Genomic DNA, 71,354 nt, shown 5'->3' with positions numbered 1-71,354 from the left:
AACAGGTCCTCGCCAACACCAACCAACACCAGACATCTTCACGGTGCCCAATATGTCAGTCATCACTTGCATTTCCCTAATAAGGTGTAGCATCTTTCCATTTGTTTATTTTCCATCCTGGTTTCTTTTTCAGTGAACTGCATGTTCAAGCCTTTTGCCCATTTTTCTATTAGGTTGTTTAGGTTTATTTTCTTATTGCTTTGAGGCATTCTCAGGGAGGTTTCTTGGTTTTGTTCCTTTTTTTTTTCCTTTTTAAAAATTTATTTATTTATGTTTGGCTGCATTGGGTCTTCGTTGCTGCACACGGGCTTTCTCTAGTTGCGGTGAGCAGGGGCTACTCTTTGTTGTGGAGCACAGGCTCTAGGCCCACGGGCTTCAGTAGTTGTGGCACGTGGGCTCAGTAGTTGTGGCACATGGGTTTAGTTGCTCCGCGGCATGTGGGATCTTCCCAGAACAGGGCTCAAACCCGTGTCCCCTGAATTGGCAGGCAGGTTCTTAACCACTGCGCCACCAGGGAAGCCCCTGGTTTTTTTCCTTAATAGAGTTATAATCTGAGACCCAAGTTCAGAGAAGACGGAGCTGGGTCCCAATCCCACCCATCTGATTCCAGGACCCTTTGTACCAATCCCTTTGCCTCTCATTCATTCATTCATTCATTCACTCTTCAACTGTCTACTGATGACCTTCTCAATAAATATTGGAGAAGGAGGAGAGAGTCGTGGTTAAGAGTATAGACTCTGGAGCCCACCTGCCTGAATTGTAATCTCTTCTCTACCACTCACTAGCTATAACCTTGGGTAAATTTCTAACCAATCTGTACCTTAGTTTCCTTAACTATAAAATAAGGATGATACTAACAGTACCTCTTTTACAGGGTTGATGTGTGGGGACTGAATGGGTAAATTCATACAAAAGGGTTTAGGACTATATCCAGCACAGTCAGTGCTGAATGAATAACTAGCACATGCTAGGCACTAAGCTGACAGGGTAATTGTTCTGGGAACACGGGGATGAAAAGACATTCAGGGACACTCTGACCTCATGGAGCTCACTGTCCAGCAGAAGGAGACAGACACAAAACAAGCTAATCAATTAATTATTATGGCTTATAATAAGGGCAAGGAACAAAAGCACGGGTGACAAGACAGAGTGACCAGGCGCTGACTCAGCTGTGTGTTCATGCAGGGAAAGCCCCCTGAAAGAGATGATATTTAGGCTGAGGTGTGGAGGGTGAGAAAGAGTCACCCAGGCAAAGAGCAGAGAGGAGAGTAGCCCAGCAGAGGGAAGGGTACATGCAAAGCCTCCAAGACAGGAAGAGCAGCGCCCTGTCCTAAAGAGAGGAGAGCAGCATGGCTGGAGCCAAGTGAGCAAGGAGGTGGGCAGGAGAGGAGGGTGGGGAAGCCACCAGCAAGAAGAGTCCAAATTTTACTACAAGTGCAGTGGGAGGTTTTGGACAGTAAAGTGTTGTTTACGTTTTGAAAAGATGACTCTGACTGCTGCGTGAAGATCAACTATCTATGAATTCATCTAAATACTTCTTGTAGCCACTAGTATTTTTAGCCCCTACCCCCTCTGTGCAAAGCAAAACTTCCCTTTATTGGTCTTAAATTTACCGCTTTCAGGTTTCAAGGGGAGCCCCCTTCTGCCTTGTATCTGAGGGTTATTGGGCCCCATGTGGGATCTCCGGTCAAGATTTTTAGAGTGGTTGAGAGGAAGGTCTCCCAGCTTGCTCCTTACCTGCTCTGTGATGTTTCCCCACCTGTGAAATGGAAATGATGAGAGTGGTCACCTCAGAGAGGCTGTGAGGATGAAATGAGATGCAGCTTGGCCACAGGGATTGATCGATGCAGGCTGGCTGCCGTGAAGATGATAACGGTGCTGACGGCGATGATGGTGATGAGAGGAGTGATGGGGGTGGTGGGGATCCTGCTGCATGATCTGGGGCGAGTCACTGAATCTCTCCAGCCTGAGCTGAGAAATAAGATAAAATCAAGGTGCTGTAAAATAAGGGTGCTGGACCAGATGGTCTGCGGGGACCCACCCTGCCCCGATGTCCCAGGCTTCCCTGATTTAGACCCTCTCTTCCTCCTTTCAGCCTGGTTACTCTCCTCCCTGCAATTTTGCTGTTCCCTACTGATGTGACGAGAGATGGGGCAGCTTGGCAGAGAGAAAACTGGCCTGGAGTCAGGAGGCCTGAGATTCCAGCTGTGCCATTATGCCAGAGTCCTCACCACAGTGCCTTTAACTTACATTTAAACACGCTCGTAGAAGGAGAGAAGAGAGAGTGCAATGTGCAGGAATCGCGGCTACGGAGTCACACTCCCATCCCATCCCATGAGCACTCACACCTTCATGGGGACATGACCTGGTGTGACCTGCCCTGGTCCCCCAGTTGGTCCTAGTTGCCCCACATCCAGCAGAGTGTGAGCTCTCACCATGCCCAGGGTGATCCTGGCATTCAAAGGGTTTTTATACTGTGTGGCCCTAAATATAAGCCAACCTTTTCATCTGGTGGTCAGCGGAAGCCACAGCTATCTGTAACAACACAGAAGAATGAACCCGCCATATTTGCCGTCAGCTGATGGATGACCCTGTTTCCTGTTGCACTGGAAAAACAGAAGCAATCAGAAGGAGGCTTCCCCAGACTCCCACCTCACCCTCTGCTCACCTGCTGTCCTCTGTGTCCTTTCTCTGCCTCTGCCCCGTTGCACGGATGCCTCGAGTGTACTTCTAAGACTACACCCTCCACTTGGGCTCTGCACTGTCCCTCTTGCTGACTCCGGGACATATCCAGCAATTCCTCCCGTTTCTCCCGCAGCATCGGGTTTCCTCCCCTTCTACTGGTTATTCCCATCAACACACAACTATGCTGCAATTCTCCCGGTCTTAAGCACACATACGCACATGCAAACACACACACTTTTCTTTGCTTCCCTTTACGGTAAAACTTCTCCAAGAGTTTTCCAGATAGACACTCTGTATTGCTCTTTTCCTTTTCTCTCTTGAGCTCACTCTAGTTGGGCTTTCACCCCCACCACTCCATGAAAACTGCTCTTGTCAAGGTTATCAATGACCTCCTGCTGCCCAATGCAACGGTCAGTTTTCAGTGTCCTCCTCAGCAGCATCTGACCAGGTGATCGAACCCTCCTGCTTGTACACATCCTTCCTGGATCTTCCTGGATTCCACTCTCTTGGTTCCCCTCCCAACTCAGAGGATTCCTTTCCAGTCTCCTCCCTCATCTTCCCGACGTCCACATGCTGGAGTTCCCTGGAACTCAGCCCTTGGACCTCTCCTCTCCTCTGGCTCACTCTCCAGGTGCCCTCATCCTTCCTGAGACTTGAAATACATTCTTAAATACTGATGACTATAGATTTGTTTCTCCAGCCCAGACCTTCCCACTCAACTCCAGAATCATACATCTCTACTCAGATATTCAGCAAGAAACCCAAACTTCATATGTCCACAACGGAACTCTTCATTTTTACCCTCAAACCTGACCCTCTGTTCGTCTTCTCGTCTCAGCAAGTAGCAACTCCATCCTTCCCGTTGCTCAGGCCACAACGAGTGTCATCCTTAACTCTTCTCTCTCATACCTACATCTGACTCAGCACAAATACCCCGGCCCTACCTTCAAAAGATGTCCAGAGGGAATTCCCTGGTGGTCCAGTGATTAGGATTCGGTGCTTTCACTGCCAGGGCCCAGGTTTAATCCTTGGTCGGGGAACTAAGATGCTGAAAGCCACGTGGCATGGCCAAAGGAAAAAAGAAAGAAAAGATGTCCAGAATCTGACCCTCTCCACAGCTACTACCTGTGTCCAAGGCACTGTTTTTTCCTGACTGGTTTTATGTAAAAGCCTCCCGGTGGGGCTCTGCTTCCTTCCTTGCCCCTCACCCCATGTTCCATTTTCCATATCATAGCCAGCATCATCTTTTAAAACATGAATCAAATCCTTTCACTCCAGTGGCACCCTTCTCACTTGAAGAAAATCTTAACACCTTACCAAGACCTAGAAGGTCCTACCTGAGCTGTGCGCACCTCTTCACCTTGCCTCCTCTGGCTTTCTGCTCCCTCACTTCAGCTACCCTGGCATCCCTGCTGTTCTTTGAGCAGCCAAGCACAACTGTACCTCAGGGCCTTTGCACTTGCTGTTCCCTTCCCTCTGGCCCATTTAGCCATCCACAGGTCTCACTTCTGCCCATCAATAAAGAGGCCTTCCCTGGCCACCTTACATAAAATAGCCCCCTGTCCTCCCCCCCCACCTCTGCCACTTTCAAGCCCCCTCTCCTGCTTGATGTTTCTTCATATCACTCGTCATTATTGAACGGACATACTAAGCATTTTCTTGTTTATCGTATGTCTGACCCCTAGAATGTCAGCTCCACAAAAGCAAAGACTTTGTTTCATCCTCTGCTGTATTATCCAGAACAGTGCCTGGCTCCTAGTGGCTGCTGAATAAATATATGTTAAATGAATGAAAGTGTGTGAATAACTCAGAAGCTAGTTTTTAGTATCCACTGGGCATCTTCCTAAAGGATTTTCAAGCATTTGTTCATTCAACAAACATTTGGTGGGGTATTTTATTCATGTGCCAACTTAAAAAACCCGACTTCCAGTAAGATGAATTTCCACCGTGTTCTCTGTGTCATGGCCCTCCCTAGGTTCCTTCGGTGAGATACAGAAACCATATATTCAACATGAATTTGTTGAACATCTGTCACGTGCTGACTATTGTGCCAGGGTCTGAAATTCAAAAAGGAGCGGTCCAGGAATTCCCTGGTGGTCCAGTGGTTAAGACTTGGTGCTTTCACTGCTGTGGGTCCGGGTTCCATCCCTGGTTGGGGAAGTAAAACATCCCGCAAGGTGCGGAGTGGGGGAAAAAAAAACAACCCACAAAAAACAAACAAACAAGACAAAAAGGAGAGCTCAAAATAAGATCATCTCTGGAGAGAGAGGCAGAGATGAAAATGACATAATGTAAACACACAATTGCCCTAAGAGTAAAAATATTGGTGAGGCTGTGGGTAACATCACAGGTGGAAATGTAAATTGGCAGGACCTTGAGGAAGGCAGGTCCTTTTGCTCCTGAATCTCCAGTCTAGGAATTTATCCTCAGAAAATTATCACCCAAAGACAAAAAAGATACAGGCAAGTTCACTGAACTTTTTTTTTCCATTATAGTGAAAAGTTGGAAACACCAATGTCCAAACCATAGGGGTTGGTTATGAAAATTATGATAGACCCATACAATGGATACTAAGCGGCCATAAACATGAGGTTGTGGAGGAATATTTCGTGAAACTTGAGACCATATTTGTTATATATTATTAAAAGTAAAAAATTTTTAAAAAACAAATTGCAAAACAACATGTATGTTATTCTTATATACACGTTTGTATGTCTTTAGTCCCAGGAGGATGTTTAGAAAGACAGCTCCCACATGTTTAAATGGGGCGGTTTCAGTTATCGAATTGAGGTGGTGGGTGTGTGGGTGTTTATTGTGTTACTTTTTCAAACTTTCTGCATGTTTGAAAAAATCTTACAAGAAAAAGTTGAAAGAAAATGTGGTTATTTTGGAGTAGAATGATTTGGGGAGATTTTTTTTTTCTTCTTTGTAGTTTATGTATTTCATTGAATTTTCTATAATGAGCATCTACTACTTTTACAAAAATAATAAAGTGATTTAAAAATAAAAGATAGTTTGGGAGTTCCCTGGTGGTCCAGTGGTTAGGACTCAGTGCTTTCACTGACGTGGCCTGAGTTCAATCCCAGGTCGGGGAGCTAAGATCCTGCAAGCCTCTCGGTGCGGCCGACCAATCAATCAATAATAGCTCTTGTCATACAAAAAAATTTTTTTATTAAAAAAATAGTAATAGCTGCCCTGATAGTGTAAAAAGAAAACGGAAGACAATACCACTACTTGCAAAGAGAGAATTGGGTAAATAAATCGTGGGAGTCATATAAATACTGTGCTACTGTTTAAAAAGGTGTAATAGAAAAGATATTTATAGTACTTTGATAAGCAAAAAAACAGAACATAAAATAGTCTGTACAGTATTAACTCGTTTTCAAAAAAAACAATATATATATAATGCCCACCCATAGAGAAAACTGGAAATACCCACTCCAAAATGTTAGCAGTAGTTTTCTTTGGGAAATGGAATTACAGGTTGTTTTTTCCCCCTTCCTTTTGCTTATTTGTATGTCATACGTCAGTTTTGTCCAATAGAACTTTCTGCGGTGATGGAAATGTTTTATATGTGCACTGTCCAGTATGGTAGCCACTAGCCACTTGTAGCTACTGACAACTTGAAATGTGGCTAGTGAGACTGAAGAATAGAATTTTAAATTGTATTTAATTGTAATTAATTTAAATCTAAGTGACCACGTGTAGTAGGTGTCTGTTGCATCGGGCAGCACAGTTCTGAAGTGTTTACAAAGAACACGCGTGGGCTTTGCAAAGAGGAACAAGAGCTTTTCTTTCTTGTTTGTTTTGTTTGTTCATTGGCTCTGCTATGCTGCTTGCAGAGCTCCCTTGAGATCTCAGCAAGAGGCAGTGAGTGTGAGGGCTCTGCAGACTCTAAAGTGCTGTGCTCAGGAGCTGCTTCTGTACATGAGTCTTCTTCCTCTTGCCTGGGCCCTTTTTCTTCCCCACCTCTGGGCTCTGATATGGAGCCCCGATGACAGAAAGCATCTCTGAGTGGCTCCTGGAAGTGGGGAAGGGTGTCCTGAGATCCGGCCTCTGCACCTAAGGAGGAATTCATTCGCTCATGCATTCATTCAACAGCCATTGCACGCCTTCCCCCTGCTGCCCAGGCCCTGCACTAGGACCCAGGTATAGAGGGGCCATGGCATGTGGAATCTGCCCACATGGAGATTAAAGTCCGGCTCAGGAGGCGTGGAGTGGAGAGTCACAGGGCATGGACACAGAGGGCCTGAATTCGGGCCCCAGCTCAGCCTCGTCCGGGCAGGCCATTTCATCTCCCTAAACCTCCATTTTTTTCTTGTGTAAAAGTGTGAAAATAGTGACCCTGTCCTGCTGATCCCACGGGGTTGATCAGGGCTGGGAAAGTGAATTGCAAAGGCCTGCAGAGATGTTCATGGTCAAAGAACATTCTCTCCTGGGGACTAAGTGAGCAGTGACAGCCAATTCAGTGCTCACTGTAGATATTATTATTGTTAATATTTGATCACAACACACCATAGTTTCTTTAAGCATAGTTCAAATATCAACCTTAGGAAGGCCAGAAAAAGATGTAACCGTTCATCCATGGGACATTTACTGATCCCCTATCGTGTTCCAAGCCAAGGTGGGATAGGGGTTCTGTCTGGAAATACGGACCTGGATTATGGCCCTTCCCTTGGAAACCTGACAAGAGGGCAGAGGGGACACAAGGAGACAGACGAACTCCATTCGGCTGTTCCACTGGTATATGCCAGGCTACTGAGGATGCAATGGAACAAGGCAGCCTCCGCTCTCAGGAAGCTTTCAAAGGAAGTGAGGGAGGCAGATATTCATCAAATAGCCACCCAAATATATAATTACAAACTGTGATAAGGGTTAAGAGGAGGAAGCAGAGTGCTCTGAAGGCATATTGTGGGGGATCTTGATTTAGTGGTGGTGGGAGGGTCAGAGATGCTTCTGAGGATCTGAAGGAGTTTAATAGGAGGTGAAGGGGTGCGGAAAGAGGGTCCAGGTGGAAGAAACAGTATGTGCAAAAGGCCCGAGGTGGGAGGGAGAAGGGTGTTCCCGAGGCCAGTGTGGCTGGAACCCAGTGGGCAGAAGACATGGGCTATATTATGTGGCTGGGGACAGAGCAGAGCCCACAGGTTCTGGTGGACCATGCTTGGGAGCCACTGAAGGGTTTGAGGGAAGGGCAGTGAGGGTAGCTGTCCATTCGGGGAAGACCACTGAAGGGGCAGGGTGGGCACAAGGGTGGCTGGTGTAAGGGAGGTGGCATTGGGGATGTGGACCAGGGGAGAGATGTGAGAGCTGTATGGGAGGTAAATAACTTGGTGTTGGATTCGCCCTGGGGGAGGTGGCAAGAGGGATCCTAGTGTGAGAAGCTCTGTGAGCAAGAAAGTTCTGATTAAAGTGGACTTGAGGGGCCTGGGGCAGGCCTCCCAGGTGGAGCAGGTCTCCCTGGGCTGTGGAATGGGTTGCAGCACCCCTGGTGGAGAGACAGTGGAAAGGCAGTCTCCGCAGATGAACCCATGGAGCAAAACTTGTGTGTGCTTGGGGACCTGGGGGTGAAATGAAACTAACATTAATTGAGTACTGGCCATTTGGCCAGGCCCTATTCCAAATGCTTTGTCTTCACCACCTCATTTAATCCCCACAACAACCCTACAAGGTCGGTGCTATTATCATTCCCATTTTACAGATGAGGACACCGAGGCTGAAAGAGGCTCTGCCACTGGGGCATGAACTCCAACCAGGCTGACTCCAGACCTGCCTTTGGGCCATGGGGTCAAATTGCTCACGTAGTTTGGGGTGACTAGAGCTGGAAGAGTTGGAGAAGCGAGAGGGATGAGGCGAAGGCTGGAGAGATGGGCTGGGACCAAACCCTGAAGGGCTGCATGTGTGCGGCTGGGGGATTTGGACTTTATTGTAGCAGAATAGGTAGCACGTTCTTAGGGTGAGGATGATGAGATCAGATGTGCTGTTTTGAGAAGTCACTGTAGGACCAGACAGGCAGAGAAAACCCGGAGCGGGTTGGGAGGCAGGCAGGGGAGAGATCACTGCAACAGTGGAGGAGAGGGTGGGAGAGCAAGGCTGCAGCTGCAGGGCTCGGACAGGGGTGGACCCCAGCCAGACAGTTCCAGGTTCCATTCAACAGAGTGGCTGGCAGGTGGGATGTGAGGGGAGAGCAATCAAACTTGAGTAACTGGATGGTGCTGATTATTTTATTCATGCAGAGAGCAGACTTTTATTGAGCACCTACTAAGTGCCAGGTCCTGAGCAACGCACAGAGAGCACAGAGAAAAAAGATGGGATTGCTGGCCTGGAGAAGCCAAGAAAGGAAGTAGGAAACACTGGAAGAGAGGAAGGGAAGGGGAGGCAATGATGAGTTTGGTTGGGGGTGCTCTGCATTAGAGGGGCTGGGGGTAGCCATGTGGCAATGTCCAGGGGACTCTGAGAGAGGGTCCGGGACTCGGGAGAGAGGTCGAATTTGAGATACACTATTTTGAAAATCAAATCTTGAGCGCTGCCCTGCACACCCACCCCGAAGGGAAGACTTCATGTTGCTTATTGCCAGTTTTTCGTTTACTTTTCAGGTTTGTACTGCAAGGTTTAATAACAAAATCAAAGTTTTTGGGGAAAAAATAAAACTTCCTGAAAATTATTGAACTGTACACTTAAAATGAGTAAATTTATAACGTATAAATTATAGCTCAATAAGGTTTACACATGCAATTAGGGAAAAACTGAGTCTTGAATTTTCTAGGAAGTCACGAAACACAGATGGGGAGAACATTCCCCACAGAGGGCAGGAGTGGAAGCCTGGTGACGTGACTGGACACGGGTAACACGGTGTGGCTGAATTCGGGCACCTTGGGAGGGAACAGGAGTTGGTGCCTCTCTCTGAAGCCGTCTGTACTAGTCACGTCACTGAGCACTGACCCCCTGCGGGTGCTGCAACACGAGCCTTTCATCCTAGATGGAATCAATCCTCCAGACAGCCCCAGAAGGAAAGATGCCATCCTCATCTTACAGATGGGGAAACAGAGGTTCAGAGAAGTTAAGCCAGTTACCCAAAGTCACATTGCCTTTATTAAAGGAGTAGAATCAGTCCAGTCCGACTCCGTCAGCTCCAAAGTTTGGCTCCTAACGAACATTCTAGACCAAGTTTTGTCACATACAGCAAACATCCCCATCCAAGCAGAGGCAAGCAGTGCGGATGGGACCTGGGAGCCCACTGTAGGGAGGCGAAGGGCCTAGATACTGGTGCTACGATGGCTCCATCTGCTGGCTAAGATGTGGAGCTAGGCCGCAAGGGGAAGGCGCTCGTTCCTAACACAATTCTCTTTTTCTGCCCCTCTTCTGAACGTGGTTTCCTCCCAACAGCCCTGGGGGGCTAGTGGGCAGGGATTGTTGTCTGCCTTCAATTTACCAATAAGGAGACCAGGGCTCAGAGAGGAGAAGTGACTTCTCCAAGATGACTCAGAGAAGTAAAGGAAGACCCAAGATTCAAATGCATGTCAGTGAGATGCACTCCACATTCCACCTGCCCCCAGTGTGGATTCAGCGACCGACGTGTCCCCTGAGGGCATCTAGGGGCATCTAGGTCAATCCCCCCTCTTTCTGGTTCACAGATGGAAAACAGGTCAGGTAGTGACCTGACCGACCCAGCTTTGTCTCTGCGGGATTATGCCTTGCAGAGGCTACCTCAGGATCTGCGTGGGGTTTTCTAGGTTCTCTGTCTGGGCAGAAGTCCCTCCCCCTCCCTGCTTGGGAATCTAAGCCAGGCGGCATTTCTCTTTGGGAAATGGCTGCCCTTTCTCCTTCCCCAGCCCCTCAGGTATCCTGGGTCTCAGCTTCAGGAAGTAGGAAAGGGAGAAAAAGAAGGGACGCTCAGTAGAAGTGGTGGTCGGAGAGCAGTGAGCTAGGAGGAGAGGCAGAGGCAGGGGGCCAGAGCAAGGCCAAGGTGAGAGGTGATGACGGCAAGGACCCTAGGCTGAGCTACCACTATTAAGGGACCTGCACGAGGTAGGTGCTTTTCGGGGATATCACCCTTAACCCTCTCAATGACCCTGAGAGGCAGGAAGGATTATTACCTTCATTTACAGCTGAGGAGCAGTATCGGGATTGGAGTAACGAGCCCAAGGTTACACGCAAGTGAGTATTTTAGCTGGAATCTGAAAACAGGAAATGTGACTCCAGGAGAAAGGGATTGATGGAAAGCAGATGGGCTACCCAGACGTCAGGCTAGGAGCGGGGAGCAAAGCTGCTGGGGGATCTTGCTGTTGTGCATATGAATGTATATGTGGCAGGGAGGGAGAGTGTCTGAGAGTCTGTTTTCACACCTTGGTGACAGCCCTGGGGCATGAGTTGTCTGACTGTGGCTGAGCAAGCTGGGATTGGTGAGGAGCCTGAAAGGCTTCTTGTCCCCCATATCCCTGGGCCGTCTCCTAGTCACCCTTCCCAGCTCAGCTTAAAAGTCACCTCCTCTGGGAAGCCCTCCCACATTGCTAAAACAGGGTCAGATCCCCATGTTACACACATGCAATGCTTCTCCTGACAAGCACTCATCCTGTGTGTTAGTGGTTAACTCTTTGTATTTTACTCAGTAAATGCAAATTTGCCTCTGACCCAATGGGGATTGGTAGTAGGCAGGTACCAAAAGACTCTAGATAAAAAATAAACATGTGGGGCAGATTGCAGAGAGACCCACTGGCCTTGAATACTTAGTGTCTCCTGAGCTCCAGGCTCTGAGTTTTACTGAGAGAATGGAGAGCGATGGCTAATCTTCCCATGGGTTAACTGGAGTTATATCAAACCAGCTTCCACTGGGTCGGCTTAATATCCATCTTTCCACCCTATTTGCCACCCTGTGAAGGTCCAGATAACTGTCTTGATTCCTCCTGTATCCTCAGCACTTAACACAAAACCTCACATGTGGTCCTGGCATTAGGTAAACACATGTTGAACAAATGCGTGAATGAATGAATGAGGCCCATGAGTCTGGGCACCGGCTGGGGAGGCCAGGTTTGTTGTGAGGGTGTGAGGGGAAGGGACCCAGGAAGGACTCGCACAGGGTGGTGGCAGGGGGCCACCAGGCCACTTGTAGTCCCCTCTACGAAGACCTCTCCTGGAGCTGCACAGTGGGGGCTGCATCCGCGGGCCCTGAGACAGCACCTCTGTGCTGGGCTGGCTTCCCTGAAAGGCAACTGGGAAAGAAAGCCTGGAGAAGGCAAGCGATGTGTCCCCCTTCCTCCCCAACCCCCAACCCAGATGGCTGGTCCCCTCTTTGCCCAACCCCTCCTGGGGAAACCGAGGAGGCTAAGCGGCCCATCCCGGGGCAGTGGGCCAGGCCACCGCACCAGCATCCGGCCAGGTACTGCCCTTGACGCTGTTACCTGCAGCCTCCCTGAGAACAGTGGTAACGGAAATAGGAAACTGCCTCCCAGCCCCCATTCCCACGCCTGCCTGATCTGGAAGTAGGACTTAGAGATAGTGAAAGTGGGGAGAAAGCGGCAGAGTCAGAAAGATGCCACTGTTCATCTGTAAGAGGCACATGGGCCTCAGCCCCCCTCATCTGGAAAGGGGGATAATAATAGCCACTATTTCAGAGTTTGCTGTGAGGATTACAGATTTTCTAGAGCATAGTTCAGTAGGTGACACCACTACCAATATTAAACAGTGAGGAGTCATCCTCTCAGAGTCGGCCCCTCACTAACATTAATACCTTATCTTTATCGAGCACTTCCTATGTGCCAGGTACGCTCTTAGCGCTTTACCTGCATTAATCATTTAACCCTCATACAAGGTCGTGCCTATTTTGTAATAAAGACAAGGGGTCTTAGGCACAGCAGGGCACACAGCTAGTAAGGAATGGAGCTGGGATTTGAACCCAGACAGTCTGGCTCCAGAGCGGGTGTCCCCAGCCACTTTGCCACATACTTGTATTGCCTGGTCAGGAGCATTTTTCACATTGCTGTGTCATTTGGGGTGATAATCATCTTAGCCTCGCTGCAGTTGGTTCAGCTCAGCATTTTCTGATCACTTATCGGTACCAGGCCCCATGCTGGGATAGAGAAGGAGGCCACAGAGAGCTCGCAGTTGGGTTGGAGACAGACACTTACACAAATACCCACACTAGCAAGTGGTGGGTTCAATGGTAGTGCTTCTACAAGGCACAGAGGAGGGAAGGATATACCTTAGGACAGATTTACTGAAAGCAGAATGATTGGCTCAAAGAGAATGAATGTTTGTAACCTGAGCAGGGTCTTGAAGGATGAATAAGAGTTTGCCAGGCAAAGAAGTGAAAAGAACAGTTCAGATAGAGAGAAGAGCATGTGCAAGGGCGGCATGAAACACCATGGTAGGTTCAGAGCAGCAATCATTTAGTAGAACTGGAGCATAAAGAGGAGGGGGATGGTGTGCGGATGTTTCCAGGAATCAGGGTTTTTCAGTCTACAGCTAATGGCAGCATTATAGGGCAACGTTGCAAAAGCCAGCTGTGTGGACTTGGGCAAGTTCCTTTACTTCTCTGAGCCTCTACTTTCTTTTCTGCAAATTGGGATACAATAAAAACCTCCTCATGGGACTGTAGTGAGAGTGAAATGAGATAAAATCTGTTAGGTGTCTAAAACAAAGTGCTCAGTAAATGTGAACTGTTGTTATTGTTACAATTATTATGAATATATGTAAAACATTTACTTTAAAAAAAGAAAGCAACAAGCAAATCTCCTTTTTCCAGATGGACTCCCAGAAGTGAGGGAGGAATTTAACAGATCAGATAGCACATGTTGAATAAATGAAGTTGAATTATTATTTTTTTAATATAAATTTATTTTATTTATTTATTTTTGGCTGCATTGGGTCTTCATTGCTGTGCGCAGTCTTTCTCTAGTTGCCGCAAGCGGGGGCTACTCTTTGTTGGGGTGCACAGGCTTCTCATTATGGTGGCTTCTCTTGTTGCAGAACACAGGCTCTAGGTGCACAGGCTTCAGTAGTTGTGGCACGTGGGCTCAGTAGTTGTGGCTCGCGGGCTCTAGTGCGCAGGCTCAGTAGTTATGGCGCACGGGCTTAGTTGCTCCACGGTGTGTAGGATCTTTCTGGACCAGGGCTCGAACCCATGTGGGGTGTGGATTAGGAGAGGTTGCTTGGCAGAGATAAGCTGGTGTCATCCAATCAACTCAAGAGAGAGGACACAGCGTGGACGGGCGTCCTCCTGGGACTACAAGGCCAGCTCCCTCACTGCTCCCATCCAGTGATCCGTGGGGAGAAGAGGTGCCTCGTGAGAAGGAAGGGAGAGCCCAGAGGATGCCTTTGGAGGACATGGACAAGACCTCAAAGAAGGAGGTTGAAAAGAGGGGCTTCTCCCTGGCCAGGCAACCCCTCAGGAGAAAAGTCTCTACAGGAGAAAGCCCCCCAGAGGACACTGTCCCCCTTTTCCTGCTGCCCAGGGAAAAGATTCCTGCAGAAAAGGCTGGAAAGCTTCTGAACATTGGTAGGAGAAAGGACTCACTCTGAACTCTGTATCTTCTTCCCCAAACTCCTCCTTCTCCAAACTCCCCATCTTGGTCCACAAATCCCCACCCACACAGACTGGCTACCTAATTGGCAGGGCCCAGCGCAAAATAAAAATGCAAGGCCCCTTGTTTAAAAAGTATTAATAACTTCAGGACTGTGGCAGCAGGGCATTAAACCAGCACTGGGCCCTTCTGAGTATGGGGCTGTGCAGGTCACATGCCCATAAAGCTGGCCCCGCAGCCACCTATCACCCAGGCTGGAAACCTGACTGTCATCCTTGGCTTCTCCCCCTCCCTCACCCCGACTTCAAGTCCTGTAGATTCAAGTTCACCAAACAGCTGCCCCTTCTCCATCCTAAATGCCATTCCTCTGATCCAGGCAGCACTTCTCACCCCTGGACAAGAGCATCCGTTCAAAAACTTCCAGTCTCGCCTGCTCTGGCCCATCCTCCCCGAAGGAAAGCCACAGAAAGCTCTTCTAAGGCTAGTCTCACCCTAGCACCTCCCTGCCTAAAACCTTCAATGGCATCTGCTATGAACTGAATTGTGTCTCCCCAGCCGCAAATTCATATGTTAAAGCTCTAACCCCCAATGTGACTTATTTGGAAATAGGACCTTTAGGAGGTAACTAAGGTTAAATGAGATCATAAGGATGGGTTCCCCGATCCGATAGGATTGGTGTCCTTATAAGAAGAGACACCAGAGAGCTTGCCTCCACCCTGTCCCCAGCACAAGAGAAAAGGCCATGTGAGGCCCCAGGGAGAAGGTGGCCGTCTGCAAGCCAAGAAGAGAGTCTCACCAGAAATCGGATCTGCTGCCACCTTGATCTTGGACCTCTGGCCTCCAGAGCTGTAAGAAAATACATTTCTATTGTTTAAGTTACTGAGTCTGCGGTATTTTGTTATGGCAGTCCGAGCTAACACAGCTCCCCTCTGCCTAAGCTCTGGTCATGGTCTTTGTGGCCCTGTGTGGTCAGGACCCACCTCTCCAGACCATCTTCTTTCCTGTCTCTGGGGGTCCACAAGCTCTCTCTCCTCTGGGTCTTCCAACATGCTCTTCCTCCACTTGAAACAGTCTTCTCCACCTCCCATCTGGCCAAACGCTGCTCTGCTTTCAGTCCAGCTTAGAAATGAAGCATCCCTGACCTGCTCCAAACCGTGAACCGCCAGGTTGGGACCCTTCCTCCCTGCCCCTACAGACTTTCCACACTGCCTCGCTTGTCAGTAAGATTTGTCACTCATGTCACTACATATCTGGGGCCTCTCTTACTTGCTAGTTCAGGATCTCCTTGAGTACTGGGACTTATTCTGTTCAACCTTCTGTCTGAAGCATCTGCTGGGCCCAGGGCCTTTTAACCCTGGTGGCTACTACAGAAAGTTTGAGGCCAAAGAATGGGGCTGGAGAAGCAGGGCTGAGGGAGTAGGGAGAGAGTTTGGTTAAACTTTCACTCCCGGGGAGAATTTCAATTAGATATGCTTGGAATGGGTCGTTCATTTATTCAGTCAACAAACATTCATTTCTCTCCCACTTAGGGCTGGGCCCTGGGCCAGGAGCTAGGATGCTGCAGGGAAGGCACCTGGGTCCCCACCAGGAAACACCCAGACACGAGTCATTACATTGATCTGCCGAGTGAATAGTGGGAAAGAGAGGATTCAGAGGTCAGACGAGCCTAGATGCGAATGCAGGCTTTGTTCCTCATTAGCTGGTGACACTGAGCAATCCGTGCACCCCACCTCTTATATCTTGAAAGTGGCCCTGACATCCACCTGTTTGGATTAGGGATTCTCAAACTCCTTGGTCTCAGGAGCATTATTAAGGACCCTCCAGACATTTTGTTTATGTGGGTTATTTCTTTTCAGTATTTGCCATATTGAAAATTAAAATTGAGAAATGCTCAAAACACAGGAATACACAAACACACACTCCTTTACCCATCAGAGCAATGGCACAGTCATGCCCCAGGACCTGTGCTCAAGCAGAAAAGCAAGAACCAAAGCCCCAGCACCCAGGTCCAAGTTTACGAGAAGCAGAGGCAAACCTTAAAAAAAAAAATTAGTTTTTAAAACTGACATTACAGATGGGCAATATGGCAGAACCAGTTGGAGAACTGTGGAGATATTTCTCCTCTGGTGGATGAATAGCAGCTACCCCAAACCCCATGGGTGCCCTGAGCACCCTGGCAGCCTCAGCCCAACCCAGAGACCCTCCCACTATTGTAAATAATTCTAGAAAGGATACCCCTGTCGTTATATTTCATTTTAAATACCTAGAATTGAATTACTGAGTCAAAAGGATACACATTTTAAGGCTTTAGAGTCATATTCCCCAAATGCCCTGCAGAATGTTTCCATCAATTGAAATTCCCACCAAGCAAGTGTGAGAGTACCCATCTCCCTATGTCTTTCCCCAGCGATGGTCTTTATACTTTTTCTAATGCTTGAAAACCCAGAAGGTAAAAAATAGTATGTTGCTTTAATTTGCATTCCTTTGATTCTTAGAAATGTTGACTATTCTTTCTTGGTTTATTGCCTATTGACAGGGCCTCTTTTTATTGATTTCAAAGAAATTTTTATATCAAGATGATGCAGGGAATTCCCTGGCGGTCCAGTGGTTAGAACTCGGCAATTTTAGTCACAGGCCCGGGTTCCATTCCTGGTCGGGGAACTAAGATCCTGCAATTATGCGGTGCAGCCAAAATAAGATGATGCAACTGCAAAGTAAACTCTTGTTTCCGACCTGATTTGGGTACTGCATCTTCCTCTCCTACCCCCTCTAACCTCCTCCATGGATCTAGGAGAGGAATCATTTTTACTGAACCCAGTAAGGCTTTTTACAGGAGAAATCTTGAGAAGATGGAAAATGAGAGACAATGAGGGATTCCAAGTGTTTCGTATTTTGGAAGATTTTCCTCTCCAATCTATCCCTCCCTGCTTCAAACTGGAAAGATTGCTGTGTTCTTTTGTAGCCAGAATAACTGAGTCATGACAGGGTGTGATCTTTCAGGCTTGCTACACTCTCTGGGCCAAATGGGTCCCCACCCAGGAGATCTCTTCACTTTTGAGCTGTGCTGACACAGGTAAGACCCAGCTTCTTGTCATCTCACCAAGCCCTGACTCAGTGTCTCTGCTGCTCACCAGCTGTGTGTCACTGCAGGAATCCCTTAACCTCTCTGTGCCTCAATGCCTTCTGAAATGAGAAAAGCATTACCCACACATTAAAGTAATGTGTGTGTATGTGGCACTGGACGCAATGCTTGGCACAGTGTAGGTGCTCAAGAAACATCTGTCAAATTAATAACTGACAGTTGTTTTCCTTTCAGTTTGTTCTTGGTGTGTGTGTGGGGGGGTGTCCATCCTTGTTTAGCTTTCTCTTTTTTCCTACTAAAAACAAACTCAGCTTTTCAGAAATATAATAAACCAAACCTCTGTGCTTTAACCTATGTAGGTTAGAAACCTTTGGTGACAAGGAACAGAAATCAACTGGAGTTTAATAGAAAAGAAAAAAGTGAGGAGAATCCATTACAAAGACTCAGGGGTGTCTCAGATTTCAAGAGCTTGAAATGGGGATTCTGCTCCCCCCTGTAGGTCTGCTGTGTTCCTCTTTCTGTTTCTGTCTCTCTCTCCCTCAAGACTGTCTTTCTCCGCCACCATGGCCACCAACAACTGCTTCTCCCAGTTAAAGTCTCAACTGCATACAGAGATTCACTAACTGACCCTAAATCCCCAAACCAGGGTCTGACTCAAATCCCAGATCCCAGTCAGATGTTGTCTCTTGAGAAATAACACAGTCATTCACTGCTGGAGGGCAGATGAGTTCATCAGAACTGCTTTTTATAGGCAGGGAAAGACCAGGCCAGCTAGGAGCTTGAGTTCTCCCAGAGACGGGGTGGAAGTGACTAGAAATTGAATTCAGAGCTCACAAAATTGACCTCAGAAGGTCAGAGCTTGAAAGAGATTTCTATATTACCTAGTCTAACTTCTGCCCCCATTAAAAAAAATTTTTTTTTAATAAAGAAGGAATGAAGCCCAGAGGTATGTGGTTTGTCCAAGGCCCCCCAGCCAGTCAGAGACAGAGCTGGAACCAGAACTCAGGTCTCCTGGCACCGTGGCTCAGGGTCAAGGTCTCAGTGAGGGAGGGGCTGTGACACTGCCCACTCTCTCAGGGAGCAAGCTGAGGCACAGAGCGGTCAGGTGGTGTGCCCAAGGTCCCGCAGCTGTGGCACCATCTGAGTCTGGGTCCAGTTCTTCCCATGAACCCCTGCGGAAGAGGGAAGGTGAGAGGGAGAACCGGAAAGGAAGATGGAAAAGTGGGGAGGGCAGGGAGAAGGATGGGAGAGGGGAACTGAAAGGCAGGGGAGAGGAGAGCGCCTCACCCTGGCCAGGATCACCCTGAACGGGTTTGTCCCCCAGGAATTCTAGGCCCCTCTGCGCTGGTCATGGCTGTGAGTCCGTCACCTCAGTACTGCATCTTGTTCTTTCTCTCCATGACCTTGACCTTGCACTTTCCATCTTCTTGGTGAACCTGATGGATATTACCCCCAGATGAGGCCTTTCCTTTCCCTCCCTTCCCTTCCCTGCCATGTCCATCTTTCCCACCTGGGTGAAGGCTGGGCTCTGATGGGAAATAAAAGGTCAGAAGTAGAAAAACCAAATAGAAGACAAAAACTGGGACCCATGGGCTAAATTCAACACTCAGAAGGTCTGGGTTTGGCCCAGATTGCAATATTGAGAAATCTGAAACACCTTAAAGAACCAGGTGTGACACCTGGAATAGATCCTGTACGTGGTCTGGTGACTTGTTATCCTTTCACCCTGTTCTCGAGGTTGTCTTCACAGGAAAGTAAATATTTTTCTATGCCCCAATTTCTATCAAACGTAAGAAAACAAAAGCCAATGAGAGATGGATGTTTCAAGAAAAATGGAAGCATCTTTGTGAACGAGAGCTCATTTCTATATGTTTAATTTTAAACCAACTGTCTGCAGGAAGACAAATGATGCATTTCACCTGCCTGGTCCCAGGAGGCACTGAGTTTGCAACCTCTGCCTTGAATGGTTCTAGCAAGTGTTTCTCAAAGATGGGGCATTTTATTGGGCAACACTCTATTGGGTGGGAAAATCCATGCATTGAAGACGTTCAGCATCCCTGCCTACTTCCAATCCCTAGAGAATATCAGTAGTGCCTCCCAAACCTCTTAGAGGGTCCTTGGTATAGGTTTCGACCCAGAAGCTTCCTGGGGGCTGGACCAGCATCTGGGTAGCCATTGCACCACCGGCCTGGGCCTGGCACGGGGTTGGTGCTCAGCAAGCTTTTAGCCTGTTCTGGTCCGTCCTTCACTGAGGACCTACTGTGTGCCAGCACCATCGAGGCACTTCATATTCATACAACTAATCCTTACAACATCCAACTGAAATCAGCATCATGAAGCCCATTTTAGAGGTAAAATGCTGAGGCTCCGAGAGGGTAGCAAATGTGCCCAGGATCTCACAGCTACGGAAGACCAGGACCAATAGAACCCAGCCCGCCTGACTCCAAGACCAGCTGTTTTGTACTTGTATGATCAGGCCACCCAAGATGGCTGTTCTCTTGCTCTCTGTACATCCCTTGCTCCACCAGTCTCTGCTTCACCTACACCCTGTTCACATGCCTGACCTGCTCTCTTAATCATAGAGCCTCATCAGTAATTTCCTATGTACTTGCCTCCCATCCCGGCTAGTGATTGTTCTAATATTTAGATCAGAACTATCTCCACTATGATGGTTTGTTAAAGGGGTGTGCCCCTCTGCTGGTTTCCCTGGTAACTGATGAGCCAACCTGATCTCAACTCCCTTTATAACTGGTAACTTCCCCCCCCCATCCCATAGCAAAGATTGCTGCCACGTCTGCCTCACATGGTGGGGTGGCGCTCCAGAACCTTGCTTCGGACATGTAAGACCCCCATCCCCATCCATTAAACCGTTGATATCTCTGTCACTGACTCCAGGCTCTTTCTTCTCCCGTGAGGCTGGGAAAGCACAGGGCTTGCATCCTGTGGGGGGCAGCCCAGCAGTACTGCAACACGGCTGCCTCTCAGACCATGGGGGCAGCAGAATGCCAGCCCCTGGGGGCAGAGGTTTTGTTGCTCTCATTCCCCAGTGCGTAGAACAGTGCCTGGCACATAGTAGGTGTTTAATAATACTTGCTTTAAAAAATGAGTGAATACACTGATGAATGCGACGTAGGTTATTACCATATCACAACTGCTAGTTTAGAGAGTCTGAACAACAGCTTTTAGAGCCGGAGAGAGATGTTTCCTACCCAGGGACTCAGGGCAGCCTTCAGAAAGACTGACCAGTGGGCTGGACCTCGGAGGATGAGAATGGTTTCCATGCACCACGCAGGGAGTGGTAGAAAGGGCATTCTTGGCAAAGGGAAACATTAGCAAAAGCCTGGAGGCTTGGAGAGAAGAAGACTTTCCTGAGGCCTCCTTGCAGCGTAGCTAGGTGGAGGAGCCAAGATTCAAGTCCACAAAACTCAACTTCAGAGCCCGTGCTCTTAACCACTACCCAGACTGCGTCCCATGAAATAAATAGCAAGGTCAGTCCAAGGCATTCAGGGAAGAATTGACAGGAATAAGGGATTGAATGATGATGGAGAGGAAGATATCGAGAAGGACTTCAGGTCCTCAGAAAGTCACTCACTGAACAAGTATTGAGTATACTTTCTGTGCCAAACTCCAGCTAGGAGTTAGAGAGTCATCCACAAGTAAGTCCCACCTCTGCCCCCCAGCTCATGGTGACCAGGCCCAAGGGCGAGAGGGCAGCCGCGGGAAGCTGACTCCTGGCACAAGTCATTAAAAGGTATTTCCTGTCTTGCCTCTTCCTCCAGGTACAGAGGTTTATTTGGCATCACAAACACCATAGCAACCATATGGGGGATCTTGTCTCCCATGGCTGTGGGGTTCTTAACCCCCCAGGGGAAGGACCTAGTTCAGGGGGCCAGGGATATCAGTTTTTCCCTGCACCAGGGACTCTGTCCCCATTCCCTGGGACCACCAAAATCAGCTTGTCAGACAGAGAGCTAGTAGTATTCTCTCTTTCTCCCTTTTGCAAACCTGGCCTGAGATGGACGTGCATTCCCCCCCCCCCACCCCCAGGCAGAACTTCCTGTTCCCCCACAGATTATGCCAGCTTCTGGCATTTCTGCTGCTGTTGGACTGAGAGAATCCCAGAATATCAGACCAAAGGCATTGAAAGTGCTTCTAGTCCTGAGAGCCTCAAATCCCTACCCTGGGGAACATGGTCCTGGTTCATGTGTGGACATGGGGCTTCTTCAGAGCAGGGATCACAAACTCTTTATTTTTCCTTAAATATTTATTTATTTATGGCTGCATCGGTTTTAGTTGCAGCATGTGTGATCTTTCGTCGTGGCGCGAGGGCTCAGTAGTTGTGGCGCACAGGCTTAGTTGCCCTGCAGCAGCTAAGTTCCCTGACCTTAGTTCCCTGACCACGGGTCGAACCCGTGTCCCCTGTATTGGAAGGAGGACTCTCAACCACTGGACCACCAGGGAAATCCCCACAAACTCTTGTAAACTGTGAAGTGGGCTGAGTGCAAGGGAAAAAAACTGAAATGGTGCATATATGTATGGGTCTTCCCCCCATTTTTACATGGATTCTAATGTGTAAGATTCACAGTTCCTGACCTTACTTTTTTACTTAATTAATCTTGAAAAGCATTTCCTTCCTTCCTTTCTTTCTTTCTTCTTCTTTCCTTCTTTTTTTTCTTTTTCTTCCTTCCTTCCTTTCTTTTGTTCTTTTTCTTTCTTTCTTCCTTCCTTCCTTCCTTTCTTTTCTTCTTTCTCTCTTTCTTTCTTCCTTCCTTCCTTTCTTTCTTTTCTTCTTTTTCTCTTTCTTTCTTTCTTTCACAGCTGTAATAGTACTCTACTGTACAGATGAACCAAATTTTTAAACCAATCTAGAGAGATGCCCATGGGTGTTCTTAAATAGAAGAGTTGAGAAGCCCTAAAATTTTATCCATCTCCCTCTTTTTTACAAATGAGGAAACAGAAGTTCAGAGGGAGAGGACTATCATTTATTGAACGTCCAGTACATGCCAGGCATGTTCACACATGTGATCTGGGTTTATCCTCATGAGATATATATTAGTATCTCCATTTGATGGAGGAGGAAACAGAGGCTCAAAGAGGTTAAGACACTTGTCAAAGACCACACAGCTAGTGAATGACAAAGCTGGGATTTAAACTCAGGTCTGTGTAACTCTATGCCCTTAGCCAACTTGTGCTAAGAAGAATGAGGCTGGGGATTTGGCCAGCATTTTAGAGAGGGAGGCAGGGTGTAGTGGTGGCCATGGAGATTACTGAGAGCCCAGGAGTAGCTGGGTAAAAATTCAGGAGCAGTTTGTGGATTCCTCAATCCCACCTGGAGTTCTTTCAGCTCAAACCCCCATCCTCACCCCACACCTGATCCTAAACCCAGACGGCTTACTGTGGTCATAAACAGAATGCATGACTCCACACCTGTGCTGTCCCCTGCTTCCTTTGGGGATTCCATTTATACCTTATTCCTAAGGTAGCTTGAAGTTGTCCCAAGCTCACTGATGCTTTGTAATTATTTTTAAGTCTTTTTCTCTTAAATCTGTCTCATTTTGGATACTCTCTATTGCTATGTCTTTAAGTTCACTAACCTTTTTCTTGGCTGTATCTAGTCTGTTGTTAGTCCTATCCAGGGTATTTTTCACTTTAGATGTTGTGGTATTAATCTCTACAAGTTTGATTTGGGTCTTTTAAATACCCAAAAAGGGACTTCCCTGATGGCACAGTGGTTGGGACTCCGCACTCCCAATGCGAGGGGCCCGGGTTCAATCCCTGCTCGGCGAGCTGAATCCTGCATGCGTGCCACGGCTGGGAGTTTGCATGCCACAACTAAGGAGCCCACATGCCGCAACTAAGGAGGCTGTGAGCTGCAACTGAGGAGCCTGTCTGTTGCAGCTGGGGAGCCTGCCAGCCACAACTAAGGAGCCTGCCTGCCACAACTAAGACCCGGTACAAACAAATAAATAAATAAGTAAATAAAAACTATTAAAAATAAAATAAAATACCCAAAAGAATTGAAAGCAGGATCTGGAAGAGATATTTGTACATCCATGTTCAAAACAGCATTAGTCACAATTGCTAAAACATAGAAGCAGCTCAAAGGTCCATCAGTGGATGAACGGATAAGTAAAATGTGGTGTATACATACAATGGAATATTATTCAGCCTTAAAAAGGAAGGAAATTCTGACGTATGCTACAACACAGATGAACCTTAAGGACATTATGGTAAGTAAGATAAGCCAGTCACAAAAAGACGTACACTGTTTGATTCCACTTATATGAGATACTTAGAGCAGCTAAAATCATAAAGACAGAAATTGTGTGGTTGCCCGGGGCTGGGGGGAAGGGTAAATGAAAAGTTATTGTTTAATGGATACAGAGTTTCCGTTTTGTAAGATGAAAAGACGGGAATGGATGGTGGTGATGGTTGCACAACAATGTAAATGTATTTAATACCACTCAACTGTATGCTTAAAAATGGTTAAGATGTTAAATTTTATGTATTCTTTAACCAAAATTTTTAAAAGACGTTAAAAGTCTTCCATGTCTCTACTTATCATGTTTAACCTTTCTTCTACCTGCCTGAACACCTAGAATGTAGTTACAGTAACTCTTAATTCCCTTTTCTACTAATTCTATCAGCTGTGTCATTTTGGAGTCTGTTTCTATTGACTGGGGTTTTTTCTGCTCATTTTGGGTCTTATTTACTTGCTTATTTGCATGTCTGACAATTTTTTATTGGATGCCAGACATCATAAATTTTACCTTTTTTGGTGCTGGATATTTTTGTATTCCTATACATTTTCTTGAAATTTGTTCCAGGCCACAAGTTACCCGGAAATAGATTTATTCCTTCAAGGCCTGTTTTGAGGCTTTGTAAGGTGGGATTAAAGCAGCCTTTATTCTGGGGCTCATTTTGTGCCACTACTGAGACAGTACGCTTCGGAGTACTGTACCCAATCGCTCTTGAACTGTGAGGTTTTCCGCTCTGGCTGGTGGGAATACAAAGTATTTCCGACACTAGTGAATTCTGGTGATGGTTCTTTCGCCAGCCTCAGGTAGTTAAGTTTCTTTACACATGAGCTAATTCAGTTCCTCAGCTGAAGAGGGAACCCTCTGCAGATCTCTGTCTGCAGCTCTCTCCTCTCTGGTGCTTGGCCCTGCTAACTTCCTTCCTTGGTTCCATCTCTACCCCAGGAGTCTGCCAGGCCCTCCCCAGGCTCCCCTCCCTCTGCTGCAGCTCAGAAACTCTCCAGGCTATAAGCTGGAGCCATCGTAAACTCATCTTATTGGTTTCCCCTCCTCAGGAATCACTGTCCTCCACTGCTCGTGGTCCATGTTAGAAAACCATTGTTTCATATATATATATATATATATATATATATATATATATATATATATATTTTTTTTTTTTTTTTTTTGCGGTACGCGGGCCTCTCACTGTTGTGGTCTCTTTCGTTGCGGAGCACAGGCTCCGGACGTGCAGGCTCAGCGGCCATGGCTCATGGGCCCAGCCGCTCCGCGGCATGTGGGATCTTCCCAGACCAGGGCACGAACCCATGTCCTCTGCATCGGCAGGCGGACTCTCAACCACTGCGCCACCAGGGAAGCCCTCATATATTTTTTTGTCCAGTTTTTTTAGTTGTTTCAGGTGAGGGAGTTTATCTGGTACCTGTTACTCCATCTTGGTCCACAGCAGAAGTGTTAATAGATTTTTAATGGACTAGTTTAGAGTTTATTTTTAGCATCTACTAAGGAGAAGGGTCCTTGGACAAAGCAGCCTTTAAAATAGTCTCTAAGGATAATTACAGAAAGGCTTGGAGAACTACACAATTCATGAAAAGTAGAGGTCTGTTTTGTTTGTTTGTTTGCTTTTTAATTGAAGTATAGTTGTTTTACAATGTTGTGTTAGTTTCAGGTATACGACAAAGTGATTCAGTCATATATATATGTGACTATAGAATAGTCATATTCTATAGTCATATATAGAATATATATATATACTTTTTCAGATTCTTTTCCATTATAGGTTATTACAAGATATTGAATATACTTCCCTGTGCTTTACAGTAGGTTCTTATTGGTTATCTATTCTATATATAGTAGTGTGTATCTGTTAATCCCAAACTCCTAATTCATCCCTCCCCTCCCCCTTTCCCCTTTGGTATAGAGGTCACTTTTTTGTATTAGGAGTCAGAGGCCAGAGTCCCTCCTGTTCAAGATAACATGCAGGCTGGCTTTCAGGGGAATTCAAACTGGTCCTTGCTCTCATACCTGACCCATCTGTCTACAAATGGTGGCATCATCACTCTCCCTCCACCCTCCTTGGTAGGCACCTGTGCAGTTACACCTACATCAACCTCCTCCCCAGAGCCACAGGGAACAGGATAATGGAACCTTGGCATCCCACCCTGGGAAGGGTAAGAATCTTTGCACTAAATATTAAATACATTGGGAGATGGAGCGGCCTCTCATAGCCACTGCCCCCCACACCCCCTCAAAAGAAAACTTAAACTTTTATTTTGAAATAATTATAAACTCAAAGGAAAGTGTAAAAATAGTGCATGGAGACTTGTGTATCCTCACCCAGATTCCCCCTGTGGTGACATCTTACATAGCTGTAGTACAGTATCTTAGTTCCCTGACCAGAGATTGAACCCATGACCCCTGCAGTGGAAGCATGGAGTCCTAACCACTGGACCGCCAGGGAATTCCCTGTAGTAGAATACCTAAACTGGGAAATTCACATTACTCCTGCCGCATTACTACTAACTGGTCTACAGATCTTATTCAGTTTTCACCATCTTCTAAAAATTGCACTCATTCGTGTGTATGTGTGTGTAGTTCTACTTTATGCCCTGTATAGGTTCCAGTAATCACCATTACAATCAAGATGCAGAACAGTCCCATCATCACAGTTGCTTTGTCCTATGTCTTGTATTCCTAAACACTCCCACCCTATCCCACCTCCTCACCCCTGTCCCTGTCCCCCTGGCAACCACTGATCTGGTCTTCATCTCCATAGTTGTGTCATGTTAAGAATGTTCTACAGGGCTTCCCTGGTGGTGCAGTGGTTGAGAGTCCACCTGCCGATGCAGGGCACACGGGTTCGTGCCCTGGTCCGGGAAGATCCCACATGCCGCGGAGCCGCTAGGCCCGTGAGCCATGGCCGCTGAGCCTGTGCGTCCGGAGCCTGTGCTCCACAACGGGAGAGGCCACAACAGTGAGAGGCCCGCATACCACAAAAAAAAAAAAAAAAAGAATGTTCTACAAATGGAATCACACAGTACGTAATCTTTTGGAATTGACTTTTTTTCACTAAGCATAATGCCCTTGAGGTCCATCCAAGTTGTTGCATGTTTCACTAGTTCATTCCCTGGTGTCGCTGAGTCATATTCCATGTCGTGAATGCTTCAGAGTTTTCAGCAATGATTGCATTAAATACATTTTCGACACCTTTCTCTCTTCTCCTTCTGGGACCCCTATAATGTGAAGGTTAGTACACTTGATGTTGTCCCAGATGTCCCTTAAACTGTTCTCATTTTTAAAAATTTGTTTTTCTTTTTGCTGTTCTGATTGGGTGATTTCTATTATTCTATCTTCCAGATCACTTATGCCTTCTTCTGTATGACCTGTTATATGACCTGTTAGTTGGTTGTTAATTCCTTCTAGTGTGTTTTTCACTTCAGTTTTTGTATTCTTCAGTTCTTACTGGTTCTTTTTTTTAAATATTTATTTATTTATTTGGCTGCTCTGGGTCTAAGTTGCAGCACATGGGATCTTCATTGCAGCATGCTGGATCTTTTAGTTGCGGCATGCAAACTCTTAGCTATGGCATGTGGGATCTAGTTCCCTGACCAGGGGTCGGACCTGGGCTCCCTGCATTGGGAGCATGGAGCCTTAGCCACTGGACCACCAGGGAAGTAAGTCCCTGACTGGTTCTTTTTTATATTTTCTAGTTTGTTGTTAAAATTCTCACTGTGTTCATCTATTCTTTTCCCTAGTTCAGAGTAGCTTTGAGCCCTTTATCTGGCAAATTACTTATCTCTGTTTCATTAGTTGTTTTTGCAGGGTTTTTTCTTGTTCTTTCATTTGAAACAAATTCTTCTGTCTCTATGAAGTTAGGTGAAACAATTACCTATCCTGATCCTGAAGGGTTGTCCTTGTGTGGGAATGTCCCTCTACAGTCCAGTGGCTTTGGTAGAAGAGCTGGATCTGATGTGAGCATGAGTCACATCTCCCCCCCAGAGTACCTTGGCAGCTATCACCTTGGTAGGAGGTGGGGCTGGAGGTGGAGAGGCGAGAGCCAGAGCCGGGTGTGAACAGGGGCTGCTATCTGCTCAGTAGACACAACCACCATATCGGGGTGCGGTCAAATCCCAAATTGCTGGAGCAGAAGCCCTGAAGGTCAGGTTCTAGCAGGTTCTGTTCCCTCTCCAGCACCAGCACCTTCTCCCCAGAGGGGAGCAGTGCTGGAGCAAGAGGGGCCGGAGCAGGTGCCTGGTGAGGGCTGGGATGCAGGCTGTGATGTTCCCAGCACACCTGTCAGAGTTCCAGACCACTCCCAATCTGCCACAGGACTTTTTTAAAGAAAGGAAGAACCTGAAGGAAATATGACAATTTAACGATGATAGTGTCTGGGTGGTTGTAGGATTATGAATAATTTGATTTTCTTTCTGTATTTCTATAACCGCTATGTTGACTATATATTGTGTTTTATTTTGAAGCCACTACTTCCTTTTTTTAAAATTAATTAATTTATTTATTTTTGGCTGTGTTGGGTCTTCGTTTCTGTGTGAGGGCTTTCTCTAGTTGTGGCGAGCGGGGGCCATTCTTCATCGCGGTGCGCGGGCCTCTCACTATCGCGGCCTTGCTTGTGGCGGAGCACAGGCTCCAGACGCGCAGGCTCAGTAGTTGTGGCTCACGGGCCCAGTTGCTCCGCGGCATGTGGGATCTTCCCAGACCAGGGCTCAAACCCGTGTCCCCTGCATTGGCAGGCAGATTCTCAACCACTGCACCACCAGGGAAGCCCTATATATTGCTTTTTTATTGAAGTATAGTTTGTTTACAATATTGTGTTAGTTTCAGGTATACAGAAAAGTGATTCAGCTATATATATTTTTTCAAATTATTTTCCATTACAGGTTATTAGAAGATATTGAATACTGTTTCCCTGTTATATAGCAAATCCTTATTGCTTATCTATTTTATGTATAGTAGCTTATATCTGTTGATCCCATACTCTTAATTATCCCTTCCTCCCTCCCTTCTGTTTTCTCTTTGGTAACCACAAGTTTGATTTCCATGTCTATGAGTCTGTTTCTGTTTTGTATACAGATTCATTTGTATTATTTTTTAAATTCCACATATAAGTGATATCATATACTATTTTAGTTTCTCTCACTTGTGTACTGCTTTAATAATTAATTAATTTAGTAATTAATTTTTTGAAACCCAAACTTTAGTGTTGAGGGAAAAAAAGACAGACTGTGAAAATGTGTGAAAGACTGAGCTTGGCCTCCCTGTTTTAAATCCTTTTCTGTACCTTCCTTCCTAGATGTAGGATGATGGAAAGACACTTTAGTTTGATTCTGGATAAAACTTGCCAATTTCATGAGCATTCACTGCATACCTATGGTGTGCCAGGCCCTTTGCTAGGTCCTGGGGGATACAGAGATGACTGAGCCATGGTCCTTGCCCTGGAAGACCTCATAATGGAGTCTCCAGTATTGGCTTTTCTTAGAGCTAGAAGCAGTTTTATCTGGAGGCTGAAGCCTTAGACCAAACCAAAGTGTCCAAAGGTGGCATTAAAAGAATCAGCAAGTCAGTGGGAAAAGCCCTTTGGGAGAATGAAAGGGAGAAAAAAGGGGGGGGTAGTTGGTGATGTTTTAAAAGAGGAACCCCAGACCTCCCTGGTGGCACAGTGGTTAAGAATCCACATGCCAATGCAGGGGACACAGATTGGAGTCCTGGTCCAGGAAGATCCCACATGCCGTGGAGCAACTAAGCCCATGTGCTCCAACTACTAAGCCTGTGCTCTACAGCCCGTGAGCCACAACTACTGAGCCCGTATGCCACAACTACTGAAGCCCGCGCACCTAGAGCCTGTGCTCTGCAACAAGAGAAGCCATCGCAATGAGAAACCCACGCACCACAGCGATGTGTAGCCCCCGCTCACCGCAATGAAGACCCAATGCGGCCAAAAATAAAATGTAAATAAATAAATAAATTTATTTTTTTTAAAAAAGAGGAACCCGAAGCAGCAAATTGCTCGCTCTGGTCTGAATGCTTCTGTTGTTGAAATCTGAATGCGTGATGTGATGGTATTAGGAGATCTGGCCTTTGGGGACTGTGCCCTTATAAAAGGGGCCTGAGAGAGCTCCCTTGCCCCCTCCACCATGTGAGGACACAACAAGAAGTCAGCCCCCCAGAAGAGGGCCCTCCCCCAACCATGCTGGCATCCTAACCTCAGACTTCCAGCCTCCAGAACTGTGAGAAATAAATTTCTATTGTTTTTAAGCCATGCAGTCTGTAGTGTTTTGTTATAGCAGCCTGAACTAAAACACTGCCGATGGTGGAGTTTCTGGGGTGACGATAGGCTGGTGCAGAGAAGGACCCTCAGGGACAGTTAAGTCACTACCAACCTCCCTTTGGCAAAAAGCCCAGTCCAGCGCTTTTAAAAACCCAGATACTGGAAAACCCCGTAAGAGGTAAAATGAAATTTCTGACCCATCTGGGGAGGTGGTCAGCAAATAATCAGCATGTTAAAACCATTGATTAGACACTTATTGACATATCTCTACAGGCTAATGCCATACAACAAGCAGGCATTCCTGCAGCAAAATCATTTTACAGCTCACATGATGTTCACAATAATCCTGTGAGGACGGCTATCACCATCCTTCCCTTACTGATGAGATAATGGGGTTCAGAGAGGTCAAGTGACCTGCCCAAGTTCACACAGCCATGAGGTGGTAGAGCTGCGACTTGGGGCCTGGTCTTTGGATCCTAAAGCCAGTTTCCTTCCCAGCACTCCACAGAGCGTCTCAGAAACCTGAGCTGAAAGGCCAGAGATGGGTGAGAAATATAACTGTCCCTAGTAGATAGGGTAGGAGGTCTCCGGAAGAAAAGAACCAGATATAGAGAAGCCACTTTAGGCCTAACCCTTTTTCTCTTTTAATATTTATTTATTATTTGGCTGTGCCGAGTCTTAGTTGAGGCACATGGGATCTTCATTGCCTCATGCGGGATCTTCATTGCGGCGTGCGGGGTCTTTTAGTTATGGCATGTGGGCTCTTAGTTGCGGCGTACGGGATCTAGTTCCCTGACCAGGGATCGAACCCAGGCCCCCCCACATTGGGAGCGTGGAGTCTTAACCACTGGACCACCAGGAAAGTCCCAGGCCTAACCCATTTTGTGATCTAAGCTTGGCCACAATGCTTGCCCTTGAACAGGTCTCAGTAATACTGATCTTAAGGGAACAGACAAGAGAAGTAACAAGAGCAAAGATAATAAATCAGTTGTAAAGACTCCCAGTTCTGTTTCAATGGTAAAGATTAGCCTGAAGCACTGTCTTGAGCTGTTTGGCAGAATTTAAACCCCCTCAACCATGAGATCAACTGGAACCTAAGGAATGATGACGCTGACCTTTGCTGACCCTCAGGACTTCAGCCAGCTAAAGCTTGGACTCTGTCAACCTTTCCCGCAATTCTATGCTGAGTTCTCTGCTCAAGCCCCCTCATGAATATGCATGTACCCTCAGCTTAAATATTCCCCCGTTTTGCTGCTCCAGGAGACACGGCCTTGGGAAAGATCTCCGGTGCTCTCCTCACTCGCTGCGAGGGATAAATCCGTCTCCCGTTCCGTGGCTTTGTTGTGTCTTTTGGCTCAACATCCACCGAGAGGTGAACCCCGTTTTCGGGTAACACTAGGGCCTCACTTTACCTTTTACGAACTTGTGGGAGTTAACAGCCAAAAACTTCTGTTCACATAAGAAGATGCAAAATAATTAGCAAACAGCAAAGCTTAGATGAAGTTGAAATTAACTACATCATCCAACCACCCACTCACAAATCCTTTCTCTACCACCACCTGTATCCAAGAGGAAGGACCAGAATTGGTCATGTCATCAGCAAAGGGTTTAGTAACAGCTCCTCAGCTGTCCCCCAATCGCCCTGGTTGTAAGAATATTTTTCTCTGCGGTTTGTGGTTAGAGCGCCCCCATGTGTTTCTACTTCGCCTTAAGTTTTTTAAAGCAGGGGTCCCCAACCCACCCCCCACCCCCGGCCACAGACCAGTACCAGTCCATGGCCTGTTAGGAACAGGGCTGCATAGCAGGAGGTGAGCGGCGGGCATCTGCCACTCTCCATCGCTCACATTACCGCCTGAACACCCCCACCCCCAGAGACAGTGGAAAAATTGTCTTCCACGAAGCTGGTCCCTGGTGCCAAAAAGGTTGGTGACCGCTGTTTTAAAGGACCTACTGTATTGCCAGCATCCTGTGGATTTATAGTGGGGGGAGGGGTGCCGTATCTCCTAGAATCACCACTGAGAGGTAGTTGGAAACCTGGGCTCAGAGGGGCTGGAGGACCACAGGAGGAGAGTGGTAAAGCCAGGGTTCTAATCCAGTTAGGCCAGCGTGTTCTTTCTGCCACCTTTCCCTGCATCACACTGGTCTCCGGGCACAGAGTCAGGTCCTCAGGAACTGATGTGTGGATGGTTCCAAACGCTGGCATTGTGCTGGCCTCACACTCCAGTCCAGTAGCTCTGACCCTTAAGCCTGGGGGCAGCCCTTCCCTCAGGGGAGAGAGACCCCTCCAGCTCATCTTCCCCTCCAGGTCCCACCCTCGATATTCACTTAGTGACCCACTCCCGGAGGCTGGGACCCCAGAGATGAACAAGGCTGTGGCTGCAGTCACATCCCTTCCTCCCTTCATTCCTTCAGACGTTAATTCGCTGAGAGGTAGAGCCATGCTCTGGCTAAGATGCTGGGGTCAGACAACCTGTGTTCCAACCCTTGTTCTGCTACTTTCTCACCGGTGGTCCTGCCCCTGAGCCTCAGCATCCTCGCTCTTCAGAGAGAGTTAGTAGCAGCATAAAGGGGTTGGTGCGCACAGGGCTCTGGGGGCAGGGCCCGGAAGGCGGTAGTCGGCGATTCTGCATTTACTCAACAAACTCAGGGTTTGCAATGGGTCGGGCTCTGTGCTGGCTGGAGACAGGAATGAATCCATTTGCTTCCTGAGGCCCAGGACGACCCAGGAGGCAGATATGTAAAAAGCTAGAGCTCCCACCCTTTCCCATACACACGCCTGAACGCCCAGGGACAGCAAGTACAGGACCGCCTCCGGACCCCAGGTTCCTTCCTTCACCTCCCATCCTCAGGCCTGCCTTTGACCCTTGGGCCATCTCTTAGTGCCCAACCTGGCATTGGGAGTGGTTGGGGAGAGGGTGTCGTTCAGCATCTCAAAGCCCACAGGTGCCTCCTTTTGGTGGGCAGCAGGCTCATCCCCTCCCCTCCTGAAACATGACAGCCCACCCCCTGAGAGCTGGGCCCTGGGTTTTTCCCACATGGTCCAGAGGACCAGTGGGAGCCAGTGGGGATGTGGGGATGCAAGAGGCAGGCCTGGGATGTGGGCTGTAAAAGGGGGTGGGGCTGGGCACCCGGTGGGTCAGCTCTAGATGCCAAGAAGCACCAGGGGCTCCTCCTGACTCAGGAGGTAGACATGACCCCCTTGGAGCTGGGGGAGAGACCAGAGCAGCCTCCCCAGGTGCGAGGTGTTGGGGAGGCCCCCTTCCCCTTCCTTCCTGGCCAACTGTTTTCCTCTCCTGGCTCAACCTCTGCTGGCCCAGTCCCAGGGAAGGTGAGCTAGGGGCAGGGGCCCTGAGCACACCTGTCCTTCTCTCTCCCAGCAGCTCCCAGCATGGGCAAGAGATCAACATCGTGGTCATCGGCCACGTGGACTCGGGCAAGTCCACCACAAAGAGCGTCTTATACAAATGCGGGGGTGTCAACAAGAGGACCATCGAAAGGTTTGAGAAGGCGGCCTCCGAGCTGAGGCTGCTGTGCCTGAGTGCCCCCCACCCCCTTTCCAGCCTTGGTTTCCCTGGGAGGGAGCCCTTATGCTGGGGGAGGGCACAGCCCGCTCCCGCTGAGCACCTGCTGGGCTGGTAGGTGCTTTTCTTAATCATTCCAGGCAGGTGGTGTGGCTGCCATTTTCCAGGCGAGGAAATGAGGCTCGGGAGGGTTAAACAGCTCGCCTGAAGGTGGCGCCAAGGTTTAAATTCAAGTGTGCCACACTGTATCTCAGGAGGTAAAGCTGCACCCCCATTTAAAAGGGGGAGAGGGGCTTCCCTGGTGGCGCAGTGGTTGAGAGTCCGCCTGCCGATGCAGGGGACAGGGGTTCGTGCCCCGGTCCGGGAAGATCCCACATGCCGCGGAGCAGCTGGGCCCGTGAGCCATGGCCGCTGAGCCTGCGCGTCCGGAGCCTGTGCCCCGCAACGGGAGAGACCACAACAGTGAGGCCCGCGTACCGCAAAATAAATAAATAAAAAATAAAAGGGGGAAAAGGATTCATTGGCCGTGCATCTATTATGGATGTTGAGGCAGCCCCTGGAGATACAACGGCGAACATAACAAGCCTTGTCCCCTGGGAACTGTTGGTCACACACCATTGTGCCACACGACCAGCTCAGTAACTGTGTGGGTGGTGTAGGGGCCCAGGGCAGGGATAATGAACACGGCCTGGGAGGCCCTGAAGGCTTCCCAGAGGAAGGGACCCCCTCTGAGTCTTGAGGGAATGAGGAGGGTATCCATGGGCCACGAGGAGACCAGAACAGCAGGTCAGAGCACCTCAGGTGGGGTGCGATTGACGAAAGGGGGACATGGGCCTTGACAGCCCTGCTAAGGAGTCTAGCCACTGTCGCTGCAGCCACTAAAGGACTGCAAGCATGGGAACGACGGGGTCAGACAAGTCTTTTAGGAAGAGCACACTGGGGGCAGCAAAGGGACAACAGACCAAAGGGCCCAGCACTGTGGTCTGGGAAGCCAGTCAGCAGGTTGTCGCAGCTGAACAGGTGAGTAAGAGGCCTGGGACCAGGCAGCAGCAGTGGCATGGAGAGCGATGGATGGAGCCCAGGGGCGCAGAGGTGGGGGACCCACAGAACTTAGGGGTTAGCTCTAGGTCAGGGGGTGAGGGAAGAAGAGGAATTCCTGGCTTGAGAAAGTGGATGGTTGGTGAATACCAGAGGCGGAGCTGGTCTGGGTCTGAACGAGTCTGCCCTAGATGTGTGACACTTGAGGTGTCCACGGGGCAGCTGTATATTGACGTCTGGAGCTCGGGAGGGAAGCCCAGGTTGGAGACTAGACCACAGGATTAAGCAGGGCACACGCTGTGGGAAAGGGTAAGGGACAGAGCCCTGGGATGGGTGGAGAAAGAGAAGCCCATGCAGGAGAATGAGAACGGAGGGCCAGGGAGGTGGGTGGAAAACCTTGGAGAAAGTTGAAGAAGCATGTCAACAAAATGGGAGGGGTCTGAGAACCAGCTGCTGCAGAAGCATAAATAAGGAGGATTGAAAAAAGACAGTAATTTACAGGGCATACATTTGTGCCATCGGCTACGTAGATCCCGTTTTCCTACTCTTGGCTTCCAGAAGGTGCCGTCAGTTGCTGTGGAGCCACTTATGTGGCAGGGGCCAGTCAGGAAAGCTTTAGAACCCTGAGAAAAGACGGCTGGCCCAGAGCCAGTATGGTGGAGCATAACCGAGAAGTTCATGGAGAAACAAATGACTGGATGTGGTGGTTCTCAAGTTTTTGGGTCTTAGAAACCCTTTATACTCTTACAGGGACCCCAAAGAGTTTTTGTTTATGTCAATTAGACATATCTACATTTACCATATTCAAAATTAAAACTGAGTTTTTAGGGCTTCCCTGGTGGCGCAGTGGTTGAGAGTCCGCCTGCCGATGCAGGGGACACGGGTTCGTGCCCCGGTCCAGGAAGATCCCACATGCCGCGGAGCGGCTGGGCCCGTGAACCATGGCCGCTGAGCCTGCGCGTCCGGAGCCTGTGCTCCGCAACGGGAGAGGCCACAACAGTGAGAGGCCCGCGTACCGCAAAAACAAAAACAAAAACAAAACACTGAGTTTTTAAAATATTTAATTCATTTAAAAATAACAGTATGGGGACTCCCCTGGTGGTGCAATGGTTAGGAATCCACCTGCCAGTGCAGGGGACACGGGTTCGAGCCCTGGTCCGGGAAGATCCCACATGCCGCGGAGCAACGAAGCCCGTGTGCCACAACTACTGACACTGCGCCACAAACTGAAGCCCGCGCGCCTAGAGCCCGTGCTCCGCAACAGGAGAAGCCACCGCAATGAGAAGCCCGCGCACCGCAACAAAGAGTAGCCCCCGCTCGCCACAACTAGAGAAAGCCCGCGCGCAGCAACGAAGACCCAACGCAGCCAGAAATAATAAATAAATAAATCTATTAAAAAAAAATAACAGTGATAAACCCCTTACATATTAAATAAATATCATAGTTTTGTGTTTGAAAAGTAACTATTTTTCAAAACAAAAAAATCTTAGAGCGGTGGCATTGTTTTACATTTTTTGCAGGTATCATTAATGTCTGGCTTAATGGCAGACAGCTGGATTCTCTTATCAGCTTCTGCATTAAATCTGTTGCAATTTCATGTCATGTAGCCTCTAAAAAACACAGCTAGAGGACCTGTAACCACTCTTTGAGAACTGCTTATCTAATATATATTCTAAACTGTGGGAGACTTTATACAAGTTCCTAAGTCAGGACACCTGGGTTCTAGTCCCATCTCCTAATAAACTAATTCATTTTCTTGAAGAATCCACCTGGTCTCTGGATTCTCCTGATCTCCACTCTGCCTTCAGGGCCTAGCACAGCACTTGGAACTGAAATGAACAAATGTTCAGGGTCTCCCAGCTGGCAAGAGGCAGAGTACACCCTAGACTAACATGGTAACCTGTATATGCTACAGAATTTTTAGTAGCCTCATTTTCACCAGTGCTGAAAGAAATTCAACTTACCCAGGATCCCAGGGGTAATTCTCAGTCACAGCTACCATTTAACACAGGGTAATGGTTAAGAGCATGAACTTTAGCGTCAGATGCCTTGGGTTCAAATCCTGCCTCTGCTGCTTATTACCTGTGTGATCCTGAGCTAGTCAGTTCATTTCTCTATTATGTCATCTGTAGAATGGAGGTAATAAAACTTCACCGAATCGCTGTGAGAATTCAATGAGATAATCCATGTTAAGTACGAAAAACAGCACCAGGTACATGGTCAGCATTACATACATGTTTACTGCTGTTAATTCAAGGCTCACTGTGGCCCTGGGTCATTCTGACTCTAAAACTTGCTCTGAAAGAAAAACTTAATTGTACAAGTAATACATTCTATTATTTTAAAAATTCAAAGGCATCTCCATACACTGCCCTGTTACTGTCTCCTCTGACTCTCAGCTTACTTGGGAACTTTCTTCTTGGTCGGTAGGCAGATTTGGAAGGCAGAGTGACCCTGGGGTTTTCCCTCCCACTCCTGGCCCAGATGGGCAAAGGCTCCTTCAAGTACACCTGGGTGCTGGACAAGCTGAAGGCGGAGCGGGGGCATGGCACACCACTGACATCTCCCTGTGGAAGTTCGAGACCAAGACACACTACATCACCAACATCAATGTCCCGGGTCACAGGGACTTCATCAAGAACATGATCATGGGCACCTCGCAGGTACCACCAGCAGGGGGCTGTCTGCTCTGCCATGGGGGCCCTGCTATGGGGATGGGCAGTGGTTGTTCTAGGACAGGTCTGAGTTGGACCTTCCTCTCTGTCCCTCAGGCCAGGCAGATTGCGCTGTGCTGAACGTGGCAAGTGGTGTAGGCGAGTCTGAGTCTGGCGTTGTCAAGAACAGGCAGACCCGTGATTATGCACAGCTGGCCTATACACTGGGCGTGAAGCAGCTCATGGTGGCAGTCAACAAGATGGACATCACAGAGCCTCCTTACTGTAGGACGCACTTTGAGGAAATCAGCAAGGAGGTGAAGGCCTCTCTCAAGAAGATCGGTTACAACACTAAGGCTGTTGTCTTTGTGCCCATCTGAGGTGGGCTTGGGGACAACATGACAGAGCCCGGCACAAAGGTGAGGGCAGATGGGGCAGGGCCAATTACTTGAGACTTTCCAACTCAAATCTTTGGGCTTTTCCTCGAATATAATACCTAGGATTTAGAGTGTGCTTCTAGGCCAGTCACTGTGAGTGATCTCCATCGCCATGGGATACATGATTTGATTCCCATTTTACAGAGGAACAAACAGAGGTAACTCAAGACTACGTGACTAGTAAGCATAGAGCTTCACTGTCCAATATGGTAGCCACTGATTATATGTGGCTATTTAAATGATTAAATCAAATAAACGCACTTCCTTAGTTGCATTAGCTACACTTCAAGTGCTCAACAACCATATGTGGTTACTATATTGGACAGTGAAGTTATGAAATATTTGTCACTGCAGAAAGTTCTATTGGGTAGTGTTAGCAGAGTCTAGAATTCTAGCCCATGCTCACTGCGTCTAAGCTATCCTACCTCTCAGGATGGGTTAGGCAGTTATGGGGGCAATATAAATGTCTAAGATATAGTCACTGTGCCCGTGGATCCCAGAATCTGGTAGGGTTTAACATTCCTAGATGAGTGTCACCCTACTAAGGAAGTCTAGCTCTAGCATCAGACCTGGGTTCAAGCTCCATTTCCATCCCTTGCCCACAGTAAAGGGACGAGGGAGGTATTAATGCTCTGGGACTTAGGACTCACTTCATGGGGTTGTGGGAATTACCTGGGAGATTCCACATGGGCATCTGTTCACACAAACAGTTGGCGCTCAAGCGCTAACTGCTACTACTTACTGCATTTGCCTAAAGCCTACCTTTTCTATAACTGACTTGAGGATTCTTAAGCTTTTGCTCCCCGTGTACATAGCTATCTTTTTCTGACTATAAAAGTAATGTCTAACATTTTACAAGGAGCATTTCATGCAGATATGAAGCATAAACTGCAATCCCATGGCTTAACAGATAACTTAGTTTTCATGTAGTTCTTTCTCGACGTTCACAGCTGGACTCAAACTAAATATAATATTCTATAACACTTCTAATTTTTAAAATTTCCTTGCCATTTAAACATGTTCAGGGGGCTTCCCTGGTGGCGCAGTGGTTGAGAGTCCGCCTGCCGATGCAGGGGACATGGGTTCGTGCCCCAGTCCGGGAAGATCCCACATGCCGCGGAGCGGCTGGACCCGTGAGCCATGGCCGCTGAGCCTGCGCGTCCGGAGCCTGTGCTCCGCAGCGGGAGAGGCCACGACAGTGAGAGGCCCGCGTACCGTGAAAAAACAAAAACAAAAAAACATGTTCAGGGGCTTCCCTGGTGGTCCAGCGGTTAAGACTCCATGCTCCCAATGAGGGGGCCCAGGTTTGATCCCTGGTCAGGGAACTAGATCCCACATGCTGCAGCTAAGAGCCCCCTTTCTGCAACTAAAAGATTCTGTATGACAGCTAAAGATCCCACATGCCGCAACTAAAAAGGAACCTGCATGCCATAACTAAAGATGCCGCATGTCACAGTGAAAGTCCCGCGTGTTGCAACTAAGGCCCGGCACAACTAAATATTTTAAACATGTTCAATAGTTAATGGGTGTGTTTTGTATTGAATCTCAAAATACAGTATTTTGTTTAGCCATATCCATTATTAAATGAAAATGGTGATTAATGATAGAAGAAATTACTATGTGACAGATACCAGACTAAGCACTTTACACATACAGAACCCCATGAAGAAGGCATTTTATTCCCATGTGAAATAAGAAAACTGGAACACAGTTAAGGAATAGCCCAAGGGCACAAGCTTCTAAGAATACTGTTTCTAATTTTATTTAAAATTGCCATAAGCATTTTGGTAAATAAATCTTTGCATGTGTCCTCAATAACTTAATTAGTAAAATCTCTAACGGAACAAAGGGTAGGCATTATTTTGGAGACTTCTGACATATCCTGCCCAATTGCCCTTGAGAAAGGTTAGAACTGCCATTGGCAATGTGTTCCTTTGGACCATATTTGAACTTCTGCACATAGGGCACTGTGCTTGGTGCTGAAGGTACCACAGTGAATAAGAAGCAGCTCTGCTTACAGCACTCACAGTCGTGTGTGTGTGTGTGTGTGCGCGCGCGTTGGGAGTGGGGAATAATATCGTGTATGATGACAAGTGCTGAGAAAAATCTAAAAGGTAAAGGGACAAGGTAAGAGTGCGTTAGTGGTAAAGGGGGACTCACCTAAAATGACAAATCTGAAGCTTTTGATGCCTGTTTCCCCACACCGACTCCTTTGTTTGCTTTTTTGTTTTTTGTTTTTGGCTGCGTTGGGTCTTAGTTGCTGCACGCGGGCTTTTCTCTAGTTGTGGAGAGTGGGGGCTACTCTTCATTGTGGTGCGCGGGCTTCTCACTGCGGTGGCTTCTCTTGTTGCAGAGCACGGGCTCTAGGCGCACGGACTTCAGTAGTTGCAGCACGCGGGCTCAGTAGTTGCAGCACGCAGGCTCTAGGCATGCGAGCTTCAGTAGTTGTGGCACGTGGGCTCAGTAGTTGTGGCTTGCAGGCTCCAGAGCACAGGCTCAGCAGTTGTGTCGCACGGGCTTAGTTGCTCCGCAGCACATGGGATCTTCCCGGACCAGGGATAAACCCATGTCTGCTGTATTGGCAGGCAGATTCTTAACCACTGTGCCACCAAAGAAGTCCCACCCACACCCTGAATTTTGTTACACATTTCAGCCAGTAAGATAAGGGAGTTTCATGCTCATGTCCTTTTGAGCATTTATTAGGCACCTACCATGTTCTAGATGCTAAAAGAGCAAAGCATGCAGCCAGTGGACTAGATGGTAGACTTGGAGTTTAGACTCAGCTCTCAAATACCTGTGACATTGCACTCCTCGGTTTCCCCAGCTTTAAGATGGAGCTGATGCCAACCTCAAAGGCTGTGCAGGTCTGTGAGTTGGCACAGAGCTAAATGAGTTGCCAAGTTCATCAAATTAATTGAAGAGCTCATCCTCATTGAGGAGGCTGGTGTTTGATAAGGAGGCGGCCTCATTATCAACTCCTGGTTTAGCCATCTGCCAGTCATTGGTCCTTTGGCAACCCACTTTGACCCTCAATTACCCCCTCTGGAAAAAGAAGGGATACTTTTTTTTTTTACAAGTTTGAATTATTTATACAAAATTGCTTATTAAATTTTTTCAAAGCCTCCTACCTCTCCCCTCTCTCCCATCCTCTATAAGAGCTGAGTGTTAATAGAAATGGTAGCCTTCTTCCTTGGGCCACTAATTTTTGAGTCCATGAGGCGAGATGTGTTCTGTGTGGCTTCTGTACTGCATAGCTTTGCTTCTCTTCCATGGAAGAAGGCTTCCTTGACTGGAGCCTCCTTCCCCATCCACCGAAACCTTCCCTGATGCCCCTTCCCCACCCTTTCACCCATGGCACTTGTTGCCTCTTCCCCTTCTGAGAGTCTCACTAAGAACTGAGAGTTCACAGAGCTTGCTGTGAGTGCCCTCAGGGCCAGGGCACCTACCCTCTCTACAGTGCTGTGGTAGGGGCCAGTGTTCCCTTTGATACAGGTGGGACACTGAAGTTCCGAAGCCTAGACGTTTGCTCAAGGACCTACGGCTGAAAGGAGGCACTTCATCAGGATCCCAATTGTCTGCCTGACCTATAAGGTCCAAGTGCTGACCAGCTCTTGGTCAGCCCACCTGGCCCTTAATATCAACCACCTTGATTCTTTCTGTATGTCCTCTGTCCTGGATTTCCAGTTAACTGATATATCTTTGAAGGCAAAGATGATGTCTCTGATGAGCTTTGGGTAGGGTTTTTAGAGGAGTGAAGACAATGTCTGCTTAAAAGGCCTGCATACAATGCACTGTCATACTGAAAGTCCTCTTCCCAGAAGGTCTTTTACTCAATAATGTGCCCTTGCTTATAAGTCTGCTTCCCTGGGGAGCATCTTAGTCTTTAGAAGGTATGAGCGTTAGAGTATCTGAGTCTTGTTTTCCTTCTTATTACTAATGTTTACTTAACTTTGCTGAACATTAACAAGTCCTTTCTCTTCTCTGGACCTCAGTTTCCCCATCTGTATAATGAGCAGATGGAATGGGATGTAAGGGCTATTCAGATTCTAGGAATCTCTGCTTCCTAAAACGTATGGGCTCAACTCAGGGGCAATGCCTGCGAGATGTGGAGTAACTGCCACCGTTTAGGCGGCACATAGTACGTATCAGGTATTGTGCTTGGTGGACTGAGTGTGGTCTTTTGTGTCTTTACACTGGTCTGCCAGTAGGCAGTGATATTGCCGTTTCACAGATGAGGAAGCCCAGGCTCAGAATGCTTAAAGAAATTCCTTGAGGTCCCATGTTAAGTGTGGGCTGGTACCTGGGACAGGCTTTCCCAGGGCTGAGTAAGGTGGACATGTGGTTGCTTTTCCAGATGCCCTGGTTCCGAAGCTAGAAAATTATCAGGAAGGAGGGGAACGTGGTAGGCACGAAGCTACTAGAAGCGCTGGACTCCATCATGCCGCCTGCCTGCCCTGCAGACAAGCCCCTGCGGCTGTCCCTGCAGGATGACTGGGGGTGAGCACATGCTGGGTGGGGGCACTTGAGGTTGAGGGCCCACTAGGGTCTGGTTTCTCTGTTCCTTCAGGTATTGGCACCATGCCCGTGGGCCAAGTAGAAACTGGCATCTTTGCCCCCTGCAACATCACCACCAAGGTCAAGTCCGTGGAGATGCACCGCAAGGCCCTGGCTGAGCCCCTGCCTGGTGACAACATGGGCTTCAATGTGAAGAACGTGTCCTTAAAGGACATCAGGCAGGGCAACATGGCAGGAGACAGCAAGAATGACCCACCCTTAGAGATGGGAGCTTCCTCCCCCAGGTGAGAAAGCCCACTTATGGGTGTCTTCCTGAAGTGGCCATACCGTCCTGAGAGCAGGATGGGTCACTGGGTCATTCAGGAAGTGGTCACTGAGCACAGGCTCCATGCTGGGCTCTTGTCAGCAGTGTAGGTACAGTCAGTCTGGGTTAGTACCCTGACTCTGCAGTGTATTTGCTGTTTGCCCTTGAACGAGATGATGCATTTTGGTGACCTGGTTAATTTCCAAAGTACGCTCTTGATGCCTTAAAGCAGGAGTTCTCAAACCCAATGCATTAGAAATCACTGGGGAAGTGGTTCAAAACTTCAGATTCCGGGCTTCCCTGGTGGTGCAGTGGTTGAGAGTCCGCCTGCTGATGCAGGGAACATGGCTTCGTGCCCCGGTCCAGGAAGATCCCACATGCCGCGGAGCAGCTGGGCCCGTGAGCCATGGCTGCTGGGCCTAAGCGTCCAGAACCTGTGCTCCACAACGGGAGAGGCCCGCATACCACAAAAAAAAAAAAAAAACTTCAGATTCCTAGGGCTTCCCTGGTGGCGCGGTGGTTGAGAGTCCGCCTGCCGATGTAGGGGACACAGGTTTGTGCCCCGGTCCGGGAAGATCCCACATGCCACGGAGGGGCTGGGCCCGTGAGCCATGGCCGCTGAGCCTGCGCATCCGGAGCCTGTGCTCCGCAACGGGAGAGGCCACAACAGTGAGAGGCCCGCGTACCGCAAAAAAAAAAAAAAAAAAATTCAGATTCCTAGGACTCTCCCTAGTGGTTCTGATTCAGTAGGTTTGTGTGGAACCTGGGAAGCTGTATGCTTGGACCTCTCAGGTGTTTCCTTGACCCAGAGTCAGAATATGAAGCCCTTTCTTTTTTCTTTTTTTTTTTCAATTTGGCCATGCTACGTGCCATGTGGGATCTTAGCTCCCTTTACAAACCCGCACCCCCTGCAGTGGAAGCACGAGTCTTAACCACTGGACTGCCAGGGAAGTCCCATGAAACCCTTTCTTTCTTTTTTTTTTTTTTTTTTTTTTTTTTTTTTTGCGGAACGCGGGCCTCTCACTGTTGTGGCCTCTCCCGTTGCGGAGCACAGGCTCCGAACGCACAGGCTCAGCGGCCATGGCTCACGGGCGCAGCCGCTCCGTGGCATGTGGGATCTTCCCGGACCGGGGCACGAACCCATGTCCCCTGCATCGGCAGGCGGACTCTCAACCACTGCGCCACCAGGGAAGCCCGAAACCCTTTCTTAATGCAATGTCTAGCACATTCTTCTTCTTTTCTTAAAAAATTAATTAATTAATTTAGTTTTGGCTGCGTCGGGTCTTTGTTCCTGCCCGCAGGCTTTCTCTAGTTGCGGCGAGCGGTTACTCTTCATTGCGGTGCACGGGCTTCTCATTGCGGTGGCTCCTCTCGTTGCGGAGCACGGGCTCTAGGCGCTTGGGTTCAGTAGTTGTGGCATGTGGGCTTAGCTGCTCCGCGGCATGTGGGATCTTCCCAGACCATGGATCGAACCTGTGTCCCCTGCATCGGCAGGCGGATTCTTAACCACTGTGCCACCAGGGAAGTCCCTGGCACATTCTTCTTTGTGCATGTGGAGGCTAGGACTACCTTGCAGTGATCTTGGGATTATTAAATGTGGTGATGTATAAAACAGCTGACCTGGGGCCACCTAACAAGTTAAGTAGCTATTATTATAATCCATTTTTCTAAAAGGTGGGGGGAAGTGGTACACATAATCATATCTATCACTCATAGACATCATTTATACCCAGCTCTGCCACTTCCTCGCTATGAAATTTTGGGTTACACAGGCTCCCTGCTGTGAAAATTAAAGTGAAATGAATGACATTTGCTTTGCACGGAACTTGGCATACCCTATAAACATTCAAATATTCACTATAATTTAAAATGTGTCCAAGGCAGCTGACCCCTTAGCTGGTTAGAGCCACCTCCTTTGAAGGAGGCTTGGCTAATACCCTCCTCATCCCCCGTCCCCCCCACTTCCCCCCAGTTCCAGGTGATCATCCTCAACCAACTCGGCAGCATTGCAGCTGGCTACTCACCAGTTCTGGACTGCCACAGCGCCCATCACCTGCAAGTTTGCAGAGCTGAGAGAGAAGCTTGACCGGCACTCAGGCAAGAAGCTGGAAGACAGCCCTAAAGCCCTGAAGTCCGGGGAGGCAGGCATCACCCAGATGATGCTGAGCAATCCATGTGCATGCAAAGCTTCCCTGGGTACCCACCCCTTGGTAAGGCCCAACAGCAACTGGCTACCGGGGCTGCTACCTCCTCCTCCCAGCTCCAGGGAGCCAGTTGCATACCTGAGCTAGGAAGCAGAACCTGGTCAGAGGATCTGAGTACCAGGTTAGAAGGGCCCAGAAAGGGAAAGCAGCTTGCCTAGTGTCACAACGGGAAGGCAGGGGCCACTTTAAAGCCTTGCTAACTCGAAGTGTGGTCCGTGCACCAGCAGCATGGGAATCCCCTGGGAGTTGGTTAGAAATGCAGAATCTCAGGCTCCATCCAGACCTGCTGAATTCAAATCTTCATTTTAACAAGATCTCCAGGTAACTGAGGTGCACATCAAAGTCTGAGAAGCACTGACCTAGAGAAGGTGAACAGTAAAGAGATGAGTAGGGACTTTTTTTCCTTCCACTACTCTCTGGTGCAGTGGTTTTCAAACCTAGTGGATTACCAGAACTACTGATGGAGCCTATAAAACCCAAAGGCTCAGATTCCGCAATCTCTTAGACTCCCCAGTTATCTTAGGCATGACTGGGCTTGAAGCACAAGAACTTTCTGAACTCAGTACACAGGGAATGGCACTTCCTACTCTGTGCTAGGCTCTGTGCTAAACGTTAGGCTGTCAGGGTCACCAAATCCGTGGAGAAAAAAGCAGCTACGTGAGGCACAGTCACCAAGGCGAGCATAAAAGCCGCCAAAAAGTGAGTGGTGATGGCTACTCAGGCCCCTCCAGGCCAGGGGCAGCCCAGGCAGAGCCACACCCTGGGAAAGAGTGGCTCAAGGAGAAGACTTGGACGTGCTTTTCTCTTGCCTGGGCTGTCCTAAACCTGCCCCTGTTAACTGGGTTTTCTTCTTGCTGATGAGTTTCAGGCATGGGGATAAAGCACAACAAGTCATTTTGCCTCTGCTTCTACTGACCTGGATGTGTCAAGCAAGGAGGAAGCAGAGGGGTGCTGGGTCTCATTCTGCCCCTCTGGCTTCCTCCTGGGGGCCTGACTGGTGCAAGAACCAGAGAGCTGGGGTCACAGGGAGGAAAAGGTGTAAAGGGGGAAGCCGGGGACAGCTTCTGGCCCTGGCTTAGATCATCAGTTCCTAGAATAGGACTGGACTCTGGTGTTAGACCCCCTGACTTAAATAGTGTCTATAAACGTTACTGAACCTCTGTGTGCCCATCTATAAAATGGGAAAACAATAGTATTTGCCTCCACAGGGATGTTGAAGTTTGAGTGAGTTGGTGCCTACTGGGCACGGCATATCAGTATCAATTAGCTATTCCTCATTACCACCTGTGGGTACTGCTGTCAAGGGACTCGGCTGGAGAAAAATTGTAGTGGGAGGGAATGAGATGGGAGTTCTTGAGGATAAGCTTTTATGTATCTTCCTAGGTACATGTTTCCCTGAAATTATTTTCTCTACTTTGATGATTTCAGAGTTACAGAGAAGTTTCAAGAAGTCCCAAATATGCTTCATCCAGATTCTCCAAATCTTAAATTTACCACATTTGCTTTATCCTTTTCCCTCTAAATATACATTTTTTCTGAACCATTTGATAATAAACTGCAGATATGCTGCCCCTTTCCTCCAAATACTGAATGTGTATTTCTTTTTTCTTTTTTTAATAGCAAGTAGTTTGAAAGTTTACTGAGGTTTTTTAAAATTATTATTATTTATTTGGTTGCACCAGGTCTTAGTCGTGCCTCGCCAGCTCCTTAGTTGAGGCAGGCAGGCTCCTTAGTTGTGGCATGCGAACTCTTAGGTGCGGCATGCTTGTGGGATCTAGTTCCCTGACCAGGGATCCAACCTGGCCCCCTGCATTGGGAGCATGGAGTCTTATCCATTGCGCCACCAGGGAAGTCCCTGAATGTGCGTTTCTTAAACCTAAGGACATTCTCTTATGTAACCAAGCTCACATAATCAGGTCAACATTAAATTACCATGCATACATTTCTGAAGTCTACAGATTTTGCCAGTGGGTCCAATAATGCGCTTTATAGGAAGAGAAAATGCAGGATCATGTGCTACATCCAGCTGTCACATCTCTGGAGTTTTGGAGAAGTCCCTCCCTTGGCTCTGCCCACCCTACGGGTCTGCCTGAGGCCCCTGCTCTGCACTAGTGCTGGGTGCTTGGTAGAGAAGGCTCAGAGGATGGGCCTTTTCTCTTTGCTTTCCTCCATCAGCCCAGCTTCCCAGAAGTGTCCTTTCGTCCCTAAGGATGATACAAGGAGAACCTGGGGGCTTCTATCTCCCCCACGGGGATGAGAGAAGGAATTATGGCTGTAGAAGAAAGCCCCTTCACTCCTTTTCCACCGAAGCCCTGTATGCTCTCCTTTCTCCATTTGCTTCTGTCAAAGAAACCCGCTGACTCACAGCCAGCTTCTGTCTGGGGTGTGGATCTTGGCACAGCACCCCCTTGGGTCCTGCTGATGAGGATTTAGTGCAAACCAAGGAGGCCTGTTACTGTCTGAGGTTGGAGTACTTGTCTGTCAGACTAATCTGTAAGCCATCTTTGTGCCTGCAGGATGACCCTCTCTTCATCATGTACCATGTCTAACACTTTTTGGGGGGAGGGGGTTGCTTGAATATAGTGGGTTTACATTAATAAGAATAACCCACTATATTATTATTGTTATTATTATTATTACCTCATTTAATTTTCACAACAACCTCAAGTGATATAAGTACCAATTTTATTTTTGGTTTTTTTTTTTTTTTTTTTTGCGGTACGCGGGCCTCTCACTGTTGTGGCCTCTCCCGTTGCGGAGCACAGGCTCCGGACGCGCAGGCTCAGCGGCCGTGGCTCACGGGCCCAGCCGCTCCACGGCATGTGGGATCTTCCCGGACTGGGGCACGAACCCGTGTCCCCTGCACCGGCAGGCGGACTCTCAACCACTGCGCCACCAGGGAAGCCCAATAAGTACCAATTTTAAAGCTGAGGGAAACTGAGGCTGAAGGAGATACAATTAGTAACCTGCCCAAGATCTCATAGCTACTGAGCTAGCCAAGACAGGACCACATCTGCCTGTCTTCACAGCTCAAGACTCTTAAGCCAACACTCTGTTCTAACTACTGTTTAAATATTTAAATGCCATTTGTTTACACTGTTACAGAGTAAAACTGTTACTTCATAATTTGCATAATTGACAGTGTATTCTGGCAGTCTCAACACGCCAAGAACCACCCGTACCTGAGGCTGTGGGCGGGAACAGCATCCCTGGGGACCGGAAATTCAAGGAAATGCCAGTTCAGGGAGCTTTAAAAACCGGTTTTTGGATAAGCCCACGCCCCCAGTGGTCAGCCAGCGTCACTTGCAGTTGACATCTGTGTCCACGAGGGGGAAGCCGACTCTACGCGGCTCCAGACGCGCCTCTCTTCCTCTCCCTCATCTCGCTGGTTAGTCTGGGAAAAGGGTCCGCCTTCTGGCCCATAAGGCCCTGGCTCAGAAGTCTCATTTTCTCTTCCTGTTTCCCGTCATGGCGGTGAGTAGCTGAGGTGTGGGTTTGCTTCCCTTCATCCGCTTCCATCCACGGCCGGCGGAGCCTGCGGGGGTTACCTCTCCCGCCGCCCGAGGAGAACGGAGACCGCGATGCCGGCCGTGCCGAAACTGGCAGAGCCATACGAGCCGAGGCCGCGGAGCTGGACCCTGTCGCCTTCCTCCCATCCTCCCAGGAGCAGGCTCGGGGCAGCCGCGGGAGGCCCAGAAGCACGGCCCGCAGGCTGCAGCGAGGGCCAGTGGAGCGATCGGAGGGGTGTCTGGGACGCGGGGTTCGGACCTGTTGCTGGGCCCCGGGACTTGAAACTTGCCTGGTGCTGGGGAGCCTCAGCCGGTTCCTCGGGGCAGAGGCCAGGCTTCGGGGGACGCTGCCCAGCCACGTGCTGTTTTCTCACCCCTCACCGGCCGTGTAACGGGGCGCCCTCCGTCACCTTACACTTTGAGCCCCTTGGGGTTCATCCGCATTGTCTGTAACTTTTACACTCGGTACCTGTCCTGTTTCTGTTCACCCGTTCCGTGCGTGGGGGAAGGAGAAAACAAGACCCCGAGATGTCTTCCTCGGTGCTTCCCACACAAACATGGTGCTAATTCTTGAACCTTTAGGGCTTTCGGGACTATTTGGGATGAGCGGAAATGCGCCAAGTATAAATATTAGGCTGGCAGTTCCGGCGGGGTTGTGTGTGTTGACGGCTGCGCTTCCCTGTTGCAGCAGGATCAAGGGGAGAAGGAGAACCCCATGCGGGAACTTCGCATCCGCAAGCTCTGCCTCAACATCTGCGTGGGGGAGAGTGGAGACAGGCTGACCCGGGCAGCCAAGGTGCTGGAGCAGCTCACAGGCCAGACCCCTGTGTTCTCCAAAGGTGAGTCGTGGCCGGCAGGGAAGGGCTGGTGGCTGGGGATGTCGGGATGTTTCTTACCTCGCCTGCTGTCAAGCCTGTTTTGTACCCGTTTTGAAGGTGATATCTCTTTAAAGCATTGCCTTCCTGAGCTTCCCAAGAGGTATCTCCCTTCCAACATAGGAGTGGTATTGGAATACCAGATTTTGTATGAGCCGAGATTAAGCTAAGACTAGCCCAAGTAGAGGTTTTTGCAAGTAACGAGAGTATGAGGTAGCGTGGAAATGTTGGGAATGCAGAAAATGGTATTTGGCTTGATTAGCAGTTAGGGTTACATAGGCTACAGCTAGAACAGGGCTGTGTCCCTAGACTAACCTGGTTCGCATCCCGGCTCCATCACTTGCTAGTCTGTGACTTTGGCTTCTCTGGGCCTCAGCTTCCTTATTTGCATACAGGGGATGGTAGTACTTGCATTACAAGATCTCGGGGGACAGGATAGGTTACATGAAATGCCTGCTGCATACCAAGCACAGTGTAGGCATTACTGTTGTTACATTCTTTGTTTTTAGAGTTTCATTGCTTTGGGGTAATGGAATATGGCAAGTCCTTGGAATCACAGCCTGCCTCTTACTACCAACTGATCTTGTGCAAGTTAACCTTTCACGGCTTCTGTGAAATGGGGATACAATAAGGTTTTAGCAAATATTAGCTATTATTAATAAACATTATTAGTAGAATGCATGGTCATTTTCCTTTAGCTTATACTGGTTATGAACTTGCCCTCCTGAGACTTTGACATTATGGCTCTGAGGTCTTAATCGCTCAAGTATGGCTGAGTGACTTGGAAGTTGGAAAATCTGTTTCTGTGTTACAAATGAATCTGATTAACTGATACAAGTTGACACTGATTAGAACATCACTTTAGAATGTGGATGGATACTTAATGTCACTTTGGAGTCATGGAGATGATTTTCTGGGGAAGAGGGGAGTGCAGTGGGAGTATGATAACAGCTGACTCCTTGTTACCCCTGCCCGCAGCTAGATACACCGTCAGATCCTTTGGCATCAGAAGAAATGAAAAAATTGCCGTCCATTGCACAGTCCGTGGGGCCAAGGCAGAAGAAATCCTGGAGAAAGGTCTGAAGGTGAGGCTGATCCCTCTGTGGGATAATACTGAAAGCACCAGTTAGCACATAGTTACAGTGGTAGTAGTTACACTTAATGTTCTGCCTTCTGACTTTTTTGAACTTCTAAAGGGTTTTTCCCTTCCCTTTGAAAGTTAGTAGTTATATGAAGTCCATAGCTGTGATTTGGTGTAGTGGGAATATCAGATTTTGTTGCTGGCCAAATTACATTGAATTGTGTCTTGGGGGTCCTGAGTGTTGCAAGCTGAGCTAGTTATTGTGGGGTAGAGTTGACAGGGAGTGATTGCTGCGTGTTTTCCCCTCAGGTGCGAGAGTATGAGTTAAGAAAAAATAACTTCTCAGACACTGGCAACTTTGGCTTTGGGATCCAAGAACACATCGATCTGGGGATCAAATATGACCCAAGCATTGGTATCTACGGCCTGGACTTCTATGTGGTATGAATACTTAATCTTTTCTACTCCTGGTCTGTGAGAGTGCAATCTGTTCCTCCTTTATTTCATATGTGCTATCTTGATGGTGACATGTTGGGTTGGGGCTCTGAGTGTTGTCTGTCTTCTCTCCCTTGGGAAGATACACCTCGTTTGTGGCAGGTGTGGGGATATAGCACTGTGAACTAGATGGGCAAGATCCATGACGTTTACGGTCTAGGATCTAGCAAGCACTGATGTTGATCAAAGGTGGGCGAAGGAAACAGTTCCATGCAGCCACTGAACTGAAAATTTGAGAGACGGTATTGGGGTTGCATTTGGCGTCTGGGTTAGCTGCACTGAGGCTGCCCTTTCCCTGCTTCTTCCCTTAGACTCTGGGAATGGGGTGGCTTCCATCCAGAGGACATGGAAGCAGGTTTGACGATGGGGCTGTTTGCTCAGGATGGGGATTTTAATGGAGACGTGACCATTTGTGTCACTGTAATGTTTTGGTCCAACCATCAAAGTAAATAAATGGCAAAACCCTGAAGTCCTGAATAGCATGAACCTGAAGGATGGCAGCAGTCTTCATACTAGGTTTGAATATCCAGAGAAATGGTGGTGAGAGCTGGGTGCTTACGGGGGATGACAAACCTTTAAGAAGCACTTTTGAGCTGAAGCAGAGGAGAGAAATAGTTATTTCCTTGTGCTTCTTGAAAGTTTAAGATTTCTGCAATGCACATGTTGGAGTAAAATTTATTTGCTTTTTTTTTTTTTAAATAAAAGTGCTTTGGGGTATGGGGGCGGTGGTGAATCCTTAGCTACCATTGGAAGTTAGGTAGGGGAGCGGGGAGGAGCTGCAAGGCCAGCCTCCAGAGCAGACCTATAGTGTATAGGAAGGCGATGTGTCATCTAGGATGCAGGTTCCATCAGACACTGAGATCATGGGTCTCTTGGGCCACCAGGTAACTCTTGAAGATGAGTCACTCCAATGTGTGAGTCTTGTCCATCTGCTCTTGACTCTGAGCTGGCTAGGTGACTGTTGGTTATTCCTGGGACAGGTGCTGGGTAGGCCAGGTTTCAGCATCGCAGACAAGAAGCGCAGGACAGGCTGCATTGGGGCCAAACACAGAATCAGCAAAGAGGAGGCCATGCGCTGGTTCCAGCAGAAGGTAAAGCTTGATGTGTCTCAGGTGAAGTGGTGGAATGTGGTGTTGGTGAATGGAGTTGGGATACGGGGATGCAAAGTCTAGCGCCCTTTGGTGGGTAGCTCTTTTAAAGGTGGAACATGTGGGCAACTTGGAAAATGGGCTTCCAGGGTTGGCGGTTTAAAAGAACACCCAGAACCAGGCTTTCTCCCCAGCCCCGTGAATGCAGATAGCTGGAAGGGGAGGAATATGGCTTTAACAGGAGCCCCTTTTCTCAGGGTATAGTGCAGTTGAGCATAGTGTAGCAATTGTTAAAGATGGCCAGCTTCCTGTTTGGGGATATGGGATTCAAAGCCGAAGTTCATGTACCTGATTTGAATTCTTGAACATTAGCCATTGCTGCAGTCTTTACTGTTAACCGCCTGTTCTGAAAAAATAAAATCTGTTCTCTTTCAGTATGATGGGATCATCCTTCCTGGCAAGTAAATTCCCGTTTCTATCCAAAAGGCTAATAAAAAGTTTTCAGTGAAATATACAATTACTGTTGTGTGTTCTGTGAAAGGAGCCTGGCCATATTCAAGTCCTTGGACCTCAAGCCACTTAAAGCTTCGATGGGAGTAGCTGGTAACAACCCTGTCACCCCTGATTGGATGCCAGTGTTTCCTGGCAGATCCAAACCTGAGAACTTCCGCAGCACTGTCTGTGCTCACCACACCCTTGTTGACAGGCTGTGGTGCAGTGACCCCGTGGAAACTGACTGTAGAGGGGAGGGAATGGTTGGGGCTGGGTTTGAATTTAGAGCCTTGATTAAAGTGGGGTGCAGGGCTCCCCTCTGTTCAGCGATTCTGCTCTTCATTAGAGGTTTTACCAGCAACGATGTATGAAAGGATCAGAGGCTTTGGTGTGGTGCTTGGGGTTAAATATTGGACTCAGTTTTCCTTTAAAATGAGAATCTAGAGTTGATGAGACTGTAAGTAGAGAAAGGGAGTGGTCTTTGAGACACATTGCATGGATGTGATTCCTCGCCCTGCATTTTATTAGCTGTGTTTAAATCTGCCTCAGCTTCCCCGTGTGTATCGTGAAGGCAATAATGGTTATATCCCTCAGGATTAAATGGTTTGATACTTGTAGGATGCTTAAACTTGTACCAGGCACAAAGTTCTCAAAAGGGATTAATTTTGTGTTATCATCTGTGAGAAATGTTACTCTTAACCAGTTTGCTCCCCCTTTGGTGTGAAAGTGGAACATGTCTTGCCTGTACTTTACCAGGTCACTGAAGCAGTGACATTCAAAAGCCACCATTTCTCTATTGGACACAATACTTGGCCAGTGGTTCATAGTTTAAATTTTGAGCACAAGTTAACTCAATAATTTACTCACTTGTGACTAATGAGTTCATTTGTCCCTGGGCCACCTTTTCGTTGCTGTTAAATGGTTCTCTAATTTAACAGCTGCCTTCGTAGGTATTTTTAAACCTTGAAGTTATTTGGTATGCCCAACTTTTTATGAAGATACTACTTAGTCTTCCTGATAAAGTCTTAGGCATCAGATCCAGATGCTTAAAGGAGAGAATCATGAAATGTGTTAGCATAAACCTTTTGTTTCACTTAAAACATCAATGTGCATTCACTTCTCAGTCTTTTACTGTGGGCCACCACTTTGTAAATGGAGTAAAGACTTGTGAACGAGCCCAATTCTTGTGATTCAGCTTCACTTTTACAGGTGGGTGCACCTCATTGTTAAACATCTGTAATTACACTAACAACTACAACTGGAATAAACATCTTAGAGAACAAAGTAGCTCTTGGTGAATATATTAGTTAACAAGGACTGGGTGCTAGCTGCTGTGGGAAGTCAGTATATTTTCCAGAGGTGGGAGTGTATGCTAGCTTCATCTAAATAAAGCACTGCAGGAAAATGAAATGTAGAAAGTGGAAGTCCTGATAGTATTGCCGTCCTTGTGCTCTTTACTGTTAGCCATTTGCCGTGTAGCTGTGTTTTTAAGCTTGTGGTACTATTTAGTTTAACAGTGTACACCTGCCCACCCTCCATTTGTTCCTGCTGTATTGTGTACTCAGTTGAGTTCACTTCCCATTTAAAAATTAAACCGCCTGGGCTTCTGGCCCAGAGGGGAAAAAGGCCCTAGGGAGTTTGGAGACTAGCTGGATTTTACTCATAGTTCTAGCAGTGGTATTTTAGGTGAGTGATGAAACATGTTGGGAACTGGAACATGTGAGGATGCTTCCTTAACCAGTTTAGAGCAGCAGTGCCAGGAAAGCTTACCCGCTCTCTGATTAGAAGCTTGGCTTCCAGACAAATGTCACACAGGGTCTGAAGCATTGATGTTTGGGTCGAGCTTGCTTGGATCACTTGGGTGTTGTTAGAACTCCTATAGGCCCCACCTCAGACCCGAATTCCTTTAACAAGATCTGTAGGTGATATGTATGCATACTAAAGAGTAGAAGCGCTGACCGCATCCTAGGTCAAAACAGAGAGGGAAGGCATAACGGGCAGACTTCTTTCATAAGTTTAGTTTTATGAAGTTCCTGCTGTGTGGTTTTTCTCATTTCCTCAGCTACTGCCCATGAAAACTTAGGTAGATGTTAGGTGACTCTGGACCCACGCTACATGTGGTTGTCCAGAATAAGGTAGTGTCCCTGGCGGGCATCTGTCTATCCCAGTTTCAGGCTCGGGAACACTAGATGCTGCTTGGATGAATGAATGTTGTAGTCCTGCAACTACCCTTTGGGGTAGAGTTCTCAAACTGGGGCAGTGTTGCCCCTCCCCATCCTGGGGTATTTGGATATTTGTGGGGGTGGGCTTTTGGTTATCACAGTAACCAGGGCTGCTATGGGCTACTGGAGGTCAAGGGTATCAAATAGTCCGCCATTCGGGACGATCACAAATGTGTGATGTGCTATGGGGGTAGTTACAGGGTGGTTACTGATGACTTTAGCTACATGATGGGCTAGCTAGCCAGCTGTGCAAACGCTAGCAGGTCCCAGTCTGGTTGAGGAGCAGCAGGGAGACCACAGCCAGAGGGAGCGAGGGAATAGTCAGGTCAGGCCTGTGCGGAGCCAGATCGCAGAGCCTGCCATTGGAGGCTCCAGCTGTTTGGCGAGACAGACTTTAGGAAGGGGAACTAGGGCAGAAAGGGAGGGACCACGTGGGCTGTTGTTCCAGGGTGCTGGCACGTCATCCACATCGGATAGCCAAACGGACGGGAGAGATCAAAATCCAGCCAGGGAAGTGTAGTCACAGGAAATCATACATGTGCATATGTTACTGTTTTGAGCTGTTAGGTAGAAAATGTGCCAGATAACTTCAGTCAGAAATGATTGCATGAGAATCACAAGACTAAAGACAGTTTCTCCATTGGAAATGCTAATTCACAAACATGGCTCATGTTACCTTCCGGCCTTTTTTTAAAAAAAAAAACAAATTGAGAGGAAACTATAGCTATAATCTGTGCGCTTTTTTCTCCTCTTAACATAAGGTGTTCTCATGTCATTACAGTGGCTTCATAACATGCCATCCTTTAGCTCTATAGGCCAGACTACCTTAATCCATGCAGCCGGCACCAAGTGTCAGGAATGTCAGTTCCACAGAACTGCCCCGGTAGAAGCACTGTCGTCCTGTTTTCTTGGCCCTCTGTCCAGTGAGTGTGTGTAAGGTTCTTGTATCTTAAAGCTGTTGGATGGTGTTATATAATTTCTGCTCTGCTTCTGCCAGCGTCGTGACCATAGGCAAGTAACAGCAAATTTCAGCCTCTCTTGCCCTCTATAGCAAAGCCTATTGGGTTTTGTGCTTTTGCCTTTTCCTCCAGCTTAACCACCCGCTAGTCCCAACCTGTTAAACTTCCATGTGTACACAGAGGCGCTCTAGCCGACTGGTGAGTAAAGACTACAATGAGTAGGCTGCCAGAGGGGCCTGAGTCTGAAAGGCTTAAGGCCCAGGCCGCCTAGGTGAGTGGTGAGGTCAGGGCCCAGAAACCACCCACAAGTAGTGTAAACTGCCTGCCGCTGGGGACCTAGCTGGTGCCTGGGGGTACAGTACCACTTTAAGAGCAGCTTGTTATGGAAACCAAGGTTGTGGTTGTCAGAGGGGAATCCAGCCTGAGGTACCTGGGGGCACCAGGAAGACTGAACTTGACTGTTCAAGGTGCAGGTGCAGGAAAGCTTAGGAAACAAATGCAGATGGTTTGTGTTTTTACATATCTGAACAAAAATAATGTGTGATTGTACCAATTAAGGACCTTGTATAACATGATTTAGGATTATATTTATCACTATTGGTTTAACTTGTTATGTAATAAATACATCAACAGTTACCTGGAATCTGAAAGTAGCTTAAAAGGCAAAGGCATTCGACGACCTAAGCAGAAGTGATGTTCTAGACTCTCCCGGTTACCCTGCTAAACACATTGCTTTGATAACATGACTTCTAACCCTTTTAATATTGTGGTGACTGCCTCTGGAAATGTTTTCCTGTAGTGTATTTCTGTTTTTTGCTTTTAAAGATTGGTTCTGCTTCCTGTATTGTTTTCTATGTGTGCAATTTCTTATGGATCTATATGTAAAAAACGGGGTGTAATTCTATGAGGAAATGAAATATGGTTTATACATCTCTCTATTTTCAAAATTCCAAATTTCTTATTGTACTCCAAAATAACTGAAAACAATCAGTTAATTAAAAAGCACCTATTAAAAGAAAAAAAACTGCTTCTGCTTCTGCTTAATCAATACACGGTATATCACAGTGGGTAAGAGCCCAGAATTTGGAATGTAAGCATCCCGGATCCCTTGCAGGTCCCTGGCAGATAGTGTAGACTTGCTTTCTACGAAAGGTCCCACTCGCTGCCACTTCACCCCTTTTCCAAGTCTCATTTTAGGAAATGGCTGTGCAACAGCTGTTACCCTGAGGGTGGTGGTCCAGGCAGTCACCTGGGGGAGGGGGTGTGCCTTCCCAGATGTTGGTTGGGATTCTTTCCTGACATGCATATTATCTCATTTAGTTTTCATAACTATGAGGTGTTAGGATGATGAGGACATAGAGACTGGCTGTCTTTTTGTACAGTTTTATATAGCTCTTGTTGTAATAAGGTTAAACCTTTTTATAGCTTCTGTTGTAATAAGGTTAAACCACAAATCTGCCCCTTGAAATATACTTCCATTAAATTTTCCTTGAAATTAGGTTGACAGGCCCACAAAATGCTAGCCTACATTCTCCAAGTCCCCAAGAGGGCTGACAATCATAGCAATGGAGTTGGTCTTTACTTTTCAAAGACTGGGTCTACAGGGACAAACACCCAAGTAACTACTGAGTTATAGGAAGAAAGTTCTTGAGAATGGGAGGTGTGTGCATTTTGTAACTCATGTTCTGTAACCTCAGGCACAAGGCTGCGTCTCACTGTGCGCTCCCAGTGTCTGGCCTCCGAGACCAGCTTGTTGCTCAGATAGGGCACCGCCAGCAACACTGCCCCTTTCTACCTGGGTGAGACTTCAGGCAAGTCAGCCAACGTCTCTGGGCCTAAGGTCTTGTGTAAAATAGGTCAACACCTACCTTTCAGGGTTATTTTCAAGAATTAAAGGTAGTATATGTAAATCACATAGTAGGAGCTGTTATCAGCATGTAAATATTACATATTTATTGAATATATATTCTTTGGTCTGTGGTAGGCTTAAACGTAAGAGGTTTTATTCTGAGACTTGAGTGCTTCTCTTTCCTGGGAAAGGAAAGATGAGGATGAGGGTTATTCACTGTAAAGGCGCTGAGTAAGCTCAGATTCAGGAGGTTGTTTTCAAAAAACTGGGCCTTGAGAATGACAGTAACTTGGAGAGGAACCAGGCACAGCTTCCTGTTCTCTCAGTTCAGCATTTCTCTCCTTATTCATTCAGCAAATACTTGAGTGCTTACCTCCCTGAAGCATGGCATTGAACCAGGCAGATACAGTCCTTGCTGCTAAAGTGGACAAAAAGTACACGTTCCTCCTTCCCCCACTTCTCAGGTAGAAAAAAAATCCAGTGTCCTTTTTAATGTTATAAAGAACAAAGTAGGGCTCCTTCCCAGTATTACAGTACAGTGATATTAACTATGCTTTTCCAGATCATCCCTTAGCACCACCCAAAAAATGGAGGGCTGGGATTTGCTCCTTCCCAGGGCATTCCAACCCCCTTCTTCCCCCTCCCCCAGTGTTGAAAAGCACTGCATGAGTTGGGTCCTGGGGGCGGGTTTGAGTTCACAGAGCTCAGTTAAGTGTGGTCTAGGGCCACCTGCATCAGTCAGCTGTTAAAAATGCAGATTCCTGAACTCCACTCAGAGACTTGAACTTTGTGGGGCTTAGCAGTTTGCAGCACTGAAAGTTGAGATTCGTTCTCTCAACAACAATAGCTTTCAGAGTTTTTTGACAACAGCACCCTGCCACACACACACAAATTTTATATTACCACTTTATTAAATACATATATACTCACCTCTGAAAAATATTTCATGAAACAATACCCTTACTACAGGAAATGCATTCTCATTTTATAGTCTGTTCTGTTAATTTTTTTTTTTTTCCTTATGCTGGTTCTAACCCATTAAATCTGCAGTTTGAAAAATCCTGCTTTCCAGGGTAGTCAGTTGTGTTTCAATCACAAAGTCAGAACTTCTGAACTAGAAGAGCCCTCAGAGGTGATCTGGTCCAGCAGTCCCTAAGTCCTAATCCTTGCCCAGCACTGGACTGGTTGCAGGAGAATCACCTGAGACATATGTTTAAAATACAGATTCCAGCCCCAACCCCAAAGAGCTTCGAGGAGAAGTAGGAATCCTTTTGGTAACAACCTTCCTAGATGATTTGTGTGCACAGCCAGGTTTGAAAGTTCTAGGATGCGACCCTCATGCTGTGAAGGCCCTCTAGAATGGCAGAGGATTTGAATTTGCCTGTCTGCATATAGCGGGCAGAGTTTCTCAATTTGTAATCCACCTCTAGTTTACTTCTGAAGTACTGTTATTTACCAGATATTTTCTTTAAAAGTCATAAAAGGACCTGTCACTGAATTTACAGGTTTGACATGTTTATTATATTACTTGATATATTTTTAGTTGGCCATGCCATGTAGCTTGCAGGATCTTAGTTCCCCGACCAGGGATTGAACCCAGGGCCACGGCAGTGAAAGTGCTGAGTCCTAACCACTGGACCACCAGGGAATTCCCCTACTTTTAGTATATTGTTCTCCAGTAAATATACTAAATAGATATGTAACTATCTAAAAAAATGTGTCCTACTTAAGTCATTTATTCTGTAAAGTTTTTGAGTGCCTGCTATATGCCCGGCACTGTTTAAAGTTCTTAGGCTATATCAGCAAACACAAACAAATATTTCTGGGAATTCCCTGGTGGTCCAGTGGTTAGGACTCCGTGTTTCCACTGCAGGGGGCATGGGTTCGATCCCTGGTCGGGGAACTAAGATCCCTCATGCCGCATGGCGTGGCCAAAAGAACAAAAGATTTCTGCCTTCGTAGAGCTTAAATTCTAGTGGAAGGAGATGGATAATAAACAAGACACAAGTAAATTATAAAGTATGTCATAAAATGATGTGCGCTGTGGAGAAAAGAAAAGGTAGGGTGGGGAAAGGGGGATGGGGAAGGTGGTCAGGGCAGGCCTCATTGAAAAAGTGAGGTTTGAGAGGACTTGAAGGAGGCAAGAGTTGGCCAAATGGATCTGTGAGGTAGAGCTTTCCAGAGAGGGAGCAGCTAGAGCAAAGGCCCTCCACCAGAGGGGTATGTAGCACAGAGACCAGTAGAGCCAGGCAGAGTAGGAGGGGATGAGGTCAGAGAGGTAAGCGGGTGAGGAAGCTGCTTGTGTAGGGCTTTATAAGCCGTTATAAAGACTCTGGCCTTCACTGTGAGTAAAACGGATCACTCTGAAGAGTTAGAGCAGACGTATCACATGGTCTGACTTCCATTTTAGAGCTACCTCTGCTATTGGAGACTGGAATATGGGGGAATGGGTAGAAGCAGGAAGGCCTGTTAGAAAGTATTGCAATGATCCAATCATGTTGGGTCTGACATGGTGGCAGTATTGGAGGTGGTGAGAAATGGTCAGATAATAGGTTTAGAAGGTAAACCAGCAGGATTTCTTTGAATGAATGGATGAGCGATGTGAGAGAAAGAGAAATCAAGAATGATTAAAATTTCTGGCCTAAGCAACAGAAAATACAGAGTTGCCATTAATTTCGATAGGGAAGGCTGTGTTTGGAGCAGATTCGACAGGAAACTAGGAATTCTGTTCTGAACATGATTACCACGTCTATTAATCATCCAAGGGGAGATGTGGAATAGGCAGCCCAGAGTCTGGAGTTTGGGCTGCACATGTGTTTGGGGGTCTTCAGCATCAGGATATCCATATTTAAAGTCTTGAGACTGGATGAAATCATAAAGGAGTGGGTGTGGTGAAAAGACGACCCAGGACTGAACCTTGGGGTACTTCAGCATTAAGAGGTCTGGGAAAAGAAGAGCAATTGACAAAGGAGACTCAGAAGGAGGGACTAGTAAAGTAGAAGGAAAAACAGAAGAGTTTGGTGTCCTGGAAGCCAAGTGAGAACGCGTGCGGGAGGAGGGTGTGATGAGCTCAGGGAAGTGCTGCCGGTGGGTCAAGTAAAGTGAGCACTGAGAATTGACCATTAGATTTCTCAACGTGGAGGCACTAGGGACCTTGACTGGAGAGGTGCTGGCAGGGTGGTAGAGGTGACAGCCTGAGCAGAGTGAGTGGAGACAGCTGGTATAGACAGCTCTTAGGATGAGTTTTGCTGTCAAGGGGAGCAAAGATGGGTGAAATAGCTTTTTCTGGTGATTGGAAAAGTCCAGTAGGAAAAAAAAAAAAAATTGATGTGGGAGAGGGGAGATGTGCTGTAGCAATACCTCTGAATAAGCGAGAGGGGTTACTTTTATCACATAAGTGAAGGGGTTCAGTTTGGGTAGAACTGTGGCTGGTAAGTCAAGAGGCTGAGTATGTGGGCGTAGATGTTGGTAGGTGGTGGATGTGGGATGGAGATCCATGGACATTCTATTCTCTTCTGACTGAGCTTCCATTTTCTCAGTGAAGCAGGAGAGTAAGGATGGGGGAGAGGTGTTAGGCCTTAGAGAAGGAGTGAAAGAATCATCTGGGAGAGTCCCGCACCAAATATGGAGGAACACTCCTGAAGGGCAGGACCCTCTCAGTGGAGCATCGATGGGTGAAGAAACAGGTTGAGAGCTAATGGGCCATGTTCAGGATCACACAGCTGGTTAGAGGCAGAGCCAAGCCCAGCCCAGATGGCCTGGTTTCCTGGCCTGGTACTTGGTGGATCCACAAGGAACTAATCTTTTCCATGATAGAATCTTTGCTCTTCCTGGCAGCATCTCAACCTGCGGGTCTGTCCTGATACAGAGTTGCTGTCATGCGAGCGGCTTCCTCTCACCTCTGCTCTTGCTTTCTGGCTTCTGTCTTGGCTGTCTTCCAGCCCTGCTCTGTATCATTGTCTTACAGATCAGTGATGATCAAACCTAAGAGTGCATTAGGATCTCCTGTAAGACTTGTAAAAACCAGCCTGCTGGGACCCCACCCTCAGAGTTTCTGATTGAGTAGATCTGGGGTGGTGTCTGAGAATCTGCATTTCTAACAGGTTCCCAGTTGATACTGAGGCTAGATGGTCGATTCAGGAACCATTCTTTGAGAACTACTGAACTAGGCTGTGTACGTCTCTGTAACTCATTCATTCAGCAAATTCATACTGTGGGCCTGCAGTGTATTGGGATCTGGGGGATACAGCAATGAAAGTTAGCCTGTGTCCCCGAGGAACTCCCAGTTTAGTGGGGGAGACAAGTGAATAAATCAACAATATGCTTCCACAGCTTTTCTTCCCTCAGCTTTATTGAGGTATAATTGGCAAATAAGATTATATATATTTAAAGTATACAATGTGATGATTTGGTATATGTATACATGTGAAATTATTACTACAATCAAGTTAACTAACACACCTATCACCTCACATAGTTATCTGTGTGTGTGTGTATGTGTGTGTGTGAGAACACTTGAGTATACTTCTCTAACTTTATTCGTTCCAATACTGCTTTTATTATTATTTTTTTGCCATATCCAGGTACCACCTGTATTATTGCCTAATGTTTATTTTAAAGGGACTGAATTGTTAAACTTATATCTCTTTTTATGGAACTATAAATGGAACTATAAATGGAACATCAGTATCAGTAGCTGGTTAGATTCTGTTGCCTGCTAAAGGCTCTGGGCCTGAGGCTTGCTCTATTCAAGAATAAGTAGCAGGGCTTCCCTGGTGGCGCAGTGGTTGAGAGTCCGCCTGCCGATGCAGGGGACACGGGTTTGCGCCCCGGTCCAGGAAGATCCCACAGGCTGCCGAGCGGCTGGGCCCGTGAGCCATGGCCGCTGAGCCTGCGCGTCCGGAGCCTGTGCTCCGCGACGGGAGAGGCCACAACAGTAAGAGGCCCGCGTACCGCAAAAAAAAAAAAAAAAAAAAGAATAAGTAGCAGTAGTCAGAGAGGAGCTAAAGAGAACCATAGTAATTGTCAGCTCCTGAGCACCGACCCTGGGCAGGTAATGAGTTAATGTTATTAACTCTCTTGATCCTTGGAACGACCCCATTTATACTCTTATCTGTGTAGTACAGATGAAGAAGTTGGGGCACAGAGAAGTCAATGGCTATTATGTAGCATGGCGGGGAGTGAACGCAGGCCGTCTGGCTCCAGGGGCCGTGCTCTTCACCACCACCTGATCACCACCACCGCACTGAAACTTCCTCCTTGTAGTCAGAGATTAAAAGAGAAATGGAAAGGGGATAACTTTCTCACTTTGCGATTCAATATTATTTACAGAATTTTTTTTTTTTTTTTTTTTTTTTGCAGTACGCAGGCCTCTCACCGTTGTGGCCTCTCCCGCTGCGGAGCACAGGCTCCGGATGCGCAGGCTCAGCGGCCATGGCTCACGGGCCCAGCCGCTCCGCGGCATGTGGGATCCTCCCGGACCGGGGCACGAACCCGTGTCCCCTGCATCGGCAGGCGGACTCTCAACCACTGCGCCACCAGGGAAGCCCCCAATATTATTTAATATTGTGTCCATGTACCCACCCCATACTCAGACAAGGCAATAGTGATCACTAAGGTATGGAAGCAGGAAGAAGGATGTTAAGTTGTGTCTGGAGCCGAGAGCAGTGTTGGGGGCAGGACAGGAAGGCTTTGGGAAGCCGCTGGCTGTAATGGGGAGGGCACGAGCTCTGGAGCCACAGAGACCAGGGATGGAATCCCAGTCCTGGCTCTTAATAACCTTCCGATCTTGGTGAGTTTCTTAATTCCTCTGAATTCAGTTTCTTTGATAAGTAGGGATCGATATTCCTGTGTGACTTGGTTATTATGAAGAGTGAAAATAATGTAAGTGAAGTTTTTGCGACACAAATGGTCAAATGATTATCAGTTTCCTTTGTGTTTAGAGAGCTCCTCCTAGCAGCAGGGCACCAGGGGCATCAAGACTGGCCAGAGGCAGAAGCACCAGGAACATTTTGCCCTACTCCTGATGTAAGATGATGTGACCTGAAATGAGGCAGTTGGAGAGGGGATGGCGAGTAGAGATAGCTGAGTGGCGTCTGGTGTTTGTGAGTTTTAGTCAGAATTACAGCTGTTTGCAAGCAAACCTGGAAGTCTGTAGCAAATTTTAATTTGTAATTTTGCTGGGACATCCTAAGAGGTATCTGTTATGAAAAAATCATTTGCTAGTGAGGGTAATGGAGATGAAGAGAAAATGATGTGCTCTAAAGAAAATGGTTTCAGAGACACAAACCCATGGGGGATAAAGAGTGGAAGTCAGATTCGGCAGCCTTGAATCCATCATGTGAGGTAGGTGGCCCCTGTATAGGCAGAATATTGTGTACTCCGCAGCAAAGAGGAAATGCCATTTGTTTCCATCATTTTCATCCACAGTAAAAATTAATCATCCAAGGAGAAGGAAAAGATCAGGTAAAAGTTGACAAGATTATTTAATAGCTCTGTAAAGCACCATAGTCCTGGATTTATGTGATCAGAGGGTATCTAAGGGTCTTTTTTTCCCCCCAGTTATAACATATCATATTTTGGGGGCAATTATATGGAAGTATAAATTTGGGGAAGTCTCCTATCCTTCTAGAATATCAAGTGTTCTCTGTAGAAGTGATAGGCTTTGGTCTATAATTTTCAAGGCTATACTTTTCTCATGTTTTCAAAGATGGCAACAACAAATGAAGTCAGTGAGTGCAAGTTCTGAAAAGCGATTACAGGCCACGGAGCTTAGTTTGAGATATGTTAATCCAGTATCCTGGTCCCATCTTTCAAAATATATGCCACTGACCAGAGCATATCTGGAGGGCTGTGGTCAGTTTGGAGGTTTTGACATATCAAAGTAAGGTCCAAGGAGGGCCTCCAGGAGTTAAGTATAAAAGATGTCTAGACTGTTTGCGATCTCTTGCACAAATACATCTCCTTCATCCAAGCTAGAAGCATATAATTGTCCGGACTGGTGGGTTCAGCCTAGACTGACTCCCATTGAGCCGTAACAGCTATTAGAGATGACAAAAGGGCTTTAAATTCAGACTGGCCTTGTACTGTTGAACTTGAGCTTGTACATTAACCTCTCTGAGCTTCCGTTTTCTTATTTGCAAAATAGAGATAATGCTATTACACAGGATTATTGAGAACTAAGTGAGATCATACTGGGGACTTCCCTGGTGGTGTAGTGGTTAAGAATCCGCCTTCCAATGCAGGGGATGCAGGTTCAATCCCTGGTCAGGCAACTAGATCCCACGTGCATGCCGCAACTAAGAGTTCGCATACCACAACTAAGGAGCCCTCAAGCCGCAACTAAGGAGCACACATGCCGCAACTAAGAAGCCCGTTGGCCACAACTAAGGAGCTGGCGAGCTGCAACGAAGGAGCACACGTGTTGCAACTAAGGAGCCCACCTGCCGCAACTAAGACCTGGCACAACCAAAATAAATAATAAAAAAATAAAAATTAAACATTTTTTAAAAATAAAAAAAAAATAGATGAGATTATACCATGTAGTAGGTCCATGACAAGCACTGGCTTCCACATTCTTACAGGAAACTTCTAAAAAGCCTTTGTTTAGAAGAATAGAATAGAATAGGTAACATCTATCTAGTTTCTCATCTAATAAATATCAAAAGCTAGTGTATTTCAGGTACTGTTTAAGCTCTGGGTATACTTACTCTCATGGGGATTACATTTAGTAAACAAACATATATATAACATCAAGCATTGATTAAGTGGTATGAAAGTTAACTGCGTAGAAGATGATGGAGGATGTAAATAAAAAGAGTGGTTAGGGGAGACCTCTGGGCAGGCTACATTTGAACAGACCTGAAGTGAGGGAGGCAGCCTTGTTGTGAGTATCTAGGAAGGCGCTAATTCTAGACAGAGGGAACCTTGACATGAGAAAGGACCTGGCCACTTTGAGAAACTACAAGGAGGCCAGTGTGACTGGAACACAGCAAGAGAGTGGGAGAATGGAAAGAAAAGAGGCTGGAGAGGTGCAGAGCAGACCACTTAAGGCCTAAGAGGCCATGGTAATAAAGAGTTTGGGTTTATTATGTGATGGGAAGGTGTTGAGGGGGGTTGGAAAGGAAATTGAGGTGGTCTGATGTAGGTTCCTCCCCTCATGCCTGTGACATTTCATCAACCTTTTTTTTTTTCAGAGATTCATAGCATTTTATTGCTGGAATGGCCCCTAGAAATTACATGCTCCAGGCTTCACATATTTATATACCTATAGGGGCTGGGAGTAACAGAGATGGTTGAAGCTGGCATGGTGGTGGACCCTTCCCCTTTCTCAGAGAAGGTGGGGATGGGGAATCTCAATTGTGCCAATTCATCAACCTTTTTAAAAAATCTTTTTATTTTGGAATGATTTAAGACTTAAAAAGTTGATGTCACATACACACAAATGAGCACAAGTGAAATGGAGAAGATAGGTAGATTGTATCAATATTAGTATCCTGGTTGTGATATTATACTATAATTTTGCAAAATATTACCATTGGGAGAAACTGGCTGAAGTGTACAAGGGATCTCCATTATTTTTTACAACTGCATGTGAACTACAATTATCTCAATAAAATTTTCAATTAAAAAAATGATATTAACATCTTATATAACCATAGCACAATGATATCAAAACTAAGAACTTAAAGGACTTCCCTGGCAGTCCAGTGGTTAAGACTCAGCACTTCCAAGGCAGGGGTCACGGGTTTGATCCCTGGTTGTGGAACTAAGATCCCATGTGGTGCAGCCAAAAAAAAGAATGAAGAGGTTAGTATTGAGAGAATACTACAGACTTTATTTGGATTTCACCAGTTTTTCTATTCCAGGATCCAATCTAGATGCCACATTGCATTAAGTTATCTACCCTTAGTCTCATCTAGTCCGTGGCAGTTCTCAGTCTTTCCTTGTCTTTCATGACACTGATACTTTTGAAGAGTACCGGTCAGTTACTTTGTAGAATGTCCCTCACTTTGGGTCTGTCTGCTGTTTTCTCATGATTAGATTGAGGTTGGTGCATTTTGGGGAGGAATACTACAGAGATGATGTGCCCTCCTCAGTGCATTGCTCTTAGCGGGTATATGGTATTGATATTTCACTAAAGAGGTAGAAGAAGAAAGGATCTGAGCTAAGTAACTTTGGAAAGTAGTGTTTGATTGGAAACTGTAAGGCTAAAGACAAAAAGAAGTGTACACAAACACTGTATTCTAGTTGGTAAATTTGTTCATCACACTGGGGAGGGGAAGAGAGAGGAGGAGGAATGTGAGTTAGCAATTCTGAAATTACTTGATGCTTATTCTAGGATTGAACAATAAGTAAATATATTGTAGATAATGAGAATCAGGTTTCTCAGTGTTGAAAAAGAAGTGACCAGAAGAATTACCAGTAAGCAAAGGGGAAATGCTAGAATGAACCCTGTGGTGCTGGATTGAAGTTGTTGGTGTTGGTTGGAACTCAAAAGAGATAAATGTGTGTAGGTACATGAGTTAGTATAAACACATATTTTCTAGCTCTTTCTGCTGAGAAGGTCTAGAAAAAGTGACACCTCAATAACACCACCTTAACCAAGCAATCAAGATTAACATCACCAGTAGTAAGACATACTGACATCGTGATGTATGTTTTAAAAGATTAGTTATGAGGAGAGAAGGCTGTAGGGTCAAGGAGTGGATGTCGAGGCACTTGCAGTGAGAGGACTTGGACTAGTTTGGTAGTGGTGAAGACATGGTGAGCAGGGTGCGATTCTGGATGTTTGAAGATTGGTTTGACAGGATCTGTTGATGGATTGCATTGGATACGGGGCCTGAGAGAGAATGGCATCAAGATTGCCACTTAGGTTCTTGGCTTGAAGAGCGGGGTCAGTGGCTGTGCTAGTTCCCAGTGGGCAAAGACTGCAAATGGAGCAGGTTCAGAGAGAGAAAATCAAGAGTTTGCTTTTAAACACATTACATCTGCAATGCCTTTTAGTCATCTAAATGGAGAAGTCACAGAAGCAGTTGGATCAGTGGGGGAAATTGATATAAACTTGGGAGTTAGCGGGATCAGGATGAATCAGTTTATGCATTGTGTGTAGCAAAGTGCTTCTCAAACCTTAGCGGGCTTACGAATCTCCTAGAGAGTTTATTAAATAAAATACGTATTCCTGGGCCTCCCAGGGATGCAGATTTAGTAAATCTGCGGTAGAGTTGAGAATTCGCATTTCTAACAGTGTAGCGGGTGACGCTGATGCTGCCGGTCTTCCAAGCACACTTTGAGTAGAACGTGATGCTGGCCTTTCCCCCATGTATTTGATTTTTTCCTTCCTCTCTCTAAGAAGGCAAAATATCATACTCTGGAGGACAAGTGTCTAAAAGTCATATGCCTCAAGTAATCATTATTATTTATTTAAACAGATTGCCTGAGTCTCATTCACTTTATCATGCCTAAAATCACAGCATGAGTGAATGGCAGAGTCAGAATTTGAACCCAAATCTCCTGAATGGTTTGCATTATGCCCGACTGCCGTATGCAGGCTGTGTAACCTTAGACCAGTCTTTCAGCTCTCCCTCTGTTTCCTGCCTGGCTCAAAAACGATAATATATATGAAAGTGTCAAGCAAAGTCCAACATAGTTTGTCTCTCCTTGTGAGGCATTTCCATCATCATCATTTCAGATGTGGTCAAGTGTTTGTCAATGTGCCTAACATTTCTGATCTGGGAGTAATAAGGACTCTCTCAGCTCTAATTGTGGATTGAGCCTCTGTGAAGAGAATGTGTGGTGTATCAAAACCATTAAGGCTTTCCAAAACAGATGATCATGCCAATCAGTTGAGCACACATAATCTGTGTGTGGGAGGGGGTGGGGGGAGGGGATTAGAGGAGATGAGGAGGGGAACATGTATTGAAAACATCCCCTTGGTTCCAGGCTCTTTACGTATTTGAGATAATCTTTGTAGTTGCTCTATGAATTATATAATAATCCTGTTTTACAGATAAGGAGAGAGAGAGGCTCAGAGTCACTACCAGGACGTGGTGGAGCTTGATTTCTAACCCTTTTCCTTCTGACTCAAAGCAGCAATTCACAGTGTGCTCCTGTTGCCTCATGAGAGTGAACCATAGATACTTGGATGTAGTTTTATATACTTCTACCTAAGAGCTTCAAGTGTAAGGCCGTAGACAGGATGAGCCCCGTAGAAAGGCATGAAACCTTAAAAAAAAAAAAAAAAAAACTGGGGAAAACAAGACAAACTTGTGGGCACCCTCCTTGGGACTTCTGGGAGTAAAACTCCCTGTCAGGAACTGCTGCCACTTTTCTTCTGTTTCTATCTCCTCCAGGTTTCCACCCTTCACCCAAGTCAGCTAAATTGCCATTCGTTCATTCATTTAACAAACATTGATTGAAACACCAGCTTGTGCTGGTCCCAGGAGTAAGACAGACATGGTTCCTATCTTCATGGCACTAAAGGCTGTGTTGAAGGAAGGGCGCAGGGAGAGTATTAAAGAATGGAGAAAAGCAATATATATATATATACATTTTTAAATAAATTTATTTTATTTTTGGCTACATTGGATCTTCGTTGCTGCACGCAGGCTTTCTCTAGTTGCAGTGAGCGGGGACTACTCTTCATTGCGATACATGGGCTTCTCATTGCAGTGGCTTCTCTTGTTGCGGAGCATGGGCTCTAGGCGCATGGGCTTCAGTAGTTGTGGCACGCAGGCTTAGTAGTTGTGGCTCACGGGCTTAGTTGCTCTGCAGCATGTGGGATCTTCCCAGACCAGGGATAGAACCTGTGTCCCCTGCATTGGCAGGTGGATTCTTAACCACTGCACCACCAGGGAAGCCCAAGCAACATATATTAAACGTAGAATTACCATTTGATCCGGCAGTTCCACTTCTGGGTATACACACAAAAGATTGGAAAGCAGAGCAACTGGTATTTATGCACCAATGTTCATAGAAGCATTATTCACAATAGCCAAAAGGTGGAAGCAACTCAGATGTCCGTAAATGGATGAATGGATAAACAAAATGTGGTACATCCATACAGTGGAATATTATTCAGCCATAAAAAGGAGTGAAATTCTGACACGTGCAACAATGTGGAGGAACCTTGAGGACCTTATGCTTAGTGAAATAAGCCAGACACAAAAGGACAAATATTGTATGATTTCCACTTATATGAGGTACCTGGAGTAGTCGAATTCACAGAGACAGAAAGAACAGTAGTTACCAGGAGCTGGGGAGAGAGGAAAATGAGTTATTGTTTAATGGGTATTGAGTTTCAGTGTGAGATGATGAAAAGTTCTAGGGATGGGCAGTGGTACTGGTTACATGGCAACGAGTGTACTTAAAGCCACTGACCCATACACTTAAAAATGGTTAGAATGGTAAATTTTATGTTATGTTTATTTTACCACAATAAAAAAAGTAACACATTTTGGACTCTGTCTTGAAGAAAATGAAGTGAAAAATTATGAAAATAGATTCATCTTATATTTAACCAAAATAAGGAAATACAAATAGTTCTGTGATGGCCGTCATGTTAAGTGCTACAGAGAAGTGCTCCCTGGAGTTGGGAGAGAAGAGAGCAGGTGAACCTGCTCGGGTTGGTGGGGTTTGGGAACTGGGCAGGGCTTCCTCAAGAGAATGGCATTTAAACCAAGCCCTGAAAGAGTCAGCTTGGTGAAAGGGGGGTGGGTGTGTGTGGAGGACAGAACACTGCAGACAGAAGGGACAGCAGGGGGAAGACCAGGGGCAGCAACGGCCCTGGGTGCAGTCGAGGAAGAACAAGCCTGTGTGCGGAGCAGAGGAGGAGGCAGAGTGGGGAGGGAAGGTCGGGCTTGCAGGGCCTTGCAGAGGATTTCAGGCTCCTCGAAAAGCAAATGGAAGCCACCCTTAAGCAAGGGATTTTTTTTTTTTTTTTGCGGTACACGGGCCTCTCACTGTTGTGGCCTCTCCTGTTGTGGAGCACAGGCTCCGGACGCGCAGGCTCAGCGGCCATGGCTCATGGACCTAGCCGCTTCGCGGCATGTGGGATCTTCCCGGACCGGGGCATGAACCCGCGTCCCCTGCATCAGCAGGCGGACTCTCAACCACTGTGCCACCAGGGAAGCCCCGGGATTTTTACTTTTAATTTGCAAGCCTATTGGTTTAGTTGAGATTAAGTAGAAAGGGAAGGAAATTAAAGTTTATTGAGGGATTGCTCAGTGCCAACTAGCTCCTTACCATTCAGCTGTCTCTAAGCATAACACTTGGCACAGACAAGATGCTCAGTAATGATCCAAATGGTTGATGTTCCAGATGAGGCTCAGGGAGGTGAAGCCATTTGACTCAAGGCAGTACGGCCTGTGGGATCCTGGCCTCTGTGCTTTAAAGGGTCCTTCCCTGGACGCCCTGGAGCTGTGTGCCTCCCCACATGACCCAGGAACTATGCCAACCTGGAGCCCATACCCACTTCCAGACCAACCACAAGTACAGAAAACCCACATTTCCTTGCTCAAATGGCCCCAGCTCTCTTCTAGAGTCTCCTTCCTGGGTCCCTCCTCCCGAGAACACTGGTGTTATGTTGGGGTGGCCAAGGGGCAGCTGTTGGTGGGGGGGCCACTTAGGGCTTGTGACTGGCATGGCCCAGCAGGTAAACACGAGGCTTCCTGGTTCAGGGCAGAGCCTGGGCGGTTAACTAGTTTCCTGTTGCTGCTGTTAAAAATGATCACAAATGTATCTTCTTACATTTCTGGAGGCCAGAAGTCAGAAACAGGTCTCAGTGAGCTACAATCCAGGCGTCAGCAGGGCTACACTCCTTTTTTGAGGCTTTAGAGGAGAATCCGTTGGCTTGCCTTTTCCAACTTCTAGAGCCCACCCATGTTTCTGGGCTGGTGGCGCCCTCCGTCCGTCTTCAAAGCCAGCAATCCCATCACTCCAAACTCTGCTTCTGTCGTCACATCTTCTCTGACTCTGACTCTTCTCTCCCTTTCACTTCTAAGGATCCTTGTGGTTGTGTTGGGCCCACCAGGATAATCCAGGATTGTCTCCCCATCTGGAGGAGAGGTCTGGTGATCAGCAATCTTAATTCGCCTTTGCCACGTAAGATACCACATTCACAGGCTCCAGGGATTAGGCTGTGGACATCTTGGGAAAGAGGGGCATTATTCTACCTACCACTGGTGGGAAGAGAAGCAGGTAGGTTGAGCTAGTTTTCCTTGTTCCACCATATTCCCAAGAACTCTAAGAATTTGAAATTCAAACCTAGACTTCCAGGTCATTATGAAGGTATG

The 71,354-nt window shown here is 47.2% G+C and overlaps 1 protein-coding gene and 1 pseudogene across 3 annotated transcripts; both read left to right on the top strand.

Moving 5' to 3' along the window:
- The first annotated feature begins 33,010 nt into the window (after window positions 1–33,010).
- LOC309975011 (elongation factor 1-alpha, somatic form-like) lies at window positions 33,011–47,042 on the top strand (annotated as a pseudogene). Its single transcript has 9 exons — window positions 33,011–33,055; window positions 33,138–33,148; window positions 33,198–33,339; window positions 36,864–37,042; window positions 37,156–37,452; window positions 40,902–40,962; window positions 42,038–42,269; window positions 44,268–44,499; window positions 47,010–47,042. The product of its transcript is annotated as an elongation factor 1-alpha, somatic form-like (transcript).
- An 832-nt stretch (window positions 47,043–47,874) lies between these two features.
- On the top strand, window positions 47,875–56,214 carry RPL11 (ribosomal protein L11; the record flags this gene model as incomplete). 2 transcript variants are annotated; one of them, XM_082834624.1, is made up of 6 exons in its annotated part: window positions 47,875–47,967; window positions 48,691–48,841; window positions 49,856–49,962; window positions 50,268–50,399; window positions 51,434–51,544; window positions 51,977–56,214. In XM_082834624.1, exons 1-6 carry the CDS (start codon window positions 47,962–47,964, stop codon window positions 52,004–52,006), a joined length of 537 nt encoding a protein of 178 aa, XP_082690750.1. In that variant the 5' UTR covers window positions 47,875–47,961. The 2 variants fall into 2 exon arrangements, with proteins under 2 accessions (XP_082690750.1, XP_082690749.1); XM_082834623.1 differs by lacking the exon at window positions 51,977–56,214 and having other exon boundaries at window positions 51,434–51,625.
- Window positions 56,215–71,354: the final 15,140 nt, after the last annotated feature.

Source organism: Leucopleurus acutus (assembly GCF_964270905.1).
Source record: "Leucopleurus acutus genome assembly, chromosome: 2".
In the NCBI taxonomy this organism is placed as follows: domain Eukaryota; kingdom Metazoa; phylum Chordata; class Mammalia; order Artiodactyla; family Delphinidae; genus Leucopleurus; species Leucopleurus acutus.
The sequence above is the reverse complement of the archived record's forward strand: the minus strand, read 5'-3'. Positions and strand labels throughout refer to the sequence as shown.